The sequence below is a fragment of the Triticum urartu genome, chromosome 7A, assembly GCF_056163025.1.
Source record: "Triticum urartu cultivar PI428250 chromosome 7A, HENAU_Tu73, whole genome shotgun sequence".
NCBI lineage: Eukaryota > Viridiplantae > Streptophyta > Magnoliopsida > Poales > Poaceae > Triticum > Triticum urartu.
The window spans coordinates 697,313,948-697,374,895 of NC_141879.1; the positions used below are offsets into that span (position 1 = coordinate 697,313,948).

Below are 60,948 nucleotides of genomic sequence, written 5' to 3' on the forward strand. Positions count from 1 at the left end.
ATCCTCCTTGCCGCAAGTTGCGAAACTCTCGCTTCTTCATGGCCATAGCTCCTGCTGAAACATGGGCAGTACGAAAAGCCTGCTGAAACTGGTCCCATGTGATAGTATCGACAGGGAAAGTGGCTGTGAAATTCTCCCACCATGATGCTGCGGGTCCTTCAAGCTGATGTGCGGCAAACTTCACCTTCTCCGCATCCGTGCATCCTGTTGTGGTCAACTCTCTAGCTGTCTTGCAGAGCCAATCATCTGCTACTATCGGCTCGGTGCTACTGGAAAACACCGGCGGATTCAGCCTAAGAAAACAGGCTAAGTGATCAACAGGTGGTGGTGGTGGTGGGTTGTTGTTGTTGGTGTTCCCCTGGTTCTGATTCTGGACTAGTAACTGCATCAATGTGTTCTGCTGCTGGATCAACTGAGTGAGCTCCGGTGGGAAGGTAATTCCAGGGTCATGTCTCGGAGGCATCTAAGGGTTTAGAAAAGATGAGATTTAAGAATAGAGGGGGTCTAAAGAGAAAACACTACCCATATGCACATGAGGCAAAAGCAAACAATTCACTTCACTCAATCAATCAAACAAGGGCAAACAATCGATCTAACTATCGCAAAAGTGCTCGGACTACTATATTTACATGGTGGACTACTACTACTGTTGGGGTGGTCTACTAGAAATATTCTTTGGTTGCAGACTCCATGATATCTGCTCCAGCTTCATCAACATAGTCATCATCGCTATCATCTGGATCCGAGTCGGTGTCGTCGATGATGATGTAGTCTTCCGGGTGAATCTCCTTAGGTTCTTCGTCTTCTTCTACTGGTGTAGGGCCTCCCATGAATATTCCAATCTTCTTGATCAGATCGTCATTCTTTTCCACTAATACTTCAATTTCTTCTTCAAAATCTTCACGTGTAGCCTTGAGTTCTTCCTCCAGTTCCTTGATTCTTGCCTTTGGCTTCTTTAGGTCTATCATGTCGGCGCACATCTGGTTCTCCTGACGTCGAATGTGCTAGTTTAACTCCTAGATAAAAGCTGCAATTGATCTATCCTTTCTGGTATTGATCATCTCCCAGTGCTCATCTCGGCGCCCACAAATCTGGTAGATAGTATCCTTGAGATCATTGCGGTAGACTTCTCCAATACGTCCCATGGCGATGTGAGCTGCCATGCTCTTTTCTAGATTCCAAGTTGGTGCATCAAAAGAAAACTCTATGGGCTCAGTGACTGGCATGAACGTCCTTCCTGGAACTTGAACTTGAATCATCCAGCGCTCTTCTTCAGGTAGGGTGGCGTTGTAGATTCCGGTGAAGCTTGGTACTCCTATGTTCAGGTATCTTGTGACTTCCTTCAAGTGACGTCCAAAGGGTGTGTCTTCATCCGATTGAGTGAACTTGTTCCTTGCATCCGCCATCCTAAAAGAGTAGAAAAGATGAGAGGTCAGAAGAGAAGAGAGTGAGTAGTGATCTAGGTCTTTAGCTTAGTGGTCGTGTCCTACAGTCAACGTGTGCTCTGATACCATCTTGTAGCGACCAGACCTCAAACGGTCCAATCTCTGTGCTCCGGTGTCATCCCTGGATTAGTAATGCTGACACCACACAGTACTTGAAGGATTTATGGCAGAGTAGCAATCACACACTTATTACATCGAGTGTCTCAAAAGAGAACTTATTACAATAAATATGGCTTAAGGCCATCTAATAACGATAACAGCGGAAGGCTTGGAAGATAAGTGAGTCCATCAACTTTAACAGCATCACTGAGTATAGAACCACAACCTAAAACTCCTTAATCGTCGTGTGAAAAGTCTGCAACATTAAAGTTGCAGCCCGAAAACGGGTCAGCACATGGAATATGCTGGCAATGTAACACATAGAGAGTAATGGAATGAAACAACTATTCTACATGCATATTTGGCTGGTGGGAAGCTCTATGGTTACAGTTTTGCGTAAAGCCAATTTTTCCCTACTACAAAGAAATAAATTTATTTAACTATCATGGTGGTTGTTAAACATTGAGAATGGTTGACAGCATTCTCAATCCCAATTAAACATCATCATTAAAGAAACCCAACAAAGTTAATTTTAGAGTAACATGTTGAGATTCACATGATAATCCAGGTACTAGATACTCAAGATGTCCATAACCGGGGACACGGCTAACCATGATTAGTTTATACACTCTATAGAGGTTTGCGCACTTTTCCCCACAATACTCGACCGCCTCCGTTTGGTTTCTCGCACTACACGGTGCTTGAGAAACGGATGACCGAGACATAGTATTTCAAAAGCGCTAGCACCTTACGATGGGTAGACCGTACCAACCTACATCCCCTACATCTGCTAGTCTACCACTGTAAGAGTTCGCACGACTTAGTCAACTATGCTAGAGCCCATAATAGCTTGTGGCTACACACGGAAGTTCCTAGCATGAATAATCTCATGATCCCTTTGAGCCTGGGTGGTGGTCCAAAAGAAAACAGGCAATCCTGGAATACCCAGGTGCCTCAATCCACCCAGATGTGTGTTTAGGTTGCCACCTTAAGTAAACCATTAATTAACAAAGCTCACATCTGTCATGGATACACTCACCCAATCCACGTCTACTAGCATAGCATAGCAATAATAAGCAAATGTAGAGTAACTCCCAAAGGTTTGATAATAAACAGGTAATAGGTTCTACCTCAACTACTCCCCAAACCCACAATTTAATTAGATCCTAAATCATGCAAGGTGTGAGGATTGATCTAATGCAATAAAACTGGGTAGTAGGAGGTATGATCAAAGTGTTACTTGCCTTGCTGATGATCCGGGAAACCTAGCGGTTCGAAGTAACAAGCGGCGCACTCCGGGTACTCTATCGCAAACAAACAAACACACAATAAGTACTCAACTAATGCACAGGTAAAACTCAAATAAGAGATCTAACCAGAAAGTTCAATTTAAGAACTCCGGTTGGCAAAAAGAATCAAATCGAACGAAGCAACGAAAGACAAACGGCAAAAGAAACAGGCTTCGTTTACTATTCTGGATCTAAGGCAATTTTTACAGTGGCAAAAACTTGTTTAAGTTGGTTAAACGGAAAGAGGGTTTCGAGACGCAAAAAAATAAATTTTTCCGGGCTTCTAAATCAAGCCGCACAGGATGAATATTTATTTGGGGCCTAAATGCAATTTTGAAAAACGCACATTTTTTCCCTAAATTCAAATAAAATAGCAAATAAAATCAAATAAAATAGCAAATAAAACCAAATAAAATCTTATTTGATTTTTTTATTAAATCCTAAATATTTCTTTATTTTGGGAAAGTCATTTTATTCCCTCTCTCATTTTTATAATAGAAATAATTGAAGATAAAATGAATAAAATCAAATGATCATATTTTCAAAATTTGAGACAACTCAAATATGAAAATAATGAAATCCCCAACTCTCTCCGAGGGTCCTTGAGTTGCGTGAAATTTCTAGGATCAATCAATATGCAATAATTATGATATGCAATGATGATCTAGTGTATAACATTCCAAATTGAAAATTTGGGATGTTACACTCATAGACAAGGTGGATGGTATGTAGGTGTTGCCCTAAAGATGAGGTGTTGACTTGCTGCATGTTTTGTTAAATAACTAACATGAAGCTTGGCGAGATTGGTTATCAATCCACTCCTCCACCTAAGTGAGTGGATGTATTTGGCAAGATATAAAGATCAAAGATAAAATATATGAGCACGTGACTCATTTTTTTTGCGGTTATGAGCAGGTGACTTCATTTTGCTAGAAAAGGCCATGTCAATATTTCTGACAAGTTATCATAATATATACCTCTTGTTGTCTATAGAATATAATAAATTAAGAAAATCTAATGAATTTATTACAATAATGTCCACCGGATCGATGGTCTGAACATGTTTTGGTGCTTAGTAGGTTATTGAGGAACTCCCTTTTCTTCAAGTTTGTGGAAATTGTATTTCTCAAATTTAAATAATTACAAAAGGCTCACTGCGGAAAAAAGTTCTGACCAACAGAACGAGGTGCTTGATTCTTTTTAGTGATGTTTTAAAACTTAGAATGTGATTTTTAGGTACTCTTATATGTTGTGTTTGTGCCCTTCGGTACTTTGTGTTTAGGTCCATCAACGATTGGTAGAGCAGCGTCGCCGCTGGGAACCAAAGGAATGGCACTATTGCTAATTTGTTATTTATTTTGCCACTATTTGGAATGAAACAAACCGTCGCATTTTATAGTACTCCATCTCCAGCCATGACTTTATTTGTCAGTCCGATCAACTCGTAACTCGCCATGTGGGGCGCCCCAATCTGGATATGTAATCTCTCGATGTTGCACAAATAGCGCTTACTAGCGACTGAACTTATTTTTCCTCCTGAACCCTTACGTGTATCTCCCTAATGTATTATGCAAATGGAAATCATCTGCCCGTTTAGCTTCAAAAAATTGTTTCTGAGGAATTTGCTAGTTATGTGCTGTAGCCTCTTGCAAACATTTTTACCGCTCCCCAATTCTCTCGAGATGGGTGGAGAAGAGGACCAACTGAAGAAAATTACAAAATTGAATGTTATGATAAAAAAGAAAGACATGAGAACTATTCCAAAATGCCACTAGTCTCTTGCTATGAAAACTACATGTCACACATTAAAAACAAATTGTTGAGTTGCTGTGATAGTTTGCGTGTATAGTACAATGCTTGATCTGCAGTACTATTCCATGGTGGCTGCTCACTTCTGACAACTGGCGTCTCTTTAGGCTGTTTTTACAAACCGCGGCGGATGGTAGCTATATGTATGCACGCACATTGGATGGGCCTTGGGAAGAAATAAATGTGATAATAACTCATCGGCAAGGTGGATGGTGCGTAGGTGTAGCCCTAAACATTGTATGCATGTCAGCATGTGAATGGGTTGTGGGTGTACAATATTCTTACAGTAAGCTTTGGCACAATCTGCTGTCACTAGCTACATTCTTGGCTGTGAATTTTATTAGACTCAATTTCCCATCTGTTTATGTATTTTTGGATTTCAGAAATTTCACTATTCGTTTTCATTGTGAAAAGATAGTGACCTTGTTGTCGGCCGATCATTCTCGTTCGGCAGAGTTCTTGGCCGAACTCCAGGCCAAAGTCACCATGGTGACCGCTGCCGCGCTCCCTGTTCTGGTGGGTGGAGATTTCAACCTTATCCGATCGGGAGCTGACAAGAACAACAGCAATATAAACTGGCCCAGGGTGGCCATGTTTAACTCCGCCATTGCTTCCATGGCCCTAAGGAAGGTGGCCAGGTCGGGCGCGAGGTTCACTTGGACGAATAAACAACTCGATCCGGTGCGATCAGTGCTGGACAGGGTGTTCATGTCGCCGGAGTGGGAAATGGGCTTCCCTCTCTGTACATTGGTCGCGGAGACGCGCATAGGCTCTGACCATGTACCGCTCATCTATTCCTCAGGGGAGGAGAGGATGTGACGCAGCTCACGCTTCTTCTTTGAAACAACCTGGTTCGAAGTTCCGGGCTTCAAGGAGATTTTCAGGGAGAAATGGTGGGCGTGTGTTAATTCGTTAGGGCCCCAGAGGGGCCTGATGGAGTTTTGGAACGCGGCTGGGGGTCGGCTCAGGGCTAGCCTCAAGGGTTGGGGCGCAAACCTAGGGAGGAGTGACAAAGAGCGCCGCGCCGCGATTCTTGCGGAAATCGCAAGGATAGATGCAATGGCCGATGCTAGGGCCTTTTCGGAGCAGGAATGGGCTCACCGCTATGATCTGGAGGGTCAGGTCGAAGCATCATTTCGCGCCGAGGAAGAATATTGGCGTAGACGCAGTGGTCTGAAATGGATTCTGAAGGGCGACGCCAATACTAAGTATTTCCAGGCTTATGCTAACGGGCGTCGTCGGAAGTGTTCCATCCTAAGGTTGCAATCAGAGCAGGGGCTACTGTTGCAATAGGAGGACATCTCCCGACACATATACGAGTTCTACATTAGTTTGATGGGCACGTGTGAGGCCCAGGGGGCGGGTCTCCGCGCGGACATTTGGGAGGACTCGCAGCGTGTGTTGGACCGTGAGAACGACGCGCTGGGGCTTGCGTTCCTGCCAGAAGAGATCGACGCCGCTCTTCTCGGTATGAAAGTGGACACGGCGCCGGGCCCAGACGGGTGGCCGGTGGCGATGTTCTAGCGCTTCTGGCCTATCCTTAGGGGCCCTATCTTCGAGATTTGCAACGGTTTCATGCGAGGGATGGTTGACATTTCGCGCCTCAATTTCGGTGTCGTAACGCTCATCCCGAAGGCCCAAGGGGCAGACAATATTAGACAATTCCGACCGATCGCGCTCATTAACGTGCCTTTTAAAATTTGTGCAAAAGCATGCGCCAACAGACTAGGACCGATCGCACACCGCTCGATTAGTCGTAACCAATCTGCTTTCATCCGAGGCCGCAACATTTTAGAGGGACCGCTCGCCCTTCAAGAGATTGTTCATGAACTTAAGCGCACTAAGGAAGCGGCGGTGTTGCTGAAACTTGATTTTGAAAAAGCATACGACCATGTGAATTGGGATTTCTTGCGGCAGGTGCTTATCGGTAGAGGCTTTTCCGCGGTTTGGGTACATCGTATTATGCAGTTGGTGTCGGGAGGCCAAACTGCCGTATCGGTGAATGGAGAAATAGGGCATTTCTTCCGGAACAAACGCGGTCTCAGGCAGGGTGACCCGATGTCCCCTCTCCTGTTCAATTTTGTTGTGGACGCTCTGTCCACAATGCTTCGGAAAGCAGCCGAAGCTGGTCATATCCAAGGGTTCGTAGGCCACCTCATTCTAGGGGGAGTGACGCATCTGCAATATGCAGATGACACGCTGCTTTTGTTTCGCCCAGACCATCACAGCATTGCGTCGGTCAAGGCGATCCTTATTTGTTTTGAGCTCGTGTCGGGGCTCAAAATAAATTTCCATAAATGCGAGGTGCTCACGATGGGGGTTGAGCCGGAGGAGGGTAGGCATATAGCCGGCCTGCTCAACTGCAAGGTGGGCAAATTCCCGATGACATACCTAGGCCTTCCAGTTGACATCAAAAGACCGACGATAGAGGACTGGGAACCTCTATGTGCTAAGGTGAGGGGTAGGGTGTGCCCTTGGAGGGGTAAATTCCTTTCAAAAGCGGCCAGGCTAGTTCTCACGAACTCAAGCCTCTCTTCCTTGCCTATGTTTGCTATGGGCCTTTTTTTGCTTGCAGAGGGGGTGCATGCAAAGTTTGACACACCGCGTTCTAAATTTTTTGGGAAGGAACTAGCCCGAACCGTAAATACCATATGGTTAAATGGTCTTGGGTGTGTCGACCCAAGGACTTGGGGGGCCTTGGGATCACCAACTCTAGACTGCTTAACATTGCGATGATGTGTAAGTGGATCTGGAAAATTGTCCAAGGGGCATCCGGCCTCTGGGTTGATCTCCTTAGGGCCAAGTACTTCCCGAACGGGAATTTCTTTGAGGGTAGGGCTAGGGGCTCGCCTTTTTGGAATGATCTCCAGACGATCAAGTCGGCCTTTGCCTTGGGGGCGAAGTTCTCGATTGGAGATGGGCAATCAGCACGTTTCTGGACAGATCTTTGGATAGGTTCCCGCCCCCTATTGGAAGAATTCCGCGATCTGTATGACATCGCCGTGGATCCAGGCATGGCGGTGGCTGATGCACTGCGATCGACCCCTCCGGAGATTCATTTCAAACGTGAACTCCAGGGGCAAGAGCAGGCCATCCTAGTGGCCCTGCGGCAGTTGATAGATCGGGTGGACCTCTCGGACCAATCGGACTTGGTGAGCTGGGCGCTCACCAGCTCCGGGAAGTTCTCGGTCAAGTCTCCATACCAAAAGTTGTGCCTGGGGCCGTCGCAGCCTGTGGTTGCAGGGCTTTGGAGCGCGCGGTTGCCACTGAAGATCAAACTATTTCTTTGGCAAATGTTCCGCGATAAGTTACCCACTTCCTTGAACGTGGCCAAGCGCAATGGGCCGGCCACTGGGCCTTGTGCGTTGTGCGGGGATCCAGAGGACACGAACCACGTTTTCTTTCGGTGCCCCTTAGCGCGGTTTGCGTGGAGCGCGGTGAGGTCCGCGGCTGGAGTGCAGTGGGATCCTCGCTCGGCAGCAGAGCTTATTCACATATTAGGCGCGTTACAAGGCTCAACGAAACGGGTCGTGTGGAGTTGTGTTGGGGCACTGCTTTGGTCCTTGTGGCTAACTAGAAATAAACTCACGATCGAGGGGACCTTGCCAACACATCCGGCTAATATCATTTTCAAATGCAATCTCCTTTTGCAGCAGTGGAGTCCGTTGGGGAGGCGTAAGGATGCTGATTTGATCAAGACAGCTCAACAGCGTATTCTGCAAGTGTACGTGGCGGCTAGGGAGCCGTGACTACGGTGGTCTACGTGGTCTCTTTTGAGTGCTTGACGAGCCTGCGTGCTCTGTATGGGCGATGCCTTGTAATATGACAGTAGCTTCTTAATCTCCGCTCGAAACATGTGCGTGGCCCGGGGTGGCTTTTGGGTGTTGTAAGACTAATTGGTATGGCTCTGCCGTTGGAGTTTTATTAATTTAAAGCCGGACGCATATGGCGTCTTCGTTCTAAAAAAAATGACCTTGTTGTCTGACATTTCCATTGGGAGCTCATTTACGAGCACCTGTCAACTTTTCCTTTGAATAAGTGAGCACTGCAAGTAGTTTCAGGTTCTGCAGATTTTCTGACTAATCCAAGTAAGCAACTTTTCACACACTCTAATACAACTGACTGGACACCAAAAGTTCTGCTGCAGTACATAATTCTTGGCAGGCACTCTTTTCTCTCTGCTCATCAACAGAGACTGTAATCTCTGCACTCAACTAGCTATAGTACTACTCCCTCCGTTTCTAAATAAGACCTTTTAGAGATTTCAATCGCAAGCACTCCACACTGATTGGACCTCCGGCAAGAACAAGATAAGATCCTGATATTTTTCTTTACCGCTTTGCACAGGGCAATGTTGTGCCTAGCTCTAGCTATATCCGTGATAATCGTCGAGACCATGTCCTTCTGTTGGCAAAAGCACAGGCAAGTTACCACCTTCTACTTAATCATGCATCCTTTCTAAGTGCACGGTCAGAATCACTGGAGCTAGATGTTTGCACGGCTTCTGAGAGCCAGCGGAGCACGTCGAGCTGAGCGCGCAGGTGCACAGCATAATCCATGGCCTCGCGTAACAGAGTGGCTTCGTCGATGGTGGAGTTCCGGCCTCCCGGTATCACCCCCCTCGGCGCCATGGTCCTGCTCCTCACCAACCTCCCCGCAGCGTCGCCACCACTTGCGTGGCCCGATCTCCCCCAGCTCCTCTTCCGACGGCAGCACCTCCTCACGATCCTCCTACACCTCTCCACCTTGCATGCACTGGACGCCGGAGCCAAGATGGCCTTGGGCCACCTTGCTCCGCCTCGGTGCGCAGTCGCCATGGCGACTTCCACGGAGGACTTGACGGCGCGCTTCCTCTCGTGGGGGCTCATGGCACCGTTACCGAAGGATGTGCTCATGTGTGTCTGGAGCTGCAGGCCGAGGAGGAGGTTCTTGAGGAAGGCCTGCTTGAAGGACTTGGTGCTGGTGTTGGGGTCTTTCATGGCTTCTATATCTTGTTTTGCTTGAGAAGAGACAGGATGTACTTGTTGTGGCAAGTAATGTCGATGGATGGATAGGTACCAGACACAGGGGCGCTCCTTAAATATGAGTTCTCCGGCATCCATGTGGATGTGGTGTCACTGAAAGGCGCATTGCCTAAAAATATTACATATAGTAGGTGTAACATGCTTGTGTCACCGGCAGCTGAATCATAATCTCCCACACATGCACGCATGATTTTTGTCGTTGTTGATAACAGTGTTCTGTGCAGTGCCAGATCCACATGTCGAGGACTTGAAGCTTAGAAGTATAGGACCATATTCTTGTCGTATGCTCATCTATATCTATCTATACTTATAATAATTACTAGCACATATGCACGTGCATTGCAACAGGGAAAAAATTAGTATGCATTTAAAATTAGTGAGAATTATATGTGCAAACAAAACCCTGTGCGCACGTGAAAAAGGATCATTTAGCTTCTCGATTTCGCCAGGTGTGAAGTAATCAATCCGCTATTTTTCCATTCATTGATGGAGGGCATTTAAGAGTTTTGTTACGTCACCGTACGACCAGAGAAGGCCCATGATATATTCAATCTACTTTTCCTTTCAATTGGGGAGATTTTAAGGTATGAAGTTTCTGAATAATGTAGGAAAACGAACCTTTTTTAAAATCTTAAACAGTTTTTTTTCAATTATGTACACTTTCAAAAAAAATGTGAACAAAATTTGAAACGGGAACATCTTTTAAAATTCACAAATATTTTTTGTAAACACCAAATTTAATAAAAACATGAACACTATTTGAATTTGTGAACATCTTTTAGAATGGGAACATGTGTTCAAAATTCATAACATTTTTCAAAAATGTGTATCTTATAACATTATTTTGAATTGTGAAAATTTCACTAAAACAAGAATAGTTTTCAAGTTTGGAGCATTTGTTAAATTGCCAGTCTCCTTTTAGAAATCTCACACAATTTTAAAAAACAATAAAAGTTTTCAAAAAAAGGGAACCCTTTTCAAGTTCCGAATATTTTTCAAAATATCAACAAAATTTTGGAATTCTGAAAATTTTATATAATTTGTTTTTCTTTAAATTTCTTAATGTTTTTTTAGAATTTAGAATTTATTAAACTCTATAAGAAAAATAAAGTTGGAACTGAAAAAAGAGATAGGGGAAGGAGAATAAAAATAGAATAAAATACAGAAACAAAGAAAAATGGGCCAGCCCATTATTATCGTCCTGTGCGAAGACACGATTATTTCTCGCCCTGTGCTGAAAATAGAGTTTTCACACCTGCGTGGGCAGAAAAATAAGTTGGCTGGCTTCGTTGAGCCAAAGCGCGCAACCCACGTACGAAATTCTGAAAAAAAAACCTATTTTTTAGCACACGAACGCATAAGAATTTAGTACCACCTCAGATAGAATATTTTTTTCGGTGGTGAACGGATGAAAAAATTGGCGAAACGCACCTTGCTTTATTAGTAAGGTATAGATATAGATATAGATATAGATATAGATATAAATTGACTTCCCAGAAATTCCCACGTTAATTAGAATTTACGAGCCGTTTATCTGGTAGGTTATAATAATTATGGACTTCTCAGAAATTCCCATGTTAATTAGAATTTACGAGCCGTTTATCTGATAGGGCCGAATTATAATGGTGTAGATCTTCCTATTTTTTCTAGATTAACGAAGAAAATATAGAAAATGTAAAAAAAAAGAAACCATTCATCTGGTGGGACCAAATTATGATGGTTGGGATTATTTGGAAATAAAGAAGTTAACAAGGAAAATTACTCTCCCACGTACAATGTTTAGAAGGATTCCTCACAAGGCAACCACGTGATTCCTTGCAAATTCTTAGCCTGGTCCTTTTTGTATCAGTGCAGATTTTTTTCCTATATGATCCAATCTGAACTCTGGGACGCATATCTTTGAAGTAAAAATAATTTTAAAAATAAGTTAACAGCGGAGATTACTCCCACAGCGAAGAAAAGGCAGGATGTGAAAAAAAAGAAAAGAAAAGGCAATCACGTACGTTAAAGGCATTTCTCACAAAAAAAGGCAATCACGTTAAAAAGGAATCCTGAAAAATCTTCTCCCGGTTCGTTTTGTTTTGTATTGTTCCGTCAAGCTGGACTCTTCGATGCATATCCGCTTATGTTTTATAAGCACGGTGGAGGAAATCAAGTCATAGAATAACACAGCACCCTGGCCGCTGCCGCAACACAACAGCAAGGTGATCTCCGAAGAAGAAACATAGGTGATTTGGGATTAAGATTGTATTCAAAGCAACGGCATAGACCAACAGCACAATGATGCCTATATCAATATCGTTAAAGAGGTTGAGTCGCTTTCATATCTCTCCTCGGGGTACCACCGAGAGCCATGCTGCGATGGAACTCTAGCTGGCAGGAATCTCCGTCCTGACCGCAATAGGCTTCGCTGCCACCGGAGGCCCGATCGTTCCTGCCGGCTGCCGTACGTCTTGGCAGAAACAGGTGACACTGCCGGATTCCTAATATATAGCTCCGTCGAGGCAGGGTCAGGAGCCAATGAAGCCACCAACACCCTTCCTTCACAAGACATCGGGACCGGCCGTGCCACTGAACATGGGTTAAGTAGGAATCGCCGTTCCGTCCGCAGCACGCCTTTGTCACAGCAAGATCGATGAAAGGCAGTCCGAGTGTGTGGCATACTGGCATGTATTGTACGTTCGTATGGTTCTTCCATCTCCAGGTTCTACTCAGATTTGAGTTTTAGGAGGTGACTGGATCATGCATGCTAGGTGCTCATGATGAGGTGGAGTTGCTTCCATCTCCTCCATGGCTCTTCAAACCGCCACCCCCTGTATCTGAGGGCAGCTATCACCCGTGAGCCGTGTTGCATGCGTTAGGTTGAGAAGAGATCATATAGTCGATGTGAGATGCCTGCCCATGTGTTGCTATTTGACTGCACTCCTTCCATGTATGTTTTGTTTGTCATAATACAGAACATCAAACAGCCGACAAAAAAAGGATCAACCATCCAAGAGAGGATTAGTCACCCTTATTTTTTATCATATATGTGGATTGTAAGTAAACATTATTTTCCATCTAAATATCTAACTGTGTACAATGCAGGTCGTTTCACTTTGACGTATAGTTGTTCTCCTGCACTTTGAAAACTACTAATATTAATGTGAGAAATATCATGTCACTTCGATTTTGATAGCGAATTTTGATTCAATTAGAAATTTTTTTATTTGCTGTTTGGATTTGGATTCCAACATCCAAGGGAAACTAATATAGTGTTTTCTTGATGCAAAGGGTCGCATGTTGTACAGACTTGCTGTCCTAAGTCATTGAGCGCCTTGCATGTTTGAACCATTTTGCTCATTACTGTATGTTGTAAGATGGAATATCAAAGAGCTGCCAACAACAAAATATGTGTTATCAAAGAGAGGATATTGTCACTGTTGTTCGCCTTCATATATGAAGGTTGTAAGTGTACTTTGTTTTCTCTCTAATTTTCTAATTGTACGATATGGTTGTTGCACTTTGAGGCTTGCCATATATATAATATATTCAACTGTTGTTGTACTCAACAATTTCAATTCGATGAACCTAGCTAATCTTTCAGTGCAAATATTTACGATGACCACGATCAATGATGACACCATGTATCTTACATGGGTTTTAGTCTAGAAGCTAATATTTCTATGAGAAATATCCGATTGCTTTGAATCTGATAATCCATTTCCACGCACTTAGATAAAAGATATTGATGTTCAGATTTCCATTACGAGGGAAGCTAATATAGTTTGCATTGGTGCAAAGAATAATAAATTGTACAGGCTTGCAATCCCGTTTGACTACATGATTGCATACCCATTTTTTTCTTTACATCCTAAGATGGATTATCCAAAAGATGCCCAAAAAGATGGATTATACAGCAGAGGATGTTCTCACAGTTATTCGCCTTTATATATCTGGGTTGTAAGTGAACTCTTTATCCCATCTAATTTTTAATTGTACGATGTAAGATGTTGCCTTTTGAGAGTTCCTATATATCTTTGCCATTGAGATTTCTAATCACTCTTGCAAGAAAATCTGATGTAAAATATATGACCTCTATGACTCCATGGTAAGGCTACTCATATCAAACAAATTGATTGTGCTGGAATTGCTTCATAACAAGTTATAAGGATAAGTTGGCAGCCTTTACATAAAAAAAATGTAATGCACGACAGGCATGGTGGAGATTAACCTACTTTCAAAAGAGACATGTATCATGAGTTAAGATCGTGAGAAAACCATTGTTTAGGTCAAAAATAAAATAAGAAAGTGTGCATGAAATTCGTACATAATTGCAAACATAAGTTAGTTGGTTAAGATTAGAAAGAAAATTAATTGTGTGAATATGTCTCGATATCCACCGATATAAGAATATATAAGTTCTCCATTACCGACATTGGCAATTTAAAAGTGGTTTTTAATTAGCTGATATACAAACTGATCTGACAGGTCATATCAAAGCATGGTGTTTGCATAATATACCATGGAATAACCTCAAAATCCTGGCAAGTAGTATTTAGTCATCAACGCATGCACCTACATGGGCTACCTATTGTACATATTCCACGTCAATATTAAATATTGTTATGAATTTTTTAGGCACACTAGATTCATACTCACCAACTGTATGATGTCCATGTATCAAAACATTGCCAGAATCAAAAGGTATTAGTGTATCACTTTCTCCTCAGTTTATATATTGTTTAGTTATGTAACTTGCTAATACTTTGCTACTCCGGTCTAAGAGCACAACCAATGCAAGAATTATCCTTTTCTGTTTTATAAGGTAGTGATGACGTTCCAGCCTATTGCAGCAGAGCACGCCTTTGGTGAGATAAACTACTCATTAGTTGTTCAGAAGCACTATGGTATAGTTGGCAAATGATTCTGACAGGCACATATGATTCACTTTATTTATTTTTCTTTTCAGGCAGATGAAATTGGTAGACTGAAGAAATAATTCAATGTGTATGTATGGCTATTCTACCGCAACATAAACCTTCTCTATGAAAGCTGTTGTTGTCAAAATAATTTCGATATTGTACTAATTTTAGGTTGGACGCGCTTCAACTCTGTAGTAAGGTTTTACTTCGAGATATATTCACTGACGCGCTAATCATTAATGGATCTCTACCACCTTACCAAATTTGCATCGCAATTTTTAGAAAACTTGCACTTCTCAAGATAAAGCAAAACAATTTGACAGCTTACATGTTTCATCAATTTTTCTCGTGTGCCCTTAAGAAAAAGAAATATGCAAAGAGAGAAACAAAACCATCACATTTCTTATTTGCGGCCTGCTCATGGAGTCCCAGCCGCACCTCGCCGTTGTCATCCACCGGCGACGAGGGCTGATGTGAATGGAAAGATCAGGAGCAATTGGTGATGGATCAACGGAAAGGCCGTGTCGCTCTTTCCCATCCACCATACAACAAGAATACATATCAGGCAAAATTCACCGCACACAAAATCGCATTTTCACCAGGAAAATATTCTTCATGTCCATCTACGAGAGTATGATTGTAGTGTAAAAAGTAGAAACATGTCACCATCTATCAAAACAAATACGTCGTACCCATTGACTACAATTAAGCAAAAAATTGAGAACTGTTTTAGTCTCATGCCCGAAGCTACAAAACCATGTGGCTTACTACAATATGTGTGCACCTTTGTGGCAAAGAAAACCTGCAATTACTGATAACCATGGTAGCAACTAATCGCACCGTCCCATAGTCCCTTATAATATTTCTCAAAATAAGACCCCTATAATAGTCCCAGACTCTGTTTTTTAATACAGAGCCAAGATGATACAAGTGAATAGAATTCACTCTCTTGCCTCATATCCCCGTAGATTCTTTGAATTTTGTGGAAGCTTGTCATGAAATTCCACTCCATTATGTTCTCTCTCACCATTTCTCTTCTATGACAAGCCTTTTCATCAATCGTTTAATCCCTACATCATTTGTGCCAACCTTACAAAATTAAGCTATTATGCAGCCCAATATATGTAAAAGGAAAGAAAAGGAAGTGAAAGGTAAATAGCTAATTATCTACACCCTAATATATTCCAAGCAACCATTAATGAAATATGCTATATCAATTGTTGCTTTATGCTGCCATTGCAAAAGAAATACCTACAATTCGTTCCATTGAAATGTTAAAATTCACTCCACTGGCATGTGACATCAAAATTTCTGAGAAAATTGCAGGCTAGTTTCAGCGTGCCAATGTGCATTATGTACTATAGCTGCCTGCTACTATCAGAGTATCATGCATCCGTCCACCCCAAAAAAGGAGTAAACGCAGTAACTGAGATTGAATGTGGATGAAGTGATCACCTTGAAGATGCGTGGCTTGAGGTGCTTGGAGCAGATCCATCACGCGCGTGCCCCTCTACTCCTATGGCTTCATCAAGATGAAGAGGCTAGAGAGAAGGAGCGACAGAGGTCGTCCCCCTCTCCCTCCGCTGGCAGACCCAAACCATCAGCTAGAACGCGGCTAGGGCGCGGGGAGGCCATGCCATCACGGATCAACAGCGTAAACGCAGGCCCTCACAAGTTGTAAGCGCCCCTGACCACCACGTCGGCATGGTTGAGAAGAGATGGATCTGGGTGGTGGTTTCCGGTGACGAGGAAATAGAAGTTGCTTGTACCCATAGTAGTTGCGTCGGCAACGGCCATCACAATGAAATATAATCAATGCGTGTCGTCCTGAGTTCCTGAAAGTTTTCACCCGGATTTTCCTGGACCAATGAAGCAAAAACATGCACAATTTCTCAAACAAGGATAGATGAAGTGTGTGAATCAGATGCAGTATTAATACAACAAAAAATAGCACTGTCATCAAAGGATTCACTTACAATCGAAAGAAGAAGCAGCATCACGATTTTGCTTGTCTCTGTCGGATCTGGACTAGATACCTGCACCATAAAAATACTAAGAAAATGATGGCATAAGAAGATTACCCAGCAATAGAAAAGCAAACTAAATGTAGACGATTGTATCTTTATTGTTAAGATTCATTTAACAGGAATTTCCGGACCATCATGTAAATGAATTGCAAGAAATTTTTCCTGATATTTAATGTAGAAAGCTAACGTTAAATTATATGTTGTGCCATGAAATTATTACAATTTCCTTGATGTACCTGTATCATGGGATCCATGAGATTCATGGCTAGTGATCACTAACCATGCCAGTCATCTGCTCCTAGGAGGTAACCCACCCATTGCCATTCCGCAACCTCTGAATGCAGTTTTCCTCCTCCTAGCATTGACATGGAGATGAGCATGAGTCATATTGTTGAATTCTCTAAATGGTTCATGCTTATCTTTCCAACAAAAAACGAAGAAAATATATATTTGTAAAATTGTGAAATAAACATGCCGGCCAACACTACAGATAATACTACCATGGAAGCCAGGAATCATAATACTACCATGGCAGAAAGTTCACGTTTTGTTGAGTACATACATGATACTACCAGGTCAGAACCTACAGACACAGGATCATTAATTTGTACTATTCAACAACACTGACAACAATCGCAACCCAAAAATTAAGTGGCTTGCAACTGGCAACCCAACCCATGAATAAAGCGGCATCGATCTGGAACACAGGATAAACAGTGCCTTGCAGATGCAGTTCCAGCATAGATAAGCATAAGTAGCATATATTAAAAAAGTAATAAAAAAAGGCTTGTGTTCAGTTGGACATGAATAGCCTCATGATTCCTGAGTCAGATGAACAAAACGAAATCAAACCAGCACGAGGATAGGAGATCCCACATTGCCCAATTTCTACAATCGGCAACACCACACTTGTAAACAAGATACCAGATTTACTAATTCCAGCGCATCAATTTCTACATAAACAAAATTACCACATAATGAAATCCACGTCACTGGAGTTAAATTATGAAAATTTGCATAACACTCACGGGTAGAGAATAGCCATCAGTCGTAGTAGTATTAGAGGTTGTGGCCGTACTGGTGTCACGGCTCGATATGTTCAGGTGGGAACCTTTGCCACTACTCACCTTGATGCTGCTATCATGTATCTGGAGCTCGGGGGGAGAGGCTGCACTGCTGCTTCCCATCTGTCTTGCATGATCCCAGCTGCCGACGCACAACACCATCGACCCAACGCTGATGGCATGCTCGCAGCCACTTCCCCTCCTTTGATAGGGAGCCGAGGTTGGGTGCAGAACCTACTCTCTTCTCCTTGGATTGCTTCTCCGTGGGCGATGAGATCACCCTCCGAAGAGGAAATATACAAATGATCACCCTCCGAGATCACCCTCAAGCGAGTCAAGATGTAAACCTAATTATATGATCAAAATAGAACCATTAAACAGTAGGCGAGTCAACATGATTTTAATTGACAAACTTCAAGAAGAACACAGTTTATATAATTGTATAATTTAGTCATGAAAACTTGCAAACATACTTCCTACTTCTCGTCCTGGGAGATAATCAACCTTGTAAATATTCATCCTGCTGACATGACTTGTCATACTAATCAAACTATACTTAATTATCCAATTGAGTGTAGGTAAACTCTTGTCAACTCCAAGAGAATGACAAACTTAAACCGAGTATACTTACAATGGAACTAAATCTTGAATCTCGTGCTCAATATAATGCAGTTCAACTCATCTTTTTCCCCGGAAAATAAAATTCATCTTTCAAAATATGCCTACATTAATACCTTTGATTTGATGATGTCCAGAAAGCAGAGTCTAAACAAGTGCACTGGACCAGAATGCCATCTATGTTGCTGTTTTCTGTATGCTTTGTATGACTCCAGCAATTCACACTGACACTGAATGGAAATTCGTGTAGCATACAGAAAAGTCATAAACCATAACAGAAACTTCCATCCCTTTATATGTGCTTGGACAGCAATATCCATGTCTTCAACTGTCGTTCTCTCCATCCATGTTCCAGAGACCTCGAGTGCCTTAATTCTCCACACTCCTGCTGTTCCGTTGAACCCCAAAAAATTGAGGAATGCTCCCTTAACCTGTTGTTCAACCTCAAAGCAGAAGCATGGATTTAAACAAACAAACAAATAGAGCATAGAATAATCATACAAAGGAATTTCTCCCTTCGTAATTAGCAGATAAACCCTTTTTTAGAAAGAAAAAATCACAATCATATGTGTATGTCACACATCAAGTGCAATCAACTGGATGAGTTTGAATAGTAAGCATGCACGTGCCTTGGCGGGAAAAAATTTCTAATTCAATCTAGTTATGAAGCATTTTTTTCAAGAGTTAACAGAGCAGAAAACCCATATTAGTACGGTCACTATGGAAATACACATTAATTTTTTATATTTCTATCTCTTTTTGATTCAGTGTTGTTAAGAAAATGAAGATTGCAAACAATTTGTACAATGGGAGGCATCACCAACTTTTAGAAGTTCAGAAATTAAAAATAGACATTAGCTAGACATTCAAGCGCCTTGGCATTTAAGTTGTGTCGACATAAACATCAAGAGAAAATAGGGAGAACATAATGCCACCCCATCGACACATAAGCTACAGGAGTGCCGCACATTTTATTAGTCCATATAACATGCCAATGGCAAAGAGAGGCAACATAGCCGGTTCTGGAGTTGTCTATTTCGAGAGAGGCTTGTGGTTAGCCATCTTCATTGAAATCTTTTAAAACAATGAGTTAGGACACAGGTCAAGCAGCATGGTACCTGATGCAAGGCTCGATATTTAGATAGCATCAGTTTTGTTGTTGTCTCATACATATTACAAGTATCTTATGTCAATGATCATTTTGTCTAAACGAGCCTTGTGCTCCGGAAAATATTCTAACAACTCATCTATGGTCACCCAAAAATGGTCCTCGCATTTCCTGATATATATCCAATGTCATGGATCGGACCACTTGCGACTTCAACGAAAAACAAATGTTGCGAGAAGCATAAAATATCAAGACACGTAGCATGGCAGTGCATCAACCTAATAAATCAAATGCGTGACAAAATGTGAAGAACTAAATAGGGTACAAGAACTACCGTCTGAGCCATTGGAGCATTGGTTTTGGAAAGGAAAACTCAAATAAAAGGAAATAAGGGTACATACTTGAACGGAAACGGATGGTGTCACAAAAACATCAATAGTACATTCAATGTCAGCCTCATACAGTGAGGGAAATTCCCTGCTTGCTAGAGAAACCAGTCGTTCAAACCACTTAATAATCCAGTAATGAATTTTATATTTTAGTCTGCAAGGTCAAAGAGTTTGATGAGCACCATAAAAATTTCAATGGCATTGCAATAACATTACCAGATTATATTGGTCTTGCAAACTTCGAACAGATTCATAAACCACTTTACTAACTCAAATGAAAGGGGAAAAATGCATGATGGGGATGAGGTTCTTGAGCAGAATGGCACATAATAAATACACCACAATGTTTTTATGCATCAAACCTGACACTCACAAGTCATAAAATACCACTGCAGTCATAATTCTAAAGTGTAATAAAACTATGCTTAGAATATATTTTTATGGTAAATCTAACTATGGTGTTCCAGTTGTATCAGTACAATTATATAGCCGGTTAAGCAAATACTATATCTTAAATTTGAAGCTGCAAAATAGAATATCATGATTGCCATGAGATCCGATAATGAAAGGTCAATTATCATAATCTTTTAATATATATGTACGAAGTGCTACTCAAGGTATGGTGTCACTGTGATAGATCACATAAAATAATTTGATTAAATAGTTGCAAGCTAAAGAAGTTTAGACCATATTAAATAATTAAGTTAAACATTTACATGCAAAAGAGTTTCAACCCTTACCACTTAATCTTGTTTTATCGGCAGAGTTGGAACTCCACTCCTAAGTAAACAAATACAACCGTGTTAAACATCCCAAAAATATATCACATCTTATCAATCTTGTGGATCTGAAGTTTTGAAACCAAATTTTGGACACTGAAACTTGCGTGCTGTAAAATCTACAGAAGAAAGATGAAACAAAGCCACAATAAATGATAGAAGAAAGAGAGGCATATACCGGAATCGAAGTAGATGGCACGTATTCAATTTTTGGTAGTCCCTGACCAGAAATATTTTCTCCTCGCTTTATATGCTATCTTCCCTTCGTTGCTGAAAGTTTTTGTAATAAGGAGAAGTTGTGGCTGCCCTGCTCCTGCTAGAACCGTCGCCAATCCATGCTCTTCTTTGTAACAAGATGATACGAAAGATATATCACTTAGATTATTTTTGCTCAAAGAAGTTCCCATAATATATCAATGGCGTCAACACTGCTACAGTCATGAAGGTCTTAAACTACTACTTTCAGATCTACTGGAGCAAGGAAATTTTGAATAAGATACTTTATTCAGCTTCAGCGGATTTGAGGAGCAAAAATGGTCAATGAACAAAAGCTACAACAGGTGTTTCCCTCCTTTTAAGGGTTACCAGATACCAACAGGCAAATGTCATTGTCCTTTACAAAGCAAGCATGCCTATTTTTTCTGATGAAACTGATATGTATATATCTCTTAAGAAACTGCAGCAGCAGGTACAGATATGAAACATTGCATACCTCAAGAAAAGATGATGTTTCATGGAAGCCATCCGGTGAATCCCAAAACTATAAAGCTTTTAGCCTTTGGTAGAAGTTTTTCATCTTCGCAATAATGTTGACATCTTGCACAACTCCTTCTGAAGCAAAAATAAAAAATTATGTGCCAAGCACCATAGCTAAGTCTTTATACAAGATAATTTTTTTACAATTCTATGCAGATTCTGCTACCAACAAGCCTATAAACATGTTGATGACTATTGCATCTCTCAACTCAATCTCTAGATTAACAGTTGGAACTGGATTAATCCATAAAAAGTCCCCCAAAGGATAACGAATGTTAAAATAGAACCTGGCAAAGGGAAGAGTAACAGCTAAGGTAAGGGATTAACATAGCAATGTAATATGGAGAACCATCACCTCAAAACCAGATACCGGGATTCAGAAGTAAGAAAGAAAACGATCACCTCAAATTTAGATACCTGGTTTCAGAAGTAAGCAAGTATTAACAAAGGCACGAATAATGGCAGAGGAGAAATTGTGATCATATGACAATTGTGATAAATCCTCACATTTATGGTTCAGATCAACAAAAATCACAAATCACTTGATATTGGCTACCAACTCTCAGTTAGCATGGCAGCAGCAACAAACTATGGCAGAGGAGAAATAATGGCCTCCAACATGTTCAGATCATGAAGATAAAATACTTTTTTTGCGGGAAGAGAAGAGAAAAGACTGCATGAGCATGGCCCGAACAGAGAGAGGGAAGCAAAGGGCCTTCCATAGCGAGCCATGGGCTGCAAGCCTGCCATGGTGCTCCTCCGTCACACCCGCAGCCTGCAGAAACCAACCGCACAGATCAAATCAAAAAATCCAGAAGAAGAAGATGAGGTGAGGGGAGGGGAGGCGAGGGGAGGGGAGGAGGATGGAGGGCGCTAGTACCTTTGATGTCTACGTGCTGCAACCCGTCACCGACGTCGATGTCCACCACATCAGCAAGCACCGAGAGAAGGCCGCCGCCGCCGTCGTCGTCGCCCCATCCCCATCCATCCATGGGTGGGTGTTGGGCTAGAGTTTCATCCCCATCCATCCATTGGTCGGGCCAGACCTCCATGGCCGACCTCGAGGCCCAGGTGGACGAGGGCGCGGTGGTGCCGCTGTGGATCTGGGCGCCCCCTCACCTTGTCGTGCGATATGGAGCCTTCTCTCCCATAGCCCCACACCTTGTCGCGCGGATCCAGGCTGAGAAGGTGAGGGGCTGGAGCAGCGGCGCTAGAGGAGGAGGAGGCCGGCGGCGGTGGGATTGAGGCGGCGGGGTGTTGTGGTTGGGGCAGACGAGAGCGGCGGTGGACAAGTGCATCGAGGGCACGAGGGTTCGGGTGAGAGCGGCTGGCTAATTTTCGTAGGTTTATTTTCGTAGATTATTTTCAGAACGAGTTTTTTTCGACCAACCGAAGGGTTTAGCACTGGACATCGTGGGAGCATACCATTTTTTCTTTCCTGGTTCGAGGGCGGAGGGGGAATTGATGGGATGCGGGAGGTGGGATCGAGGACGAAAAAAGACCGTCATTGGTAGGACGGAAATTGACCAGCGGAAACTAGCAACTGCTTTATTAGAAGTAGAGATAAGGCCGGATCAGACCTAGAAATGGGCTCGTGGCATCGGCACTCGGCCGCAGCAATGCGAACGGGATGGGTATGTGTTGACGACCTGCATGTGACGGGCATACACTCAGCTAACTCTTATAGCCGGAGATGCGACCCCCCGCGTCGTTTCCCCTGGAGGCTCGGGGTATTACCATAGCCATCGCCACTACTTCCCCTGCTCCTTTTCGTCTCACCGTCGTTAAGGGCGCCTTCGGTGAAACCGGGCCGGCCTCGAGGAAGGAGGCGTCCGACACTTGCCTGCCGGCACGTGCATGTGCGTGGTGAGGTGGCCAACGCTGAGGCGGTTTCGCATGGTGACACAGCAGCTCCCGGGAAAGGCGGAGCGGCAAGCGGCAAGTGCGCGGGACACTTTTAATGGGTTTCCCTTGCGGCTTGCCCCCCGCAGTAGGCACCTCGCAACCTTGCAAGAAGAGCCCCCGGCAGTAGGCACCAGATCTCAAGAGAGGAAACTTTACCAAGACTCATCGTTGACCACCACCACACGCCGCAACCTGGTCCCTATCCTAGGAAATTGATCGGAGGCCTGACCACCGCACGGCGCACGCACCGAAGCGAGCTAGCTGTGTGTCCTATTTTCCTTGCTATTTGTTTCTTATAAACCGTGCGTTTTCGATCCGGGAAACTGGAACTGTTCTATTGACAAGTGCTTGCAGAAACAACCTTGTCTTTAGCATACATATCCTTGGTTTCGATAACATAGGGTAAGCTATGAGGAAAAATAAAACCATCTGCATCCGAAACCTGATCAAAGGTAATCAATCTTTTTTCTGATGCCGTTGCCAGAAAATATTTCTGATACCTTAGTAAGTTCACTAGATCCTTGTTTTTATTTTTTATTTTTTGTTTTTACTTAGTTTTTTCCTTGGTTTATCTTTACGCAAGTTTATCAAAAACTCTAAAAGATTAGTAGCATGGCTAACAAAAAGCCTGGGGAATTTGCAGCTCTTGATGAAGATTTTATGCGTGCACCTATTGCACAACCTGCAGTTCCAGCTGAACAATCTGATATTAATCTCACCTTGTTAGTTGTTATACCATGGTTCAGTAAAACCAGTTCAGAGACTCTGCTTTTGAAAATGCAGGTATGCATCTACATACTTTTACTATTTGTTTCCATGGAGAAAAGACAGTACGATTTATGCAAGTTTCCACACTCTCTAATACCTTTTTTGTTTTTAGATACAACTGCAGGTACATAATTTCTGGCACCATTTTCTCTGCTGATCTACAGATAGTAGTCTCTTCACTCATCTAGCTAGCTCAAAAGCACCATATAGACATATACCGATCTAACGTCCTGGAAGAACAAGACCAAATGCTGATGCATATATTTCTTTACCGCTCATATATTTCTTTACCGTATAAATTTCAATGTGTATGTAATAACTTGCTCATTTGGCATGCAGTATCAGCAGTGATGCTTTGGTCTCGGTGTGCACTTACAAAGGAGGCATGATTAAGTATGTGGTAGTGTTGTGCCAGTACGTCGGTGCGGGAGGCACCGCGTGCGGCCGCCATGGTGACGTTGGCGGAGGGCTTCACGGCGAGCTTCCTCTCGTGGAGGCTCATGGCACCGCTGCCGCAGGATGTCCTCGTGCATGCCTGGAGCTGGAGGTCCAAGAGGATGTTCTTGAGGAACTCGTGCTTTAAGGACTTGGTGCCGGTGTTAGGGCCTTGCATTACTTTGTGTTCTTTGTGTTTGCTTGAGGAGAGTCAAGTACAGATGTAGTTGCTGTGGTAAGTAATGTTGATGGATGATGGGTACCAGAAACAGGGGCGCTCCTGATGATTAAATAGCAGTAATCTTCGGCATGTGGTGTCACCAAGATCCTAATCTCAATGATGTACCTGCTGTCGGCGATCGCATTAATACCGCCAGCAGGCGTGTGCTCGTATTCTTCCGTGATGATGATGTATTGTCGTACACTAGGCTTGGACGTAGAACAGACAAGTACGGCTTGAGATGTTCACATGCTTAAGGTCTCCCAAGCTCACAATGGTGTACATAATTACTGAGCTGGCTAGCTTCCCCAGTGTTTATCGACAAAAATGGCTTGAAAAGTAGAGAAAGAGTGGGCTGGTATGGGCGTTACATGTACGCAACGCAAAACATCATACACTTTTTGATAAAAAGAATATATTAATATCGCGAAAATAATATCATACATTTTTTTGAAAATATATATATTAATATCGCGAAGATATCAATTACACACGGCATCTGTACCTATAAAATATCGCAAACAAATTCAAGATGCACACAACCTCAAAAAGAAAACAAAAAAGAAAGGAAAAATAAAGACCCGCCATAGTGATCAACTCCTCTCAGCAGCAACACACAAACCACTACCAAAGACAACACCCAAAAACAAAAAAGGTCTTTAAAAGCAACGCCTTCAAAAAAAAAACAATGCATAAGTGCCGTCATCACCCAATTCAAAATTTTAGGTTTTCACCCTGGAGAAAGTCTGATCTCTCGAAACAAAACATAATACATGCCAGCTAACGTACATAAACATTTACCTAGGCGTCGATCTCGTATCAAAAGCATCATGCATCATCACGCATTGCATGTGCGTTTGGTACATACTATTATCATTGTTTACTACGTAGTATTATCATTGTGCGTTGTCGTATGCTGGGTATGGCCGTATGGATACAAGATGGACACGTACGATCCAAGATGTCCACAAGCCTGCTTAGGGTCACGTACTTGAACCCTCAAGCGCATGATGATCGATGGTAACAAACATATAATCACTGAGCTGGCTACCGTGTCATGGTCACAGAAGAAAAATAGTTTGGAATGAACCGGAGGGAAAGACAAGACGCACGCACATGGCACCACATGCAGCGCCAGGGGCTGCGCAAACAGGATGGGGATGTGTTGACGTGCATGCGATGCTACTGATGCATCATGTAGTCATGTACTTCCTTCGTTTTAAAATAGATGACTCAATTTTATATTAATTTTAGAACGGAGGGAGTAGGAGTATACAATACTTTTTACAGGGACAGGAATACATGGTAGGTCCGATTTCCTAAAATGTCGCAAAAGTGTAAGTAAAGTTCAGTGTATATATGTAGTCTTGACCATACTTAATCTACTGATGTGGAGGAAGCTTAGGAACCTGGCCAGCGAGGCGGCGAACCGGTGACCATGGATGCACCACGGTAACTTCGAGTTTCTTGGCACCATGATTGAAGAGACCTGCCTTAGCAGCAGCTTGACGGTAAGATCTATATACACTATAGTTAGGGAGCTAGTACTACGTACGTAGTACTCCCTCCGTTCTTAAAAGAGTATACTTTCAACTTTGTTAAAAATCAAACTTTTTTATATTTAAACGTATTTATAAAATAATAGACCAACATTTATACCATCAAATTAGTAGCATTAGATTCATGATAAAACATATTTTCACCATATAACTATTAGGTTTCACAAGCATTGACATATCTTTACATAAACTTTGAGATATATTGACCCTCCAACAAAATTGAAAATGAACTCTTTCAAGAACGGAGGGAGTAGGTGACTGTGTGTGCGCATTGATCGATGCTAGTTCCATGAAACATTGGAGTGCATGGTGCATGCGGCAGCGCAACAGTTAACACACTGCCCGGGGAAAGGCAGGCATGCGGCGGGCCGCGAACATCTTCACATGGCATGGCATGTGTTAATTTGTTCGGAACTTTGGATTTTTTTTTTTGCGATGGTACATCGGGGTTGTGATTGCGTGCACATGATCTGATGATTTCCCTTCTTCAACCAATGCACGTTGCGGTTATAAGCGTCTGTCTGGCGAGTGTGGCAACATCCCTACGTCGATTGAACACTATTTTTTCTACAGAAAAGACACTCAAATGCAGGGCCGGCCCTAGCATCTTAGAGGCCCTTGTGCGAACTTTTGAACCCCACCGGCCATGGGCCCTCGCCTTGGCACGGCTCTGACTGCCACGACTATCACCAATAATGTTGTGGCAGGTGTGTAGTGGCTGCGACCCGTCGAAAGAACCGACAACGAGTTTCATCCAACGAGAAAAATCATTGGTTGCATGGTGCCTAATTAGTGGAGTATTGCATGCTTTTTTTAGCTTGAATCGGAGTATTGCATGATGCATGGGGCTTAATTAAAGGAGTGTTGCATGTTTTTTAATTTTTTGAGAAGGAGTATTGCATGCTGCGACTCATACTTGCCAAATTTTTGGCTGCATGGAATGGATACACATCTCACGCTGCATAGATCCGGCATTAATTGAGATCGATAATCAAGGATATTAGCAGATTGGCTGATTTCATGGCCAAAATTTTCGCCGCAGAGTTAATTCCTAGCTTGGTCGCGCAGCGGGAGTAGGTGACTGGCTGAATGGTTGTCTCTTGGCTGGTCTTTTTACCTTCTCTATCTTTTCTTCTTCCTAATATGCTTATATATCTACTAGAGACATGCAAACGGATGGGCCCCTGCTTTGGCTGGGCCCTAGGCGGCCGCACTCCTCGCCATGCCCCTGGGCCGGCCCTGCTCAAATGTATCTCGGAGCATCTACAATTGGACTGGGCTATTTTGTTCTCCTATACATCGACAAACGTGTCCGAACAGCGTCCGGACGTGCCCGCTTTAAACCCTCATTTATCTGGTCATTACTAACTATGGTAGACGGGAGCTATTTATTTACACACAAGATGATTGGGATCTAAGGGTAAACCAAATGTGATAATAACTCATCGATAAGGTGGGTGATAGTGTGTAGCACTTAAGAGCATCTATAGTGGTTGGTAAGATTGTCTTATCTTAAGTCTGCCACATAACTTAAAGAAGGCTATAAAAATATGATGTACAACGAGTTAACTCTAACTCTTGTTATTACTAAATACCTAAACATGGTGAGGGATATCATTGCTAGAGATCATTCCTTAATTAAGAGAAAACAAGTCTTTTTATTTCTTTCTCATTTCACTCTCCTCCAGCTCAACATTTATCCTCTTGAAACATGATTTTGCCCCCACTTTATAAATAAAAGCACCGCCTCGAAACAACAAGTCAAATGCAGAGAAGAAGATAAAAAGGTCAGCTCGGTGGAGTTATTCATGCAACCCGAAAAAAAAGGGGATACAAGGCTCGTCGGAGCCAATCGATCATAGGCTAAGAGGTGAAGCAAGTTGGCGGCCTGCCACTATAATATTTAGGGAAACGTTTCGGAACGGCGCGCCCGCCGAACTTTCGGCCGGCCGCTCGCTCTCACATGCAAATCCCGCACACATGCAGCATGATTGCACGCGCACCATGCAGGCAAACTACTCCCGCACGTGGTGGGTTCTACGCAACTGGCCGGCCCCCTTTTCTACCTTATCTCTTTCCCTTTCTTCTACCTCCAGCCCACATCGCCTAATACTCCTTCACGCCCTCGTTTCTCCTCTTCCTGCTCTTAGAGACAGCATGCGCGCTGCTACGACCCACCACGAGCACCGGCTGCAAAGAGAGCCTTGGCTCAGTGGTTGGGCATGCGGTTGTGCAGCCTAACGACCCGAGTTCAATTCCTAGAATTAACAGGTGATGCACAGGGGTTTTCCCCCATTTATTGAGGATCAAGTTTGGTATGTGGTGGAACCACTCATCAAAAAATATCTTGATACTCATTTAAAACATTCTGAGGATCATGTTTATCTTGGTACTCATACTAAAATGGTCATATGCATCCCTAGTTGGTGCAGAGGCCGGGGAAGTGAAATTCTCCCCCATTTTAAGGCACAAGCACCAGCCCCCGCTAGGGCGGCTCGGGCGGCTCCCTACCCAGCCGCCGGGGGCACATACTCCTTCCTCCCCACCCTCCGTCGCCGCCGGGGGACGCCGCCGGTCTAAGCCCGAGGGCCGACGGCGGTGGCTGATGACCCACAAGTATAGGGGATCTATCGTAGTCCTTTCGATAAGTAAGAGTGTCGAACCCAACGAGGAGCAGAAGGAAATGATAAGCGGTTTTCAGCAAGGTATTCTTTGCAAGTACTGAAATAAGTGGTAACAGATAGTTTTGTGACAAGATAAATTGTAACGAGCAACAAGTAACAAAAGTAAATAAAGTGCAGCAAGGTGGCCCAATCGTTTTTGTAGCAAAGGACGAGCCGGAACAAGCTCTTATAATAGGAAAAGCGCTCCGGAGGACACATGGGAATATCGTCAAGCTAGTTTTCATCACGTTCATATGATTCGCGTTCGATACTTTGATAATTTGATATGTGGGTGGACCGGTGCTTGGGTGCTGTTCTTACTTGAACAAGCATCCCACTTATGATTAACCTCTATTGCAAGCATCCACAACTACAACAAAAGTATTAAGGTAAACCTAATCATAGCATGAAACATATGGATCCAAATCAGCCCCTTACGAAGCAACGCATAAACTAGGGTTTAAGCTTCTGTCACTCTAGCAACCCATCATCTACTTATTACTTCCCAATGCCTTCTTCTAGGCCTAAATAATGGTGAAGTGTTATGTAGTCGATGTTCACATAACACCACTAGAGGCTATACAACATACATCTTATCAAAATATCAAACGAATACCAAATTCACATAACTACTAATAGCAAGACTTCTCCCTTGTCCTCGGGAACAAATGTAATTACTCACAAAGCATATTCATGTTCACAATCAGAGGGGTAATAATATGCATATAGGATCTGAACATATGATCTTCCACCAAATAAACCAACTAGCATCAACTACAAGGAGTAATCAACACTACTAGCAACCTACTAGCACCAATCCTGGACTTTGAGACAAGAATTGGATACAAGAGATGAACTAGGGTTTGGAGATGAGATGGTGCTGGTGAAGATGTTGATGGAGATTGCCCTCTCCCGATGAGAGGAGCGTTGGTGATGACGATGGTGATGATTTCCCCCTCCCGGAGGGAAGTATCCCCGGCAGAACAGCTCTGCCGGAGCTCTAGATTGGTTCCGCCAAGGTTCCGCCTCGTGACGGCGGAGTCTCTTCCCGAAAAGTTCCTTCCTATTGTTTTCTCATCGAAAGACTTCATATAGAAGAAGATGGACGTCGGAGACCCACCAGGGGGCCCACGAGGTAGGGGGGCACGCCCCCACCCTCGTGAGCAGGGTGTGGGCCCCCTAGACTTCATCTTTGGCGAGGATTTTTAATTATTTATTTTAAGATATTCCGTGGAGTTTCAGGACTTTTGGAGTTGCGCAGAATAGGTCTCTAATATTTGCTCCTTTTCCAGCCAAGAATTCCAGCTGCCGGCATTCTCCCTCCTTATGTAAACCTTGTAAAATAAGAGAGAATAGCCATAAGTATTGTGACATAATGTGAAATAACAGCCCATAATGCAATAAATATCGATATAAAAGCATGATGCAAAATGGACGTATCAACTCCCCCAAGCTTAGACCTCGCTTGTCCTCAAGCGAAAAGCCGATAACAATAAATATGTCCTCATGTTTAGAGGTACAGGCGTCGATAAAAATAAAATACGGACATGAAGGCATCATGATTATTCTCATAACAGCAACATATATAGATTTTGTCATATGATTACTTATATTCAAGCGATGATCTTTTCACAATGCAAAAGTATGAATCATAAACCTTATTGGGCTCCAACAAACTATAATCTCAGTCATTGAAACAATTGCAACTTATCATAACATCGGAAAGAGTCTATGTCAGAGCTTAAAAGCAAGTCCACATACTCAACTATCATCTAGTCCTTCATAATTGCTAACACTCACGCGATACTTGTGGTTACGGAGTTTTAATCGGACACAGAGAAAGATAGGGGCTTATAGTTTTGCCCCACAACCTTTTACCTCAAGGGTAATGTCAACAATAATGGTTCATGCTCCCATACATCCAGTTAGATATATATATCATGTTCTTTCCAACATGCTAAGCTTGCCAAAGGATAAAATGAAAAAGAAAAGGTGAAGATCACCATGACTCTTGCATAAGGTAGAAGATAATAATAAAGATAGGCCCTTCGCAGAGGGAAGCAGAGGTTGCCATCCGCTTTTATGGTTGGATGCACAAAATCTCAATGCGAAAGAACGTCACTTTATATTGCCCCTTGTGATGTGAACCTTTATTATGCAGTCCGTCGCTTTTATTACTTCCACATCACAAGATCGTATAAAGCTTATTTCTCCCACACCAATCGATCATACATATTTAGAGTAATTTTTATTGCTTTGCACCGATGACAACTTACTTGAAGGATCTTACTCAATCCATAGGTAGATATGGTGGACTCTCATCGCAAAACTGGTTTAAGGGTATTTGGAAGCACAAGTAGTATTTCTACTTGGTGCTGAGAATTTGGCTAGCATGAGGGGGAAAGGCAAGCTCAACAAGTTAGAGGATCCATGACAACATACTTTATCTCAGATATAAGAAAGACATAACTCATTACGTTGTCTTCCTTGTCCAACATCAACTCTTTAGCATGTCATATTTTAATGAGTGCTTCCAATCATAAAAGATGTCAATGATAATATATCTATATGTGAAACCTCTCTTTCCTTATTACTTCCTATTAATTGCAACGATGACCAAGGCTATGTCTACCAACTCCCAATAACTTTTAATCATCAAACTCTTTCTATGTGAAGTCATTACTCTCAATAAGATCAATAAGAACTTTTTGTTTCTTTTTATTCTTGTTCTCTTTTCTTTTATTCACCCAAGATCATGGCAAAATTATTAGGCCCTTGACTCAACACTAATCTTTATTATATATAGCTCGCGGACTCGATTACAAAGAGAGATCATAAAGCAAAACTCAAAACTAGATCATGCCATAAACTTTATTCTACTAGATCAAGATACTACTAATAGGACCGAACTAAGAAAAACGGTAAAGATAGGAGTTATGATTGTGATACGATATCGAGGCACCTCCCCCAAGCTTGGCAGTTGCCAAGGGGAGTGCCCATACCCAGGTGATTATATCTCCTTTGTCGGTGAAGAAGGTGGGGGTGTTGTCGATGATGCAAGCTTTGCGTCCATCTTCCAAGGCATAGGTTCACCATCATAGAAGGATGATCGAGTCTCCGGAATCCTCAAATCTGCAGCCAAACTCATCCTTTTGAATCTATATTCATACTCACAGTTTTGGTTTTGCAGGTCATAGATTTGGGCTTGGAGGTGCTCGATCTTCTCGTGAAGCTTGAAGATGGTCTCCCCGATGTTATCAGCATCCAACTTGTGGTTGCTAGTGAACTCCGCGATCATCATATGGTTGGAGTTGAGTCCACGTTCCACCATCCCTTGGCACTTGAAAACTTGTTGCTCCACTGCTTCTAGCCTCGTCTCCACGCTTCTGGTCCCCTTTGGTACCTCTTCATCGCGGATGTGCAGCAACCCATCACGCAACTCAATGGTTTGAGGGTGTCGCAGCACCTCCGCGAGGTAAGGGTTGATAACCTTCTCGAAAAACTTGTCCTTGGAAGCACTTGGGGCCGTCATGATGGCTTGGATCTGTCAGAAAAACAGCTCAAAACAAAAACAGAGGAGATTTGCGTGATACGGGAGTCAAAACCTTCGGGAGAATATATAATGAATTTTTACTGACCAAAATACGTATCGTGCAAGAAATCGGAGTCCGGAGGGCACACGAGGTGCTCACGAGGTAGGGAGCGCGCCCAGAGGGGTAGGGCGCGCCCACCACCCTTGTGGGGCCCTCGTGTCCTTCCTGGACTGGTACTTATTTTTCTATTTTTCTAAATATTCCAAAACGGAGAAATATTGCCTTAAAAATTGTTTTGGAGTCGGTTTACTTACCGTACCACATACCTATTCCTTTTCGGAGTCTGAAACGTTCTGGAAAGTGTCTCTTATGTATTCCTCTGGGGTTACGGTTTCAATAATATTGGTTTCAACGTTTATGGGATTACCTGAGATATAATGTTTGATTCTTTGACCGTTTACCACCTTCGGATTTGTGCCTTCGAAGTTGTTGATTTTTATGGCACCGGAACGATAGACCTCTTCGACAACATAGGGGCCTTCCCATTTAGAGAGAAGTTTTCCTACAAAAAATCTTAAACGAGAGTTGTATAGCAATACATAATCACCTACATTAAACTCACGCTTTTGTATCCTTTTGTCATGCCATCTTTTAACTTTTTCTTTAAACAACTTGGCATTTTCATATGCTTGGGTTCTCCATTCATCAAGTGAGCTAATATCAAATAACCTCTTCTCACCGGCAAGTTTAAAATCATAGTTGAGCTCTTTAATAGCCCAATATGCGTTCTAGTTCGAGAGGTAAGTGACATGCTTTTCCATAAACCATTTTATATGGAGACATACCCATAGTATTTTTATATGCAGTTCCATAAGCCCATAATGCATCATCAAGTTTCTTGGACCAATTCTTTCTAGACCTATTAACGGTCTTTTGCAAAATTAATTTGAGCTCTCTATTTCTCAATTCTACTTGACCACTAGACTGCGGGTGATAAGGAGATGCAATTCTATGATTAACATCATATTTAGCAAGCATTTTACGGAAAGCACCATGAATAAAGTGTGAACCACCATCAGTCATTAAATATCTAGGGACTCCAAACCTCGGAAAAATAACTTCCTTAAGCATTTTAATAGAAGTGTTATGATCAGCACTACTAGTTGGAATAGCTTCTACCCACTTAGTAACGTAATCAACAACGACTAGAATATATGTGTATCCATTAGAGGCAGGAAAAGGTCCCATATAATCAAAGCCCCAAACATCAAATGGTTCAATAACAAGTGAATAATTCATAGGCATTTCTTGACGTCTGCTAATATTACCAATTCTTTGACATTCATCACAAGACAAGACAAACTTACGGGCATCCTTGAAAAGAGTAGGCCAATAAAAACCGGATTGCAATACCTTATGTGCAGTTCTGTCTCCAGCGTGGTGTCCTGCATAAGCCTCGGAGTGACACCTGCGTAGGATTGATACGTCTCCAACGTATCTATAATTTTTGATTGCTCCATGCTATATTATCTACTGTTTTGGAATATATTGGGCTTTATTTTCCACTTTTATATTATTTTTGGGACTAACCTATTAACCGGAGGCCCAGCCCAGAATTGCTGTTTTTTTGCCTATTTCAGTGTTTCGAAGAAACGGAATATCAAACGGAGTCCAAACAGAATAATCCTTTCTGGAACGTGATTTTCTTCCCGAATATGACCCAGGAGACTTGGACCCTGCGCCAAGGAAGCTTCGAGGTGGGCACGAGATAGGGGGGCGCGCCCTACACCCCCAAGCGCGCCCCCACCCTCGTGGGCCCACCGAAGCTCCACCGACATACTTCTTCCTCCTATATATACCCACGTACCCCAAACGAACAAATACGGAGCCAAAAACCTAATTCCACCGCCGCACCTTTCTGTATCCACGAGATCCCATCTTGGGGCCTGTTCCGGAGCTCCGCCGGAGAGGGCCGTCATCACGGAGGGCTTCTACATGATCATAGCCTCTCCGATGAAGTGTGAGTAGTTTACCTCAGACCTTCGGGTCCATAGTTATTAGCTAGATGGCTTCTTCTCTCTTTTTGGATCTCAATACAATGTTCTCCCCCTCTCTTGTGGAGATCTATTCAATGTAATCTTCTTATTTTTGCGGTGTGTTTGTTGAGACCGATGAATTGTGGGTTTATGATCAAGTCTATCTATGAATAATATTTGAATCTTCTCTGAATTCTTTTATGTATGATTGGTTATCTTTGCAAGTCTCTTCAAATTATCCGTTTGGTTTGGCCAACTAGATTGGTAGTTCTTGCCATGGGAGAAGTGCTTAGCTTTGGGTTCGATCTTGCGGTGTCCTTTCCCAGTGACAGAAGGGGCAGCAAGGCATGTATTGTATCGTTGCCATCGAGGATAACATGATGGGGTTTATTTCATATTGCATGAATTTATCTCTCTACATCATGTCATCTTGCTTAAAGCGTTACTCTGTTTTTAACTTAATACTCTAGATGCATGCTGGATAGTGGTCGATGAGTGGAGTAATAGTAGTAGATGCAGAATCGTTTCGATCTACTTGTCACAGACGTGATGCCTATATACATGATCATGCCTAGATATTCTCATAACTATGCTCAATTCTGTCAATTTCTCAACAGTAATTTGTTCACCCACCGTAGAATACTTATGCTCTTGAGAGAAGCCACTAGTGAAACCTATGGCCCCCGGGTCTATTCTCATCATATCAATCTCCATCATTTTAATCTTGCTTTGCTTTTTTTACTTTGCCTTTTACTTTTCACTTTGCATCTCTATACCAAAAATACCAAAAATATTATATCTATCAGATCTCACTCTCGTAAGTGACCGTGAAGGGATTGACAACCCCTAATCGCGTTGGTTGCGAGTAGCTATCGTTTTGTGCAGGTACGAGGGACTTGAGCGTGGCCTCCTACTGGATTGATACTTTGGTTCTCAAAAATTGAGGTAAATACTTACGCTACTCTGCTGCATCATCCTTTCCTCTTCGGGGAAATCCAACGCAAGCTCAAGAGGTAGTAAGAAGAATTTCTGGCGCCGTTGCCGGGGAGTCTATGCAAAAAGTCAACATACCAAGTACCCATCACAATCCCTATCTCTCGCATTACATTAGTTGCCATTTGCCTCTCATTTTCCTCTCCCCCACTTCACCCTTGCCGTTTTATTCGCCCTTTCTTTCTCCGTCTCCTTCTCCTTCTCCTTCTCCTTCTCCGTTTGCCTTTTTCTCGCTTGCCTTTTGTTTCCTACATTGTTGGATTGCTTGTTTGTCGCGATGGCTCAAGATACTACCAAATTGTGTGACTTCACCAATACCAACAATAATGATTTCCTTAGCACTCCGATTGCTCCTCTTGCCAATACTGAATCTTGTGAAATCAATACTGCTTTGTTGAATCTTGTTATGAAAGATCAATTCGCTGGCCTTCCTAGTCAAGATGCCGCTACTCATCTGAATAGCTTCGTTGATTTATGTGATATGCAAAAGAAAAAAGATGTCGATAATGATGTCGTTAAATTGAAGCTATTTCCTTTTTTGCTTAGAGATCGTGCTAAAGCTTGGTTTTCGTGTTTGCCTAAAAATAGTATTGATTCTTGGAACAAGTGCAAAGATGCTTTTATCTCTAAGTATTTTCCTCCCGCTAAGATCATCTCTCTTAGAAACGATATTATGAATTTTAATCAACTTGATCATGAACATGTTGCACAAGCTTGGGAGAGAATGAAATTAATGATACGTAATTGCCCTACTCATGGTTTAAATTTGTGGATGATTATACAAATTTTTTATGCCGGATTGAATTTTGCTTCTAGAAATCTTTTAGATTCAGCCGCGGGAGGCATTTTTATGGAAATTACTTTAGGAGATTCTACTAAACTCCTAGATAATATTATGGTTAATTATTCTCAATGACATACTGAAAGATCTTATAATAAAAAAGTGCATGCAATAGAAGAAATCAATGTTTTGAGTGGAAAGATGGATGAACTTATGAAATTATTTGCTACCAAGAGTGTTTCTTCTGATCCTAATGATATGCCTTTGTCTACTTTGATTGAGAATAACAATGAATCTATGGATGTGAATTTTGTTGGTAGGAATAATTTTGGTAACAACGCGTATAGAGGGAATTTTAATCCTAGGCCTTATCCTAGTAATCCTTCTAATAATTATGGGAATTCCTACAACAACTCTTATGGAAATTATAATAAGATGCCCTCTGAATTTGAGAATAGTGTTAAAGAGTTTATGAATTCACAAAAAAAATTTAATGCTTTGCTTGAAAAGAAATTGCTTAAAGTTGATGATTTGGCTAGGAACGTTGATAGAATTTCTCTTGAGGTTGATTCTTTAAAGCTTAGATATATTCCTCCTAAGCATGATATCAATGAGTCTCTCAAAGCCATGAGAATTTCCATTGATGAGTGCAAGGAAAGAACCGCTAGGATGCGTGCTTCCAAAGATGCCTTTATTAAAGCGTGTTCTTCCAAATCCTATGAAAATCAAGATGAAGATCTAAAAGTTATTGATGTTGTTGACGCTCGAAAATGGCATGATCGCAAAGAGTAAGTTGAGGCTATAATGAGATGATGTCAAATTCATGATTTCATGTCACCATTGGATGACTCTCTTCAAGCCGATGGGAATAAATATATAGATGGTCCAAAACGGAGCTCGGATGCAAAAGTTATGACAAGTTCGGAGATGTTCATGTTGACACCAGAGTAAAGAAAGGCATAAAACTTACTCAAGATGGCCTATGATGGAAAATGTTTCAACATGAAAGTTGTTCGTCTCGTCAAATCGGTTGATTTTGATATAAAAACTTGTCTTAATCCGAGGTCGTATGCAACCTGTGGAGGCAAAACAATGTCAGAAACAGAAGCTGCAGAGTTATTTCGGACCGACCGAGTTGATTTGATCGGTGAGACCGAGTTCGTCCAAAAATTTACCAGAGAGATGGCAATGTTGACTCGGTAGGACCGAAGCAAACTAATCGGTAAGACCGAGATTGATCCAGAAATTACAGAAAGTTACAGAGAGTTGGCCACGTTCACTCGGTGGGACCGAAGCAAACCAATCAGTGAGACCGAGATTGATCCGGAAATTACCAAAGATTCGTGTCCGAGTTAGGTTAGGGTTTTTGATGTTTTGGATGGAATTTTTAGTCCTTTTCTTGTACGGAAAGTCCAGCCGCCTCATAAATAGATGAGAGGTGACGGCCGATTGAACAACACACAATCGATCAATTCATCCACCACTTTTTATCTTTTATATTTTCTCCTTAACCCTAGTTCTTCTTCTTCCTCGTTCTTCGTCTGTTCTTCTTTGCAGGGCGGCGAACCTCGAGGCCCTAGGGGCGATCAGGTCGACCTAGGGCAGCCCATAGCCGCCGCGCATCCAGACGGGGTCCCTACCAGACGTGCGGGGTTTCGGGTCTTCAAAAGCGCCCGCCGGATTGCCTGCGTACCGCGCTTCCGGCCGGGTCTCCTTCGACGTGAGCTGCTGTGCATCACCCTCGGCGTTGGAGGTACACGGTGACGTGTTCGTGTGTGAACACACTTTTTGGCGACTCCGCTGGGGACGAAGCTTTGAACGGTCTCCAGCCCATTCTTGCTACGAAGAGATCGTCATCAAGTTGCTGTAATCTACAAAGGTAATATGAATACCCAATTCCCCTTTGTAGATGCAAATAATCCATGTGTTGTTGTTGGATCACCTAATGAGCATAATGTATCGGCTAGCCCTAGTTTTATCAATCATGCATCTAATTATGCGCAAGGGCCGATGCAAAGCAATCTTCATGCTTCAAATTCTTATAATTTTAGCAACGTACAACATATGTATCCAAACTCTCATGCATCGGCAACCCCACAAATCCATATGCCGATGAACAACATGATGGGTTTGGTTAATCAATTTGAAACACCTCATGTTAAAATTTCCAATAGCATACAAGAAAGTGTTTCACCTTTTTATTCATCGGCAACTAATTTGCAATATGTGAATACAACCTTGCCGATGGAAGGGAGAATTGGCCATGCTACTGCTAGCTATTCGGCCAGTTACTCTCAACCGTCATATGCTACACCTCATGTTAGTAATTTTTCGGCACCATACACAACTGTAGATGCTCAAAATTCGGCTTCACACCTTTCAGGTCATAGCCGAATAAATGTAAATTTTACAGGAGCGGTTATACCAAATATTGTAGAAGATGAGGTAGTGGTGGCTGCATTGAAGAGTTTAGCCCAGAATAAGAGGATTAGTGCTATTTGCCTTGAACAACATGAAAAGGGGCTATTTCCTGATTGTGCCGCAATAAAAGCTAGAGTTTTGCAAGAAGATGAATCTTTGCCAATTGATAAAATTGGCGAGCAAAAATATGGTTTTACAACAATGCATATGCGGTTGATGTAGTCATACGTCTTCACGGCCCGACCGATCAAGCACCGAAACTACGGCACCTTTGAGTTCTAGCACACGTTCAGCTCGATGACGATCCCCGGACTCCGATCCAGCAAAGTGTCGGGGAAGAGTTCCGTCAGCACGACGGCGTGGTGATGATCTTGATGGTCTACTGTCGCAGGGCTTCGCCTAAGCACCACTACAATATTATCGAGGACTATGGTGGAAGGGGGCACTGCACACGGCTAAGAGAACGATCTTAGAGATCAACTTGTGTGTCTAGGGGTGCCCCCTACCCCCGTATATAAAGGAGCCAAGGGGGGGTGCGGCCGGCCCTAGGAGGAGGCGCGCAGGAGGAGTCATACTCCTACCGGGAGTAGGACTCCCCTCCCTTTCCCTAGTTGGATTAGGACTTGGGGGGGAAGGAGGAGAGGGAAGAAAGGAAAGGGGGGGCGCCGCCCCCCTCCTTGTCCAATTCGGACTTGGGGGGGAGGGGCGCGCGGCATCCCCTAGGCCTCCTCTCCTCTTCCTCCACTAGGCCCATTAAGGCCCATTAGGTTACCGGGGGGTTTCGGTAACCTCCCGGTACTCCGGTAAAATGCCGGTTTCACCCGGAACACTTCCGATGTCCAAACATAGGCTTCCACTATATCAATCTTTATGTCTCGACCATTTCGAGACTCCTCGTCATGTCTGTGATCACATCCGGGACTCCGAACTAACTTCGGTACATCAAAACTCATAAACTCATAATATAAGTGTCATCGAAACCTTAAGCGTGCGGACCCTACGGGTTCGAGAACAATGTAGACATGACCGAGACACGTCTCCGGTCAATAACCAATAGCGGAACCTGGATGCTCATATTGGCTCCCACATATTCTACGAAGATCTTTATCGGTCAGACCGCATAACAACATACGTTGTTCCCTTTGTCATCAGTATGTTACTTGCCCGAGATTCGATCGTCGGTATCTCAATACCTAGTTCAATATCGTTACTGGCAAGTCTCTTTACTCGTTTCGTAATACATCATCTCGCAACTAACTCATTAGTTGCAATGCTTGCAAGGCTTATGTGATGTGCATTACCGAGAGGGCCCAGAGATACCTCTCCGACAATCGGAGTGACAAATCCTAATCTCGAAATACGCCAACCCAACATTCACCTTTGGAGACACCTGTAGAGCTCCTTTATAATCACCCAGTTACGTTATGACGTTTGGTAGCACACAAAGTGTTCCTCCGGCAAACGGGAGTTGCATAATCTCATAGTTATAGGAACATGTATAAGTCATGAAGAAAGCAATAGCAACATACTAAATGATCGGGTGCTAAGCCCGTGGAATGGGTCATGTCAATCACATCATTCTCCTAATAATGTGATCCCGTTAATCAAATGATAACACATGTCTATGGTTAGGAAACATAACTATCTTTGATTAACGAGCTAGTCAAGTAGAGGCATACTAGTGACGTTTAGTTTGTCTATGTATTCACACAAGTATTATGTTTCCGGATAATACAATTCTAGCATGAATAATAAACATTTATCATGATATAAGGAAATAAAATAATAACATTATTATTGCCTCTAGGGCATATTTCCTTCAACTAACATGGGTGACCTAAGGGCCTGGGGTTGGCAGTTTATACTTATCCACAAATCCCCTTGATATGTATGAATGCGATGCACCAGTATCAAAAAGAACGAGTGCAGTAAATGACTTAACCAAAAACTTACCGATTACTGCATCCGGCTGCTCTTCAACCTCCTCCACGTTAACGTGGCTCACCTGTCCCCTGTTGAAAGGGTTCGGCTTCTTCCCAGATCTTCCATTGCCATTTCCATTCTGGGATTCAAGACATTCATTGGCATAATGTCCGGTCTTCTAGCACTTAAAACAAGTGACTTGACTCAGGTCTTTCTTGGCTGGGGTTGATGGGTTGGTGCGGTTCTTGCCATTGCTTCCCCCATTCCCATTACCATTCCTGGGGCCATTGTGATTGTGAGAGCTTCCTCCTCCATGGGTATGCTGAAAATGTCCTCCCGGCCTAGGGGTAAAACGTGGCTTCTGCTGAGCTCCTGAAGTGTACTTTCCTTGTGCATACTTCCTCTTGCGATTCTCAATTTGCTGCTTCTTCCCTTCAATCATAAGAGCATGATCTACCAACTCCTGGTAGTTGTTGAAGGTCGCTACCATCAACTGCATGCTCAACTCATCATTCAGTCCTTCTAGAAACTTCTCCTGCTTTGCTGCATCCGTAGCAACGTCATCTGGGGCATAACGTGCTAATTTACTAAAGTCCTCCACATACTGGCCAACTGTCCATCCTCCTTGGCGCAAGTTGCGAAACTCTCGCTTCTTCATGGCCATAGCTCCTGCTGAAACATGGGCAGTACGAAAAGCCTGCTGAAACTGGTCCCATGTGATAGTATCGACAGGGAAAGTGGCTGTGAAATTCTCCCACCATGATGCTGCGGGTCCTTCAAGCTGATGTGCGGCAAACTTCACCTTCTCCGCATCCGTGCATCCTGTTGTGGTCAACTCTCTAGCTGTCTTGCAGAGCCAATCATCTGCTACTATCGGCTCGGTGCTACTGGAAAACACCGGCGGATTCAGCCTAAGAAAACAGGCTAAGTGATCAACAGGTGGTGGTGGTGGTGGGTTGTTGTTGTTGGTGTTCCCCTGGTTCTGATTCTGGACTAGTAACTGCATCAATGTGTTCTGCTGCTGGATCAACTGAGTGAGCTCCGGTGGGAAGGTAATTCCAGGGTCATGTCTCGGAGGCATCTAAGGGTTTAGAAAAGATGAGATTTAAGAATAGAGGGGGTCTAAAGAGAAAACACTACCCATATGCACATGAGGCAAAAGCAAACAATTCACTTCACTCAATCAATCAAACAAGGGCAAACAATCGATCTAACTATCGCAAAAGTGCTCGGACTACTATATTTACATGGTGGACTACTACTACTGTTGGGGTGGTCTACTAGAAATATTCTTTGGTTGCAGACTCCATGATATCTGCTCCAGCTTCATCAACATAGTCATCATCGCTATCATCTGGATCCGAGTCGGTGTCGTCGATGATGATGTAGTCTTCCGGGTGAATCTCCTTAGGTTCTTCGTCTTCTTCTACTGGTGTAGGGCCTCCCATGAATATTCCAATCTTCTTGATCAGATCGTCATTCTTTTCCACTAATACTTCAATTTCTTCTTCAAAATCTTCACGTGTAGCCTTGAGTTCTTCCTCCAGTTCCTTGATTCTTGCCTTTGGCTTCTTTAGGTCTATCATGTCGGCGCACATCTGGTTCTCCTGACGTCGAATGTGCTAGTTTAACTCCTAGATAAAAGCTGCAATTGATCTATCCTTTCTGGTATTGATCATCTCCCAGTGCTCATCTCGGCGCCCACAAATCTGGTAGATAGTATCCTTGAGATCATTGCGGTAGACTTCTCCAATACGTCCCATGGCGATGTGAGCTGCCATGCTCTTTTCTAGATTCCAAGTTGGTGCATCGAAAGAAAACTCTATGGGCTCAGTGACTGGCATGAACGTCCTTCCTGGAACTTGAACTTGAATCATCCAGCGCTCTTCTTCAGGTAGGGTGGCGTTGTAGATTCCGGTGAAGCTTGGTACTCCTATGTTCAGGTATCTTGTGACTTCCTTCAAGTGACGTCCAAAGGGTGTGTCTTCATCCGGTTGAGTGAACTTGTTCCTTGCATCCGCCATCCTAAAAGAGTAGAAAAGATGAGAGGTCAGAAGAGAAGAGAGTGAGTAGTGATCTAGGTCTTTAGCTTAGTGGTCGTGTCCTACAGTCAACGTGTGCTCTGATACCATCTTGTAGCGACCAGACCTCAAACGGTCCAATCTCTGTGCTCCGGTGTCATCCCTGGATTAGTAATGCTGACACCACACAGTACTTGAAGGATTTATAGCAGAGTAGCAATCACACACTTATTACATCGAGTGTCTCAAAAGAGAACTTATTACAATAAATATGGCTTAAGGCCATCTAATAACGATAATAGCGGAAGGCTTGGAAGATAAGTGAGTCCATCAACTTTAACAGCATCACTGAGTATAGAACCACAACCTAAAACTCCTTAATCGTCGTGTGAAAAGTCTGCAACATTAAAGTTGCAGCCCGAAAACGGGTCAGCACATGGAATATGCTGGCAATGTAACACATAGAGAGTAATGGAATGAAACAACTATTCTACATGCATATTTGGCTGGTGGGAAGCTCTATGGTTACAGTTTTGCGTAAAGCCAATTTTTCCCTACTACAAAGAAATAAATTTATTTAACTATCATGGTGGTTGTTAAACATTGAGAATGGTTGACAGCATTCTCAATCCCAATTAAACATCATCATTAAAGAAACCCAACAAAGTTAATTTTAGAGTAACATGTTGAGATTCACATGATAATCCAGGTACTAGATACTCAAGATGTCCATAACCGGGGACACGGCTAACCATGATTAGTTTATACACTCTATAGAGGTTTGCGCACTTTTCCCCACAATACTCGACCGCCTCCCTTTGGTTTCTCGCACTACACGGTGCTTGAGAAACGGATGACCGAGACATAGTATTTCAAAAGCGCTAGCACCTTACGATGGGTAGACCGTACCAACCTACATCCCCTACATCTGCTAGTCTACCACTGTAAGAGTTCGCACGACTTAGTCAACTATGCTAGAGCCCATAATAGCTTGTGGCTACACACGGAAGTTCCTAGCATGAATAATCTCATGATCCCTTTGAGCCTGGGTGGTGGTCCAAAAGAAAACAGGCAATCCTGGAATACCCAGGTGCCTCAATCCACCCAGATGTGTGTTTAGGTTGCCACCTTAAGTAAACCATTAATTAACAAAGCTCACATCTGTCATGGATACACTCACCCAATCCACGTCTACTAGCATAGCATAGCAATAATAAGCAAATGTAGAGTAACTCCCAAAGGTTTGATAATAAACAGGTAATAGGTTCTACCTCAACTACTCCCCAAACCCACAATTTAATTAGATCCTAAATCATGCAAGGTGTGAGGATTGATCTAATGCAATAAAACTGGGTAGTAGGAGGTATGATCAAAGTGTTACTTGCCTTGCTGATGATCCGGGAAACCTAGCGGTTCGAAGTAACAAGCGGCGCACTCCGGGTACTCTATCGCAAACAAACAAACACACAATAAGTACTCAACTAATGCACAGGTAAAACTCAAATAAGAGATCTAACCAGAAAGTTTAATTTAAGAACTCCGGTTGGCAAAAAGAATCAAATCGAACGAAGCAACGAAAGACAAACGGCAAAAGAAACAGGCTTCGTTTACTATTCTGGATCTAAGGCAATTTTTACAGTGGCAAAAACTTGTTTAAGTTGGTTAAACGGAAAGAGGGTTTCGAGACGCAAAAAAATAAATTTTTCCCGGCTTCTAAATCAAGCCGCACAGGATGAATATTTATTTGGGGCCTAAATGCAATTTTGAAAAACGCACATTTTTTCCCTAAATTCAAATAAAATAGCAAATAAAATCAAATAAAATAGCAAATAAAACCAAATAAAATCTTATTTGATTTTTTTATTAAATCCTAAATATTTCTTTATTTTGGGAAAGTCATTTTATTCCCTCTCTCATTTTTATAATAGAAATAATTGAAGATAAAATGAATAAAATCAAATGATCATATTTTCAAAATTTGAGACAACTCAAATATGAAAATAACGAAATCCCCAACTCTCTCCGAGGGTCCTTGAGTTGCGTGAAATTTCTAGGATCAATCAATATGCAATAATTATGATATGCAATGATGATCTAGTGTATAACATTCCAAATTGAAAATTTGGGATGTTACACTCATAGACAAGGTGGATGGTATGTAGGTGTTGCCCTAAAGATGAGGTGTTGACTTGCTGCATGTTTTGTTAAATAACTAACATGAAGCTTGGCGAGATTGGTTATCAATCCACTCCTCCACCTAAGTGAGTGGATGTATTTGGCAAGATATAAAGATCAAAGATAAAATATATGAGCACGTGACTCATTTTTTTTGCGGTTATGAGCAGGTGACTTCATTTTGCTAGAAAAGGCCATGTCAATATTTCTGACAAGTTATCATAATATATACCTCTTGTTGTCTATAGAATATAATAAATTAAGAAAATCTAATGAATTTATTACAATAATGTCCACCGGATCGATGGTCTGAACATGTTTTGGTGCTTAGTAGGTTATTGAGGAACTCCCTTTTCTTCAAGTTTGTGGAAATTGTATTTCTCAAATTTAAATAATTACAAAAGGCTCACTGCGGAAAAAAGTTCTGACCAACAGAACGAGGTGCTTGATTCTTTTTAGTGATGTTTTAAAACTTAGAATGTGATTTTTAGGTACTCTTATATGTTGTGTTTGTGCCCTTCGGTACTTTGTGTTTAGGTCCATCAACGATTGGTAGAGCAGCGTCGCCGCTGGGAACCAAAGGAATGGCACTATTGCTAATTTGTTATTTATTTTGCCACTATTTGGAATGAAACAAACCGTCGCATTTTATAGTACTCCATCTCCAGCCATGACTTTATTTGTCAGTCCGATCAACTCGTAACTCGCCATGTGGGGCGCCCCAATCTGGATATGTAATCTCTCGATGTTGCACAAATAGCGCTTACTAGCGACTGAACTTATTTTTCCTCCTGAACCCTTACGTGTATCTCCCTAATGTATTATGCAAATGGAAATCATCTGCCCGTTTAGCTTCAAAAAATTGTTTCTGAGGAATTTGCTAGTTATGTGCTGTAGCCTCTTGCAAACATTTTTACCGCTCCCCAATTCTCTCGAGATGGGTGGAGAAGAGGACCAACTGAAGAAAATTACAAAATTGAATGTTATGATAAAAAAGAAAGACATGAGAACTATTCCAAAATGCCACTAGTCTCTTGCTATGAAAACTACATGTCACACATTAAAAACAAATTGTTGAGTTGCTGTGATAGTTTGCGTGTATAGTACAATGCTTGATCTGCAGTACTATTCCATGGTGGCTGCTCACTTCTGACAACTGGCGTCTCTTTAGGCTGTTTTTACAAACCGCGGCAGATGGTAGCTATATGTATGCACGCACATTGGATGGGCCTTGGGAAGAAATAAATGTGATAATAACTCATCGGCAAGGTGGATGGTGCGTAGGTGTAGCCCTAAACATTGTATGCATGTCAGCATGTGAATGGGTTGTGGGTGTACAATATTCTTACAGTAAGCTTTGGCACAATCTGCTGTCACTAGCTACATTCTTGGCTGTGAATTTTATTAGACTCAATTTCCCATCTGTTTATGTATTTTTGGATTTCAGAAATTTCACTATTCGTTTTCATTGTGAAAAGATAGTGACCTTGTTGTCGGCCGATCATTCTCGTTCGGCAGAGTTCTTGGCCGAACTCCAGGCCAAAGTCACCATGGTGACCGCTGCCGCGCTCCCTGTTCTGGTGGGTGGAGATTTCAACCTTATCCGATCGGGAGCTGACAAGAACAACAGCAATATAAACTGGCCCAGGGTGGCCATGTTTAACTCCGCCATTGCTTCCATGGCCCTAAGGAAGGTGGCCAGGTCGGGCGCGAGGTTCACTTGGACGAATAAACAACTCGATCCGGTGCGATCAGTGCTGGACAGGGTGTTCATGTCGCCGGAGTGGGAAATGGGCTTCCCTCTCTGTACATTGGTCGCGGAGACGCGCATAGGCTCTGACCATGTACCGCTCATCTATTCCTCAGGGGAGGAGAGGATGTGACGCAGCTCACGCTTCTTCTTTGAAACAACCTGGTTCGAAGTTCCGGGCTTCAAGGAGATTTTCAGGGAGAAATGGTGGGCGTGTGTTAATTCGTTAGGGCCCCAGAGGGGCCTGATGGAGTTTTGGAACGCGGCTGGGGGTCGGCTCAGGGCTAGCCTCAAGGGTTGGGGCGCAAACCTAGGGAGGAGTGACAAAGAGCGCCGCGCCGCGATTCTTGCGGAAATCGCAAGGATAGATGCAATGGCCGATGCTAGGGCCTTTTCGGAGCAGGAATGGGCTCACCGCTATGATCTGGAGGGTCAGGTCGAAGCATCATTTCGCGCCGAGGAAGAATATTGGCGTAGACGCAGTGGTCTGAAATGGATTCTGAAGGGCGACGCCAATACTAAGTATTTCCAGGCTTATGCTAACGGGCGTCGTCGGAAGTGTTCCATCCTAAGGTTGCAATCAGAGCAGGGGCTACTGTTGCAATAGGAGGACATCTCCCGACACATATACGAGTTCTACATTACTTTGATGGGCACGTGTGAGGCCCAGGGGGCGGGTCTCCGCGCGGACATTTGGGAGGACTCGCAGCGTGTGTTGGACCGTGAGAACGACGCGCTGGGGCTTGCGTTCCTGCCAGAAGAGATCGACGCCGCTCTTCTCGGTATGAAAGTGGACACGGCGCCGGTCCCAGACGGGTGGCCGGTGGCGATGTTCTAGCGCTTCTGGCCTATCCTTAGGGGCCCTATCTTCGAGATTTGCAACGGTTTCATGCGAGGGATGGTTGACATTTCGCGCCTCAATTTCGGTGTCGTAACGCTCATCCCGAAGGCCCAAGGGGCAGACAATATTAGACAATTCCGACCGATCGCGCTCATTAACGTGCCTTTTAAAATTTGTGCAAAAGCGTGCGCCAACAGACTAGGACCGATCGCACACCGCTCGATTAGTCGTAACCAATCTGCTTTCATCCGAGGCCGCAACATTTTAGAGGGACCGCTCGCCCTTCAAGAGATTGTTCATGAACTTAAGCGCACTAAGGAAGCGGCGGTGTTGCTGAAACTTGATTTTGAAAAAGCATACGACCATGTGAATTGGGATTTCTTGCGGCAGGTGCTTATCGGTAGAGGCTTTTCCGCGGTTTGGGTACACCGTATTATGCAGTTGGTGTCGGGAGGCCAAACTGCCGTATCGGTGAATGGAGAAATAGGGCATTTCTTCCGGAACAAACGCGGTCTCAGGCAGGGTGACCCGATGTCCCCTCTCCTGTTCAATTTTGTTGTGGACGCTCTGTCCACAATGCTTCGGAAAGCAGCCGAAGCTGGTCATATCCAAGGGTTGGTAGGCCACCTCATTCTAGGGGGAGTGACGCATCTGCAATATGCAGATGACACGCTGCTTTTGTTTCGCCCAGACCATCACAGCATTGCGTCGGTCAAGGCGATCCTTATTTGTTTTGAGCTCGTGTCGGGGCTCAAAATAAATTTCCATAAATGCGAGGTGCTCACGATGGGGGTTGAGCCGGAGGAGGGTAGGCATATAGCCGGCCTGCTCAACTGCAAGGTGGGCAAATTCCCGATGACATACCTAGGCCTTCCAGTTGACATCAAAAGACCGACGATAGAGGACTGGGAACCTCTATGTGCTAAGGTGAGGGGTAGGGTGTGCCCTTGGAGGGGTAAATTCCTTTCAAAAGCGGCCAGGCTAGTTCTCACGAACTCAAGCCTCTCTTCCTTGCCTATGTTTGCTATGGGCCTTTTTTTGCTTGCAGAGGGGGTGCATGCAAAGTTTGACACACCGCGTTCTAAATTTTTTGGGAAGGAACTAGCCCGAACCGTAAATACCATATGGTTAAATGGTCTTGGGTGTGTCGACCCAAGGACTTGGGGGGCCTTGGGATCACCAACTCTAGACTGCTTAACATTGCGATGATGTGTAAGTGGATCTGGAAAATTGTCCAAGGGGCATCCGGCCTCTGGGTTGATCTCCTTAGGGCCAAGTACTTCCCGAACGGGAATTTCTTTGAGGGTAGGGCTAGGGGCTCGCCTTTTTGGAATGATCTCCAGACGATCAAGTCGGCCTTTGCCTTGGGGGCGAAGTTCTCGATTGGAGATGGGCGATCAGCACGTTTCTGGACAGATCTTTGGATAGGTTCCCGCCCCCTATTGGAAGAATTCCGCGATCTGTATGACATCGCCGTGGATCCAGGCATGGCGGTGGCTGATGCACTGCGATCGACCCCTCCGGAGATTCATTTCAAACGTGAACTCCAGGGGCAAGAGCAGGCCATCCTAGTGGCCCTGCGGCAGTTGATAGATCGGGTGGAGCTCTCGGACCAATCGGACTTGGTGAGCTGGGCGCTCACCAGCTCCGGGAAGTTCTCGGTCAAGTCTCTATACCAAAAGCTGTGCCTGGGGCCGTCGCAGCCTGTGGTTGCAGGGCTTTGGAGCGCGCGGTTGCCACTGAAGATCAAACTATTTCTTTGGCAAATGTTCCGCGATAAGTTACCCACTTCCTTGAACGTGGCCAAGCGCAATGGGCCGGCCACTGGGCCTTGTGCGTTGTGCGGGGATCCAGAGGACACGAACCACGTTTTCTTTCGGTGCCCCTTAGCGCGGTTTGCGTGGAGCGCGGTGAGGTCCGCGGCTGGAGTCCAGTGGGATCCTCGCTCGGCAGCAGAGCTTATTCACATATTAGGCGCGTTACAAGGCTCAACGAAACGGGTCGTGTGGAGTTGTGTTGGGGCACTGCTTTGGTCCTTGTGGCTAACTAGAAATAAACTCACGATCGAGGGGACCTTGCCAACACATCCGGCTAATATCATTTTCAAATGCAATCTCCTTTTGCAGCAGTGGAGTCCGTTGGGGAGGCGTAAGGATGCTGATTTGATCAAGACAGCTCAACAGCGTATTCTGCAAGTGTACGTGGCGGCTAGGGAGCCGTGACTACGGTGGTCTACGTGGTCTCTTTTGAGTGCTTGACGAGCCTGCGTGCTCTGTATGGGCGATGCCTTGTAATATGACAGTAGCTTCTTAATCTCCGCTCGAAACATGTGCGTGGCCCGGGGTGGCTTTTGGGTGTTGTAAGACTAATTGGTATGGCTCTGCCGTTGGAGTTTTATTAATTTAAAGCCGGACGCATATGGCGTCTTCGTTCTAAAAAAAATGACCTTGTTGTCTGACATTTCCATTGGGAGCTCATTTACGAGCACCTGTCAACTTTTCCTTTGAATAAGTGAGCACTGCAAGTAGTTTCAGGTTCTGCAGATTTTCTGACTAATCCAAGTAAGCAACTTTTCACACACTCTAATACAACTGACTGGACACCAAAAGTTCTGCTGTAGTACATAATTCTTGGCAGGCACTCTTTTCTCTCTGCTCATCAACAGAGACTGTAATCTCTGCACTCAACTAGCTATAGTACTACTCCCTCCGTTTCTAAATAAGACCTTTTAGAGATTTCAATCGCAAGCACTCCACACTGATTGGACCTCCGGCAAGAACAAGATAAGATCCTGATATTTTTCTTTACCGCTTTGCACAGGGCAATGTTGTGCCTAGCTCTAGCTATATCCGTGATAATCGTCGAGACCATGTCCTTCTGTTGGCAAAAGCACAGGCAAGTTACCACCTTCTACTTAATCATGCATCCTTTCTAAGTGCACGGTCAGAATCACTGGAGCTAGATGTTTGCACGGCTTCTGAGAGCCAGCGGAGCACGTCGAGCTGAGCGCGCAGGTGCACAGCATAATCCATGGCCTCGCGTAACAGAGTGGCTTCGTCGATGGTGGAGTTCCGGCCTCCCGGTATCACCCCCCTCGGCGCCATGGTCCTGCTCCTCACCAACCTCCCCGCAGCGTCGCCACCACTTGCGTGGCCCGATCTCCCCCAGCTCCTCTTCCGACGGCAGCACCTCCTCACGATTCTCCTACACCTCTCCACCTTGCATGCACTGGACGCCGGAGCCAAGATGGCCTTGGGCCACCTTGCTCCGCCTCGGTGCGCAGTCGCCATGGCGACTTCCACGGAGGACTTGACGGCGCGCTTCCTCTCGTGGGGGCTCATGGCACCGTTACCGAAGGATGTGCTCATGTGTGTCTGGAGCTGCAGGCCGAGGAGGAGGTTCTTGAGGAAGGCCTGCTTGAAGGACTTGGTGCTGGTGTTGGGGTCTTTCATGGCTTCTATATCTTGTTTTGCTTGAGAAGAGACAGGATGTACTTGTTGTGGCAAGTAATGTCGATGGATGGATAGGTACCAGACACAGGGGCGCTCCTTAAATATGAGTTCTCCGGCATCCATGTGGATGTGGTGTCACTGAAAGGCGCATTGCCTAAAAATATTACATATAGTAGGTGTAACATGCTTGTGTCACCGGCAGCTGAATCATAATCTCCCACACATGCACGCATGATTTTTGTCGTTGTTGATAACAGTGTTCTGTGCAGTGCCAGATCCACATGTCGAGGACTTGAAGCTTAGAAGTATAGGACCATATTCTTGTCGTATGCTCATCTATATCTATCTATACTTATAATAATTACTAGCACATATGCATGTGCATTGCAACAGGGAAAAAATTAGTATGCATTTAAAATTAGTGAGAATTATATGTGCAAACAAAACCCTGTGCGCACGTGAAAAAGGATCATTTAGCTTCTCGATTTCGCCAGGTGTGAAGTAATCAATCCGCTATTTTTCCATTCATTGATGGAGGGCATTTAAGAGTTTTGTTACGTCACCGTACGCCAGAGAAGGCCCATGATATATTCAATCTACTTTTCCTTTCAATTGGGGAGATTTTAAGGTATGAAGTTTCTGAATAATGTAGGAAAACGAACCTTTTTTAAAATCTTAAACAGTTTTTTTTCAATTATGTACACTTTCAAAAAAAATGTGAACAAAATTTGAAACGGGAACATCTTTTAAAATTCACAAATATTTTTTGTAAACACCAAATTTAATAAAAACATGAACACTATTTGAATTTGTGAACATCTTTTAGAATGGGAACATGTGTTCAAAATTCATAACATTTTTCAAAAATGTGTATCTTATAACATTATTTTGAATTGTGAAAATTTCACTAAAACAAGAATAGTTTTCAAGTTTGGAGCATTTGTTAAATTGCCAGTCTCCTTTTAGAAATCTCACACAATTTTAAAAAACAATAAAAGTTTTCAAAAAAAGGGAACCCTTTTCAAGTTCCGAATATTTTTCAAAATATCAACAAAATTTTGGAATTCTGAAAATTTTATATAATTTGTTTTTCTTTAAATTTCTTAATGTTTTTTTAGAATTTAGAATTTATTAAACTCTATAAGAAAAATAAAGTTGGAACTGAAAAAAGAGATAGGGGAAGGAGAATAAAAATAGAATAAAATACAGAAACAAAGAAAAATGGGCCAGCCCATTATTATCGTCCTGTGCGAAGACACGATTATTTCTCGCCCTGTGCTGAAAATAGAGTTTTCACACCTGCGTGGGCAGAAAAATAAGTTGGCTGGCTTCGTTGAGCCAAAGCGCGCAACCCACGTACGAAATTCTGAAAAAAAACCTATTTTTTAGCACACGAACGCATAAGAATTTAGTACCACCTCAGATAGAATATTTTTTTCGGTGGTGAACGGATGAAAAAATTGGCGAAACGCACCTTGCTTTATTAGTAAGGTATAGATATAGATATAGATATAGATATAGATATAAATTGACTTCCCAGAAATTCCCACGTTAATTAGAATTTACGAGCCGTTTATCTGGTAGGTTATAATAATTATGGACTTCTCAGAAATTCCCATGTTAATTAGAATTTACGAGCCGTTTATCTGATAGGGCCGAATTATAATGGTGTAGATCTTCCTATTTTTTCTAGATTAACGAAGAAAATATAGAAAATGTAAAAAAAAAAGAAACCATTCATCTGGTGGGACCAAATTATGATGGTTGGGATTATTTGGAAATAAAGAAGTTAACAAGGAAAATTACTCTCCCACGTACAATGTTTAGAAGGATTCCTCACAAGGCAACCACGTGATTCCTTGCAAATTCTTAGCCTGGTCCTTTTTGTATCAGTGCAGATTTTTTTCCTATATGATCCAATCTGAACTCTGGGACGCATATCTTTGAAGTAAAAATAATTTTAAAAATAAGTTAACAGCGGAGATTACTCCCACAGCGAAGAAAAGGCAGGATGTGAAAAAAAAGAAAAGAAAAGGCAATCACGTACGTTAAAGGCATTTCTCACAAAAAAAGGCAATCACGTTAAAAAGGAATCCTGAAAAATCTTCTCCCGGTTCGTTTTGTTTTGTATTGTTCCGTCAAGCTGGACTCTTCGATGCATATCCGCTTATGTTTTATAAGCACGGTGGAGGAAATCAAGTCATAGAATAACACAGCACCCTGGCCGCTGCCGCAACACAACAGCAAGGTGATCTCCGAAGAAGAAACATAGGTGATTTGGGATTAAGATTGTATTCAAAGCAACGGCATAGACCAACAGCACAATGATGCCTATATCAATATCGTTAAAGAGGTTGAGTCGCTTTCATATCTCTCCTCGGGGTACCACCGAGAGCCATGCTGCGATGGAACTCTAGCTGGCAGGAATCTCCGTCCTGACCGCAATAGGCTTCGCTGCCACCGGAGGCCCGATCGTTCCTGCCGGCTGCCGTACGTCTTGGCAGAAACAGGTGACACTGCCGGATTCCTAATATATAGCTCCGTCGAGGCAGGGTCAGGAGCCAATGAAGCCACCAACACCCTTCCTTCACAAGACATCGGGACCGGCCGTGCCACTGAACATGGGTTAAGTAGGAATCGCCGTTCCGTCCGCAGCACGCCTTTGTCACAGCAAGATCGATGAAAGGCAGTCCGAGTGTGTGGCATACTGGCATGTATTGTACGTTCGTATGGTTCTTCCATCTCCAGGTTCTACTCAGATTTGAGTTTTAGGAGGTGACTGGATCATGCATGCTAGGTGCTCATGATGAGGTGGAGTTGCTTCCATCTCCTCCATGGCTCTTCAAACCGCCACCCCCTGTATCTGAGGGCAGCTATCACCCGTGAGCCGTGTTGCATGCGTTAGGTTGAGAAGAGATCATATAGTCGATGTGAGATGCCTGCCCATGTGTTGCTATTTGACTGCACTCCTTCCATGTATGTTTTGTTTGTCATAATACAGAACATCAAACAGCCGACAAAAAAAGGATCAACCATCCAAGAGAGGATTAGTCACCCTTATTTTTTATCATATATGTGGATTGTAAGTAAACATTATTTTCCATCTAAATATCTAACTGTGTACAATGCAGGTCGTTTCACTTTGACGTATAGTTGTTCTCCTGCACTTTGAAAACTACTAATATTAATGTGAGAAATATCATGTCACTTCGATTTTGATAGCGAATTTTGATTCAATTAGAAATTTTTTTATTTGCTGTTTGGATTTGGATTCCAACATCCAAGGGAAACTAATATAGTGTTTTCTTGATGCAAAGGGTCGCATGTTGTACAGACTTGCTGTCCTAAGTCATTGAGCGCCTTGCATGTTTGAACCATTTTGCTCATTACTGTATGTTGTAAGATGGAATATCAAAGAGCTGCCAACAACAAAATATGTGTTATCAAAGAGAGGATATTGTCACTGTTGTTCGCCTTCATATATGAAGGTTGTAAGTGTACTTTGTTTTCTCTCTAATTTTCTAATTGTACGATATGGTTGTTGCACTTTGAGGCTTGCCATATATATAATATATTCAACTGTTGTTGTACTCAACAATTTCAATTCGATGAACCTAGCTAATCTTTCAGTGCAAATATTTACGATGACCACGATCAATGATGACACCATGTATCTTACATGGGTTTTAGTCTAGAAGCTAATATTTCTATGAGAAATATCCGATTGCTTTGAATCTGATAATCCATTTCCACGCACTTAGATAAAAGATATTGATGTTCAGATTTCCATTACGAGGGAAGCTAATATAGTTTGCATTGGTGCAAAGAATAATAAATTGTACAGGCTTGCAATCCCGTTTGACTACATGATTGCATACCCATTTTTTTCTTTACATCCTAAGATGGATTATCCAAAAGATGCCCAAAAAGATGGATTATACAGCAGAGGATGTTCTCACAGTTATTCGCCTTTATATATCTGGGTTGTAAGTGAACTCTTTATCCCATCTAATTTTTAATTGTACGATGTAAGATGTTGCCTTTTGAGAGTTCCTATATATCTTTGCCATTGAGATTTCTAATCACTCTTGCAAGAAAATCTGATGTAAAATATATGACCTCTATGACTCCATGGTAAGGCTACTCATATCAAACAAATTGATTGTGCTGGAATTGCTTCATAACAAGTTATAAGGATAAGTTGGCAGCCTTTACATAAAAAAAATGTAATGCACGACAGGCATGGTGGAGATTAACCTACTTTCAAAAGAGACATGTATCATGAGTTAAGATCGTGAGAAAACCATTGTTTAGGTCAAAAATAAAATAAGAAAGTGTGCATGAAATTCGTACATAATTGCAAACATAAGTTAGTTGGTTAAGATTAGAAAGAAAATTAATTGTGTGAATATGTCTCGATATCCACCGATATAAGAATATATAAGTTCTCCATTACCGACATTGGCAATTTAAAAGTGGTTTTTAATTAGCTGATATACAAACTGATCTGACAGGTCATATCAAAGCATGGTGTTTGCATAATATACCATGGAATAACCTCAAAATCCTGGCAAGTAGTATTTAGTCATCAACGCATGCACCTACATGGGCTACCTATTGTACATATTCCACGTCAATATTAAATATTGTTATGAATTTTTTAGGCACACTAGATTCATACTCACCAACTGTATGATGTCCATGTATCAAAACATTGCCAGAATCAAAAGGTATTAGTGTATCACTTTCTCCTCAGTTTATATATTGTTTAGTTATGTAACTTGCTAATACTTTGCTACTCCGGTCTAAGAGCACAACCAATGCAAGAATTATCCTTTTCTGTTTTATAAGGTAGTGATGACGTTCCAGCCTATTGCAGCAGAGCACGCCTTTGGTGAGATAAACTACTCATTAGTTGTTCAGAAGCACTATGGTATAGTTGGCAAATGATTCTGACAGGCACATATGATTCACTTTATTTATTTTTCTTTTCAGGCAGATGAAATTGGTAGACTGAAGAAATAATTCAATGTGTATGTATGGCTATTCTACCGCAACATAAACCTTCTCTATGAAAGCTGTTGTTGTCAAAATAATTTCGATATTGTACTAATTTTAGGTTGGACGCGCTTCAACTCTGTAGTAAGGTTTTACTTCGAGATATATTCACTGACGCGCTAATCATTAATGGATCTCTACCACCTTACCAAATTTGCATCGCAATTTTTAGAAAACTTGCACTTCTCAAGATAAAGCAAAACAATTTGACAGCTTACATGTTTCATCAATTTTTCTCGTGTGCCCTTAAGAAAAAGAAATATGCAAAGAGAGAAACAAAACCATCACATTTCTTATTTGCGGCCTGCTCATGGAGTCCCAGCCGCACCTCGCCGTTGTCATCCACCGGCGACGAGGGCTGATGTGAATGGAAAGATCAGGAGCAATTGGTGATGGATCAACGGAAAGGCCGTGTCGCTCTTTCCCATCCACCATACAACAAGAATACATATCAGGCAAAATTCACCGCACACAAAATCGCATTTTCACCAGGAAAATATTCTTCATGTCCATCTACGAGAGTATGATTGTAGTGTAAAAAGTAGAAACATGTCACCATCTATCAAAACAAATACGTCGTACCCATTGACTACAATTAAGCAAAAAATTGAGAACTGTTTTAGTCTCATGCCCGAAGCTACAAAACCATGTGGCTTACTACAATATGTGTGCACCTTTGTGGCAAAGAAAACCTGCAATTACTGATAACCATGGTAGCAACTAATCGCACCGTCCCATAGTCCCTTATAATATTTCTCAAAATAAGACCCCTATAATAGTCCCAGACTCTGTTTTTTAATACAGAGCCAAGATGATACAAGTGAATAGAATTCACTCTCTTGCCTCATATCCCCGTAGATTCTTTGAATTTTGTGGAAGCTTGTCATGAAATTCCACTCCATTATGTTCTCTCTCACCATTTCTCTTCTATGACAAGCCTTTTCATCAATCGTTTAATCCCTACATCATTTGTGCCAACCTTACAAAATTAAGCTATTATGCAGCCCAATATATGTAAAAGGAAAGAAAAGGAAGTGAAAGGTAAATAGCTAATTATCTACACCCTAATATATTCCAAGCAACCATTAATGAAATATGCTATATCAATTGTTGCTTTATGCTGCCATTGCAAAAGAAATACCTACAATTCGTTCCATTGAAATGTTAAAATTCACTCCACTGGCATGTGACATCAAAATTTCTGAGAAAATTGCAGGCTAGTTTCAGCGTGCCAATGTGCATTATGTACTACAGCTGCCTGCTACTATCAGAGTATCATGCATCCATCCACCCCAAAAAAGGAGTAAACGCAGTAACTGAGATTGAATGTGGATGAAGTGATCACCTTGAAGATGCGTGGCTTGAGGTGCTTGGAGCAGATCCATCACGCGCGTGCCCCTCTACTCCTATGGCTTCATCAAGATGAAGAGGCTAGAGAGAAGGAGCGACAGAGGTCGTCCCCCTCTCCCTCCGCTGGCAGACCCAAACCATCAGCTAGAACGCGGCTAGGGCGCGGGGAGGCCATGCCATCACGGATCAACAGCGTAAACGCAGGCCCTCACAAGTTGTAAGCGCCCCTGACCACCACGTCGGCATGGTTGAGAAGAGATGGATCTGGGTGGTGGTTTCCGGTGACGAGGAAATAGAAGTTGCTTGTACCCATAGTAGTTGCGTCGGCAACGGCCATCACAATGAAATATAATCAATGCGTGTCGTCCTGAGTTCCTGAAAGTTTTCACCCGGATTTTCCTGGACCAATGAAGCAAAAACATGCACAATTTCTCAAACAAGGATAGATGAAGTGTGTGAATCAGATGCAGTATTAATACAACAAAAAATAGCACTGTCATCAAAGGATTCACTTACAATCGAAAGAAGAAGCAGCATCACGATTTTGCTTGTCTCTGTCGGATCTGGACTAGATACCTGCACCATAAAAATACTAAGAAAATGATGGCATAAGAAGATTACCCAGCAATAGAAAAGCAAACTAAATGTAGACGATTGTATCTTTATTGTTAAGATTCATTTAACAGGAATTTCCGGACCATCATGTAAATGAATTGCAAGAAATTTTTCCTGATATTTAATGTAGAAAGCTAACGTTAAATTATATGTTGTGCCATGAAATTATTACAATTTCCTTGATGTACCTGTATCATGGGATCCATGAGATTCATGGCTAGTGATCACTAACCATGCCAGTCATCTGCTCCTAGGAGGTAACCCACCCATTGCCATTCCGCAACCTCTGAATGCAGTTTTCCTCCTCCTAGCATTGACATGGAGATGAGCATGAGTCATATTGTTGAATTCTCTAAATGGTTCATGCTTATCTTTCCAACAAAAAACGAAGAAAATATATATTTGTAAAATTGTGAAATAAACATGCCGGCCAACACTACAGATAATACTACCATGGAAGCCAGGAATCATAATACTACCATGGCAGAAAGTTCACGTTTTGTTGAGTACATACATGATACTACCAGGTCAGAACCTACAGACACAGGATCATTAATTTGTACTATTCAACAACACTGACAACAATCGCAACCCAAAAATTAAGTGGCTTGCAACTGGCAACCCAACCCATGAATAAAGCGGCATCGATCTGGAACACAGGATAAACAGTGCCTTGCAGATGCAGTTCCAGCATAGATAAGCATAAGTAGCATATATTAAAAAAGTAATAAAAAAAGGCTTGTGTTCAGTTGGACATGAATAGCCTCATGATTCCTGAGTCAGATGAACAAAACGAAATCAAACCAGCACGAGGATAGGAGATCCCACATTGCCCAATTTCTACAATCGGCAACACCACACTTGTAAACAAGATACCAGATTTACTAATTCCAGCGCATCAATTTCTACATAAACAAAATTACCACATAATGAAATCCACGTCACTGGAGTTAAATTATGCAAATTTGCATAACACTCACGGGTAGAGAATAGCCATCAGTCGTAGTAGTATTAGAGGTTGTGGCCGTACTGGTGTCACGGCTCGATATGTTCAGGTGGGAACCTTTGCCACTACTCACCTTGATGCTGCTATCATGTATCTGGAGCTCGGGGGGAGAGGCTGCACTGCTGCTTCCCATCTGTCTTGCATGATCCCAGCTGCCGACGCACAACACCATCGACCCAACGCTGATGGCATGCTCGCAGCCACTTCCCCTCCTTTGATAGGGAGCCGAGGTTGGGTGCAGAACCTACTCTCTTCTCCTTGGATTGCTTCTCCGTGGGCGATGAGATCACCCTCCGAAGAGGAAATATACAAATGATCACCCTCCGAGATCACCCTCAAGCGAGTCAAGATGTAAACCTAATTATATGATCAAAATAGAACCATTAAACAGTAGGCGAGTCAACATGATTTTAATTGACAAACTTCAAGAAGAACACAGTTTATATAATTGTATAATTTAGTCATGAAAACTTGCAAACATACTTCCTACTTCTCGTCCTGGGAGATAATCAACCTTGTAAATATTCATCCTGCTGACATGACTTGTCATACTAATCAAACTATACTTAATTATCCAATTGAGTGTAGGTAAACTCTTGTCAACTCCAAGAGAATGACAAACTTAAACCGAGTATACTTACAATGGAACTAAATCTTGAATCTCGTGCTCAATATAATGCAGTTCAACTCATCTTTTTCCCCGGAAAATAAAATTCATCTTTCAAAATATGCCTACATTAATACCTTTGATTTGATGATGTCCAGAAAGCAGAGTCTAAACAAGTGCACTGGACCAGAATGCCATCTATGTTGCTGTTTTCTGTATGCTTTGTATGACTCCAGCAATTCACACTGACACTGAATGGAAATTCGTGTAGCATACAGAAAAGTCATAAACCATAACAGAAACTTCCATCCCTTTATATGTGCTTGGACAGCAATATCCATGTCTTCAACTGTCGTTCTCTCCATCCATGTTCCAGAGACCTCGAGTGCCTTAATTCTCCACACTCCTGCTGTTCCGTTGAACCCCAAAAAATTGAGGAATGCTCCCTTAACCTGTTGTTCAACCTCAAAGCAGAAGCATGGATTTAAACAAACAAACAAATAGAGCATAGAATAATCATACAAAGGAATTTCTCCCTTCGTAATTAGCAGATAAACCCTTTTTTAGAAAGAAAAAATCACAATCATATGTGTATGTCACACATCAAGTGCAATCAACTGGATGAGTTTGAATAGTAAGCATGCACGTGCCTTGGCGGGAAAAAATTTCTAATTCAATCTAGTTATGAAGCATTTTTTTCAAGAGTTAACAGAGCAGAAAACCCATATTAGTACGGTCACTATGGAAATACACATTAATTTTTTATATTTCTATCTCTTTTTGATTCAGTGTTGTTAAGAAAATGAAGATTGCAAACAATTTGTACAATGGGAGGCATCACCAACTTTTAGAAGTTCAGAAATTAAAAATAGACATTAGCTAGACATTCAAGCGCCTTGGCATTTAAGTTGTGTCGACATAAACATCAAGAGAAAATAGGGAGAACATAATGCCACCCCATCGACACATAAGCTACAGGAGTGCCGCACATTTTATTAGTCCATATAACATGCCAATGGCAAAGAGAGGCAACATAGCCGGTTCTGGAGTTGTCTATTTCGAGAGAGGCTTGTGGTTAGCCATCTTCATTGAAATCTTTTAAAACAATGAGTTAGGACACAGGTCAAGCAGCATGGTACCTGATGCAAGGCTCGATATTTAGATAGCATCAGTTTTGTTGTTGTCTCATACATATTACAAGTATCTTATGTCAATGATCATTTTGTCTAAACGAGCCTTGTGCTCCGGAAAATATTCTAACAACTCATCTATGGTCACCCAAAAATGGTCCTCGCATTTCCTGATATATATCCAATGTCATGGATCGGACCACTTGCGACTTCAACGAAAAACAAATGTTGCGAGAAGCATAAAATATCAAGACACGTAGCATGGCAGTGCATCAACCTAATAAATCAAATGCGTGACAAAATGTGAAGAACTAAATAGGGTACAAGAACTACCGTCTGAGCCATTGGAGCATTGGTTTTGGAAAGGAAAACTCAAATAAAAGGAAATAAGGGTA

At 42.6% G+C, this 60,948-nt stretch overlaps 4 protein-coding genes across 4 annotated transcripts; 2 read left to right on the forward strand and 2 right to left on the reverse strand.

Moving 5' to 3' along the window:
* Nucleotides 1-6,700: 6,700 nt before the first annotated feature.
* Nucleotides 6,701-8,391, forward strand: LOC147961716 (uncharacterized). The gene is made up of 3 exons (XM_087533912.1): nt 6,701-7,096; nt 7,387-7,878; nt 8,296-8,391. Exons 1-3 carry the CDS (start codon nt 6,701-6,703, stop codon nt 8,389-8,391), a joined length of 984 nt encoding a protein of 327 aa, XP_087390038.1.
* Nucleotides 8,392-8,712: 321 nt separating this feature from the next.
* Nucleotides 8,713-9,697, reverse strand: LOC147961717 (transcription factor IBH1-like 1). The gene has a single exon (XM_087537019.1). The coding sequence runs from the start codon at nt 9,619-9,621 to the stop codon at nt 9,088-9,090; it is 534 nt and encodes a 177-aa protein (XP_087393145.1). The 5' UTR covers nt 9,622-9,697; the 3' UTR covers nt 8,713-9,087.
* Nucleotides 9,698-47,866: 38,169 nt separating this feature from the next.
* Nucleotides 47,867-49,557, forward strand: LOC147961718 (uncharacterized). The gene is made up of 3 exons (XM_087533913.1): nt 47,867-48,262; nt 48,553-49,044; nt 49,462-49,557. The coding sequence occupies exons 1-3, from the start codon at nt 47,867-47,869 to the stop codon at nt 49,555-49,557; spliced, it is 984 nt and encodes a 327-aa protein (XP_087390039.1).
* A 379-nt stretch (nt 49,558-49,936) lies between these two features.
* LOC147961719 (transcription factor IBH1-like 1) lies at nt 49,937-50,863 on the reverse strand. The gene has a single exon (XM_087536918.1). The coding sequence runs from the start codon at nt 50,785-50,787 to the stop codon at nt 50,254-50,256; it is 534 nt and encodes a 177-aa protein (XP_087393044.1). The 5' UTR covers nt 50,788-50,863; the 3' UTR covers nt 49,937-50,253.
* Between the last annotated feature and the right edge of the window lie 10,085 nt (nt 50,864-60,948).

What these genes read in the sequence shown, in the direction of transcription:
- LOC147961716 (XM_087533912.1), top strand. Translation starts at nt 6,701, where the DNA reads ATGTCCCCTCTCCTGTTCAATTTTGTTGTGGACGCTCTGTCCACAATG. An exon ending in GGGAACCTCTATGTGCTAAG is followed by an intron (nt 7,097 to 7,386) that starts GTGAGGGGTAGG and finishes ATGATGTGTAAG; the next exon opens with TGGATCTGGAAAATTGTCCA. An exon ending in TGGGGCCGTCGCAGCCTGTG is followed by an intron (nt 7,879 to 8,295) that starts GTTGCAGGGCTT and finishes CTCCTTTTGCAG; the next exon opens with CAGTGGAGTCCGTTGGGGAG.
- LOC147961717 (XM_087537019.1), bottom strand. Translation starts at nt 9,621, where the DNA reads ATGAAAGACCCCAACACCAGCACCAAGTCCTTCAAGCAGGCCTTCCTC.
- LOC147961718 (XM_087533913.1), top strand. Translation starts at nt 47,867, where the DNA reads ATGTCCCCTCTCCTGTTCAATTTTGTTGTGGACGCTCTGTCCACAATG. An exon ending in GGGAACCTCTATGTGCTAAG is followed by an intron (nt 48,263 to 48,552) that starts GTGAGGGGTAGG and finishes ATGATGTGTAAG; the next exon opens with TGGATCTGGAAAATTGTCCA. An exon ending in TGGGGCCGTCGCAGCCTGTG is followed by an intron (nt 49,045 to 49,461) that starts GTTGCAGGGCTT and finishes CTCCTTTTGCAG; the next exon opens with CAGTGGAGTCCGTTGGGGAG.
- LOC147961719 (XM_087536918.1), bottom strand. Translation starts at nt 50,787, where the DNA reads ATGAAAGACCCCAACACCAGCACCAAGTCCTTCAAGCAGGCCTTCCTC.